Genomic DNA, 72,089 nt, shown 5'->3' on the forward strand with positions numbered 1-72,089 from the left:
CTAATTTCTCATTATAAAACTTTTTAATATTTATGTAGGACACACTCCAATCATAATTTTTTAGGGCTTCAAATTTGGTCCTTTTTTTTTACTTAAGTATTTCTGACTGTGTCCTTATTTGGGGATAGCTTATTTAAATTGGTCCAGCAGGTTGAAGCTCCCAGTCTCTTAGTTTTTGTGTGTTCGTTCATACCAGGGGAATAATGTGCCATTTCTCCCCCCTTCCTCTTTTGGTTAAATGGAAGCCATTTGTAGCTTGACGAAATACTTCAAGGACGTATGCTGCTAACCTGGAAGGAAAACCGACAACCAGTCAGAATGAATTAATGCAAGTATTGAAAATATATATTTGTGCTCAACATGTTTGCGCCTGTACATTATATAGTATGGTTGTTTTGGAATTGAATAAATGCATATTGGTAGTTGATCCGGCCAGTTAAACTTTTATGAAATACATTTACCTCTTGACATTATTGTTAGGAACTTTTAACTGCAGATAGGTTCTTGACAAATTATATGTTTTTCAATATTCAACTGTATAATTGTGCATTTACTTGAAATGATGTAACTTTGGTTGTAGTTTGGGTTGAAGAATGATTGATTTGCCTCACTAATTGCCTACTGTGAAAGCAATGGGTTTCAATCTTTTGTAGCTGCAGCATCTGTTTTTCAGTGACGTTAATAAAAGTGATACTGGCTTAGTAATACTAGAATGGTGTTGTTAATGTAATTATGTTCTTTTTGCACTTAGGATCTCACTTTAGCAGAAAATTGGAGTTTGGTTTTACTTGAATAAAATATGGAGCAAATTCACTTCATATTTATGTTTGTTTTATTTCGTTGCTTTCCAAATTTGTGCCTGTCGTTCCTAAAATTCTGTGTTTGAATCGCTCCAAACAAGTTTGCTCCTCTGTCACAGTAATGAAACAGCTGTTATCAAAGTCAAAAGTGACATTTATTGGGACTGTGACAAAGGTAAACTATACCTACTCATCCGTCTAACTTTTTTGCAGCTTTTGACATGGTTGACAACACCATCCTCTTTTAGTGCCTCTTCACCATCATTTAGCTGGGTGGGGCTGCACCCGCCTGGTTCCATTCCTATCTATCTAATCATAGCCAGAGAATCACCAGCAATAACTTCTCTTCCCACTACTGCACCACTACTTGTGGTGTCCACCAAGGATCTATGTTTGTCCCCTTCCTATTTCTCTTCTGCATTATTCCTCTCTGCAAGATCACCCAAAAATATGACATCAGTTTCCATATGTACCCCAATGACACCCAGCTCTATGTCACCTTTTTCTTAGGCAGTCCCTTGGAATCGAAGATGACTTGCCTCCACTCCGATTCGATGGGTTCTGAAATGGCTGATAAATCCAATGCATTCCCTGCAGACTCTGCTGTACGTGGAGCAGAGGGTACTTTTAAATGTTGGGGATTGGTTATTTAGAAGTTTGTATCCTTCTCTGACATCACGACTCTGCCTCTGAACTTTCCTCATGAAATGTCTTGATGTGTTCAGTGTCTTCCCAAATTAGCCCTCTCCATTTTGGTTGGTCACAAGCCAGGATCCCCCCCTGAGTCTGCAGGTACATTTGACATCTTCAGGGATGCTTTGAGGGCATCCGTAAAGCGTTTCCACTGTCCTTCTGGGAGTCTCCTGCCGTCACTGTGTTCTGAGTAAGGCAGTTGCTTTGGGAGTTTTGTGCCAGAATGACATATTCTGCCCAGTGTAGCTGGTTTGGAATGATTAGCGCCTCGATATTGGGCAAGTTGGCTTGGGAAAGGATGGTGCTGTTGGACTGCCTTTACTGTATAAGCCAGGAAATGCTGGGAGCATGTAAGAAAGGCACGACAATAATCATGGGTGATTTTAATATGCATATAGACTGGACTAATCAAATTGGCAAGGATAGCCTCATAGGAGAGTTCATAGAGTGTACTAGAGATTGTTTCTTGGAGCAATATGTTGTGGAACCAACCAGGGAACAGGCTATTCTGGATTTGGTTTTGTGTAATGAGATGGGATTAATTCATGATCTCAGTAAAGGATCCTCTAGAGAAGAGTGATCATAGCATATTAGAATTTCAAGTTCAGTTTAAGCGTGAGAAACTTGAGTCCCACACTAGTGTTCTGGAGTTAAACAAAGGTACCTACATAGGCATGAGGGCAGATTTGGCCCCAGTGGACTGGGCAGGAAGACTACAAGGCAGATATAAAAACGAAAAACTGCGGGTGCTGGAAATCGAAAACAGAAACAGAAATACTTGAAAAAACTCAGCAGGTCTGGCAGCATCGGTGGAGAAGAGTACAGTCGACGTTTCGAATCCTCATGACCCTTCAACAGAACTAAGTAAACATAGGAGAGGGGTGAAATATAAGCTGGGGGGGGGGGGTGCGGAAGAAGGTGGGGGTTGTTGGGACAAGCAAGCAGTGATAGGAGGAGATAACCAAAGGATGTCACAGACAAAAGAACAACCCCCCCCCCTTTAACCAGCTTATATTTCACCTCTCTCCTATTTTTACTTATTTCTGTTGAAGGGTCATGAGGACTCGAAACGTCAACTGTCCTCATCTCCACCAATGCTGCCAGACCTGTTGAGTTTTTCCAGATTACAAGGCAGGACTGTTGATGAACAGTGGCAGTTATTTAAGGACATAATCAATTCTGCCCAAGTAAAATATATTCCAAAGAAGAAGAAAGATGGTAAGAGGGGGAACAAGTATCCATGGCTAAGCAAGGAAGTTAAAAATAACATAAAGGCAAAAACTAAGGATACCAAATTGCAAAGGTCAGTGGCAGGCTGGAAGATTGGGAAACTTTTTAAGATCAACAAAGGGCTACTAAAAACATAAAAAGAGAAAAGGTAAATTATGAAGAAAACTAGCGCAAAATGTAAAAACTGATAGCAAAAGCTTCTACAAGTATATAAAAGGAAAAAGAGTGGCTAAAGTGAATGTTGGTCCCCTTGGAGGATGAGACTGGAGAGTTAATAGTGGGGAACGCAGAAATGGCAGAGACGCTTAATCAATATTTTGCCTCAGTTTTCATGGTGGAGGACTCTAGTACCACCCCAATAGTAACAGGTAGTGCAGAGGGTATAGAGAAGGAGGAACGTAGAACAATCACCATCATTAGAGAAAAAGTACTGAGCAAACTTTTGGGATTAAAGGTGGACAAGTCCTAATGGCCTACATCCCAGGGTCTTAAAGGCAGTGGCAGCGGAGATAGTGGATGCATTGCCTATAATATTCCAAAATTCCCTGGATTCTGGAAAGGTTCCAGTGGATTGGAAAAATGCTAATATAACACCCTTATTCAAAAAAAGGGGGAGGCAGAGAGTAGGAAACTATAGACCAGTTAGTTTAATGTCTGTCGTTGGGAAATTGTTGGAATCCATTATTAAGGAAGTAGTAATGGGGCATTTGGAAAGTCAAAATGCAATCCATCAGGGTCAGCATGGTTTTATGAAGAGTAAATCGTGTTTGACTAATTTGCTAGAGTTCTTTGAAGATGTGGCAAACAAAGTGGGTAGTGGAGATCCTGTAGATGTAGTATATCTGGACTTCCAGAAAGCCTTTGATAAGGTGCCGCACAAAAGATTAATATACAAGATAAGATCACACGGAGTTAGGGGTAATATATTTGCTTGGATAGAGGATTGGCTGACCAACAGAAAGCAGAGAGTCGGGATAAATGGGTCTTTTTCTGGATGGCACGCTGTAACTAGAAGTGTGCCACAGGGTTTGGTCCTTGGGCCCCAACTATTTACAATCTATATTAATGACTTGGATTCAGAGATAGAAGGCACTATAGCTAAATCTGCAGATGACACCAAAATAGGTGGGAAAGTAAGTTGCAATGAAGAAATAACAAATTTACAAATGGGTGTGGACAGGTTAGGTGAATGGGCCAAAAATTGGCAGATGGAGTTTAACGTGGATAAGTGTGAGGTTATCATTCATTTTGGTTGGAAGAATAAAAAGTTGACTTATTTAAATGGAGAGAAACTTCAGAATGTTTCAGTGCAGAGGGATCTGGGTGTCCTTGTGCATGAATTGCTGAAAGCTAGTATGCTGGTACAGCAGGTAATAAGGAAGGCAAATGGAATTTTGGCATTTATTGCTAAAGGAATAAGAGTATAAAAATAGGAAAGCGTTGTTGCAACTGCACAAGGCATTGGTGAGACTGCACCTCGTGTACTGTGCACAGTTTTGGTCCCCTTACTTGAGGAAGGATGTAGTTGCACTGGAGGTGGTTCAGAGAAGGTTCACTAGATTGATTCCAGAAATGAGGGGCTTGCCTTATGAGGAGAGATTGAGCAGTTTAGGCCTATACTCGCAAGAGTTTAGAAGGATGAGAGAAGATATAATTGAGGTATGTAAGATGCTAAAGGGGATAGACAAAGTAGATGTGGACTGGATGTTTTCCCCCTGTGGGGCATTCCAGAACAAGAGGCCATAGTTTTAGGCTAAGCGTTGGTAGATTTAAATCAGAGATGAGGAGGAATTACTTTTCTCAAAGGGTCACAAATCTGTGGAATACACTACCTCAGAGTGCAGTGGATACCGGGACGCTGACTAAATTTAAGGAGGAGATAGACAGATTTTTAATTAGTAATGGGTTGAAAGATTATGGGGAGAGGGCGGGAAATTGGAGTTGAGGCTGAAATGAGATCAGCCATGATCGTATTGAATGGCAGGCCAGGCTCGAGGGGCTGAAATGCCTATTCCTGCTCCTAGTTTTTATGTTCTTATGTACTGCCACCAGATGTGGAGGATCTTGCAAAGGCACTGCTGGTGGTACTTCTCAAGAGCTTTGAGGTGCCTGTTGTGGGCCATCCAAGTGTCCAAAGCAAAGGGGAGTGTGGCGATCACTGCTACCTGATAAACCATGACTTTAGTCTCAGGTTTAAGATCCTGGTGCTCAGTCTCTCTTCCCTCATTTGGCCAGAGGCTGAGCTGGCACATTGCAGGCGATGATGAATTTCATCATCTATCTTTGCCTTCGTCTAGAGGAGGCTCCCAAGATATAGAAAATGGTCCACGTTTTCCAGGATCTCGCTCTTGATCTTAATCGACAGGGGGTTGGAGGACTGGTGTTTTGCTGTGGGAGTTGGCTGGGAAAGGACCTGAGTCTTTTTAAAAATTTTTTTATGGGATATGGGTGTTGCTGGCTAGGCCAGCATTTATTGCCCATCCCTAATTGTCCTTGAGAAGGTGGTGGTGAGCTGCCTTCTTGAACCACTGCGGTCCATGTGGCGTAGGTACACTCACGGTGCTGTTAGGGAGGGAATTCTAGGACTTTGACCCAGCGACAGTGAAGGAATGGTGATTATATTTCCAAGTCAGGATTGGGAGTAGCTGGGAGGGAAACTTGCAGGTGGCGGTGTTCCCATGTATCTGCTGCCCTTGCCCTTCTAGATGATAGCGGTTGTGGGTTTGGAAGCTGCTGCCTAAGGAGCCTTGGTAAGCTTCGGCAGTGCATCTTGTAGATGGTACACACTGCTGTCACTGTTCATCGGTGGTGGAGGGAGTGAATGTTTGTAGAAGGGGTGCCAATCAAGTGGGCTCCTTTGTCCTGGATGGTATCAAGCTTCTTGAGTGTTGTTGGAGCTGCATTCATCCAGTGGGGAGTATTCCATCACACTCCTGACTTGTGTCTTGTGGATGGTGGACAGGCTTTGGAGAGTCAGGGGGTGAGTTCTTGTAGCCACAGTATTTATATGGCTAGTCCAGTTCAGTTTCTGGTCAATGGCAACCCATGTTGGAGATGGCCATTGCCTGGCACTTGTGTGGCACGAATGATACGTACCACTTGTCAGCTTAAGCCTGGATATTGTCCAGTTCTTGCTGCATTTGCACATGGACTGCTTCAGTATCTGAGGAGTCAGGAATGGTACTGAACATTGCGCAATCATCAGCCAACGCCCCCAGTTCTGACTTAATGATGGAAGAAAGGTCATTGATGAAGCAGCTGAAGATGGTTGGACTTAGGACACTACACTGAGGAACTCCTGCTATGATATCCTGGAACTGAGATGAGTGACCTCCAACAACCACAACCATCTTCCTTTGTTCTAGGTATGACTCCAACCAGCAGAAAGTTTTCCCATTGACTCCAGCATTGCTAGGGCTTCTTGATGCCGCACTCAGTCAAATGCTGCCTTGATGTCAAGGGCTGCCACTACCACCTCACCTTGGGAATTCAGCTCTTTTGTCTGTGTTTAAACCAAGGCTGTAATGAGGTCAGGAGCTGAGTGATCCTGGCAGAGCTCAGACTTGAGTGTCAGTGAGCAGGTTATTGCTAAGCAAGTGCACTTTGACAACATTGTTGATGACCCCTTCCATCACTTTACTGATGATTGAGTGTGGACTGATGGGGTGATAATTGGGCAGGTTGGATTTGTCCTGCTTTTTGTGTACAGGACATACCTGGGCAATTTTCCACTCTTTACGGTTAGATGCAGGTAATTTTCTGGGTACTTAGTGAAAAGTCCTTTTTCTCACATGCTTCACCATTACCTTTCTTGACCCCTCCATAATCTTAAATAGTTAGACTGCTTGTCTGACATTCAGTACCTGATGAGCAAAAATTTGGATTCCTAAATATTGTGAAGAGAAGCCAGTGCCTTCGGTCCCAGCCTCCAACTTTGTCTCCCAACCGCAAACTCCATCCCCCTCCCTGGCAGGTGTCTGAGTCTGAACTAGACTTCAAAATATCGGTGTCATGTTTGATGCAGAGATGAGTTTCCAATCACACAACCATGCCATGACTAAGACTGCCTATTTCCCCCTCAATAACAGTGGCCAACTTCAGCCATATCTCAGCTCTTCTACTTAAAACCTCATTCATCTCTTTGTTAACTCTATATTTAACTATCACACCACACTCCTTGCTGGCCATCCATGTTCTACCCTCTGTAAACTTGAGGTCATCCAAAATTGCAGCCTGTGGCCTTACTTGCACTCAGCCCCTTTCACTTTATCAGCTGTGTGCTTACGGACCTACATTGGTTCCTTCGCACCTCCCTACCTCTAATTTCCTCATTCCCACATCCCTCTGAGCTATCTGTGCTCTGCTAATTCTGGACTGTTGAGCCTTAACTGCTTCCACCAATGATGGCTGCACCTTCAGCTGTTGTTGGAGCTGCACACATCCAGGCAAGTGGAGGGTATTCCATCACACTCTTGACTTGTGCCTTTTAGATGGTGGATGGGCTTTGGAGAGTCAGGGGGTGAGTTACTTGCCACAGAATTCCTCGCCTCTGACCTGCTCTTGTTCCCTCAGTATTCTATGGCTGGTCAGTTCGGTTTCTGGTCAATAGTAGCCCCAGGATTTTGATTGTGGGGGATTCAGCAATGGTAATGCTATTGAATGTCGAGGGGAGATGGTCATTGCCTGGCACTTGTGACGCAAATGTTACTTGCCACTTATCAGCTCAAGCCGGAATATTGTGCTGGTCTTGCTGCACATTGTCACAGACTGTTCCAGTATCTGAAGAGTCGTGAATGGTGCTGAATGTTCTGCAATCATCAGTGCACATCCCCACTTCTGACCTTTATGATGGAGGGAAGGTCATTGATGAAGCAGCCGAAGATGGTTGGGCCCAGAACACTACCTTGAGGAACTCCTACAGTGATGTCCAGGGACTGAGATGATTGACTTCCAACAACCACAATCATCTTCCTTTTTGCTAGGTATGACTCCAATCAGTGGATAGTTTTCCTCCAGGTTCCCATTGACTCCACTTTTGCTAGGCTCCTTTGTCCAAATATTTCTTTGTGGCTCGGTATTAAATTTTGTTTACTCCTTTGAAGTGCCTGAGACCTTTTTATTACATTAAGGATGCTATATACATACAAGTTGTTTTTAATCTCTGTTTTGTAATTTCTTGAGAGCCCCATGGAGTGTAGCAAAAGCTAAGTATAATTAGCTACATTTTAGAATAAGATTTCTGCTGTTTTCCATTCAAATAAATGGGACTCATCCAGCATAGTAAATTGTGATAATTTGGCCACTGCAGGGTCTTTCCAACTAAAACATCTTCAGTAATTCTTATTGACAACAATTTGCATTATAAAACACCTTTAACATAGAAAATTCAGGAATTCATTTCAATTGCATGATGTTTCTGATTTCTGTAAAATTGTATATTAAACTTCTTTCCTTAATTCTAAGTACAATAGTGCAATAAAAGATTTGACTCCTAGCCAACAGCTGTTTTTTTGTGTGTGTTTTATATGTAGAACTTTCCAGCAATTAACTTCAAATTATTTACTGATAAACTTAGTGATAACGGCATAAATTTTTATCAAAATGGGATCTTGGCCCAAACAGTCACGGATCAACACGCACAGTTGTTGCAAATTGCACAAAAGTAGAATAAAATCTCCCATAAAATTGAAACCTATTCAGAATAACAGCTACCAGCTGCCAACAGATCTAGTCACTTGTGTAAATTATTATTAGATACCCATATGAAGGATAATAGGTGTCCAATTAATGGGCATACAAAGGATTTCTGGCTATTATACTGTGCTGGGACTGCCTATAAGACAATTATTAATCATGCCTAAAGGATGTGGTTATAAATTGCTTGAATTTCACGGTCGCTGTTTAAAATGGATAAACTCCACGGTTGTTTAACCAGTGACAGAGTGCTTTGTCACAGGAAGGGTTTCAAGCTTGAATTTGACAGCAAGATGAAAAGTTTGTGAAAAATCTTGTACCTGTAATCGCATCAATTTGTGACTTTTGACTCTACTATAGAGTTACATTGAACTGCATCCATTTGTATTGAACGACAAGGTCTAGTGGTTGACTGGCAAGCTGTTACAGTACTGTGCTGAATACATTTGTCAGTGGCTTTCATTTATTCTGAGCAAATTCCAGTCTATTTTTTGGAAGGTAAGTTACAGATTTATTTGGTTGTAATTTTCTTATAAATTTTGCTTTGGAACTGTATTCTCTTATGCAAAGGGAAAATACTGTGGATGCTGGCAATCTACATTGGTTTACATAGGATGCACCGCATAGAAATAGGCCATTCGCCCCTCAAGTCCATGCTGGTGTTTATGCTCCGTTTGTGTCTCCTCCCTTCTTTCCTCATCTAAATCTATTATCATAACCCTATATTCCCTCCCCGCTCAAGCCTAGCTTCCCTTTAAATGCATCTGTACTATTCACTTCAACATACTTGCAACTCTTTGGTAAAGACGTTTTTTTCAGAATTCCCTGCTGGAGTTCTTGGTGACTATCTTATATTGATGGCCTCCAGTTATGCTCTGCGCCACAACAGGAACATTCTCTGTATCCACTCTAAAATCATAAAAAGTTTTGATAAAGACCTGTCTGTACCCCCTGTCTTTTTTCGAGAGAAAAGAGACCCAGCCTGTCGATCTTTTCCTGATTTATACATGTGCCCTACTGGGTAGATCTTCTCTGCGAGCTCTCTAGTCCGTCCATATCCTTTTTCTAAAAGAGCTACCAGAACTGCACACAATGTGGTCTCACCAAGTTTGATACAAGCTTAGCATAATTTCCCGATTTTTCAATTCTAATCTTTTAGAAACAAAGCCTAGTTGGTTTTGATTTTTTTTTCCGGCCTTGCTAACCTGTGCTGCAACTTTTGGTGACTGGTGTATTAGTACTCCAAGATCCCTTTGTTCCTTTAACCCACCTAGACGTGCACCTTCCAAATAAGTGACCTCCCTGTTCTTCCTATTGAAACATACTACCTCAGATTTGTGTGTTGAACTTAATTTACCAAGTATTTGCTGATTCAGATGGTTTATTAATGCCCCCGTATAAGTTGTTGCAGTCTTCTCAGTGTTTACTGTCTTCACCCCTGCCTCCCCACCCCAATTTGGTGTCATCCGCAAATTTAAAAATTGGTTTTGACTTTAAAGTCCAAATTGGTAAGGCAGATTGGGAGCAGCCGTGGTTCAGGCACTGATTCTTGTGGAATACCACTTCTCAACTTCTACCACTCTGAATAACTACCCTTTACTCACAATCTCTGCTCTCTGGTTAGTAATCCATTCTGCCACTTAGCCTCTGACTCCACTTCTCTGACCTTGTTGGTTAGTCTATTACAGGAGACCTTATCAAAGTCCTTTTGAAAATCCAGATAAATTACATCTCCTGAATTACCATTCAGAGTTTCCCTTCATTATTATGTTTTTTATATACAGAAGTTCTTCTATCCTCTCCTTTCGTCGGGATTCCATTATTTTGTTAACCATCGATGTTAAGCTGACTGGTCGATAACTCCCTGGACATGTTCTAATGCACGGAAATTGACCGACAAAGTTAACTCTGTTTCTCTCTTCGCAGATGCTGACAAACCTACTGAATCTTTCCAGCAATTTCTGTTTTTATATTCTTATATCTGCCTGTGAATCATATGGGAGTATTATTCAAGAATGGTGTCATTGCAGGAGCTTCTAAAAGTCTTAATGTATTTTCAATATTTTAGCTATCAATACCCTTTTTGTTTTATCAACTAAACAGTACGATTCTCTTATTTTTAACAGACAACTTGTAGATGCTAAAAACTGAGTACAAGGCTTTAATTGAATCTTGAATGATGCCAACAAACCCTTTGCATTATTCTAATTCCTTGGATAAGTTATAGCCATACTATTCACAGTTTCCCACCAAAGATTTACATGTAATTGTTGCAGTATTTGATTCACATTGTAGTACAATCCTGGCACATACATTAAATGGAGGCAAACATAAATAAAATGTTTATAACTAGATACTTACCAAACTTGTTAAAGAATTGCTCATATTAGATTTTTCTTTCAATTCTTATATGCTACCTATTGCTCCTTACTGCTAATTTTCATGATAGAATGGAATAGATGGCAAAGGGAGGCAAGATCAAATTGCAAAGTGCTCTGGTTAGATCACAGCTTGAGAACTATGTCCAGTGCAGGGAATTAAAGACAGTGTAAAGAAGGGCCATGAGGCTGATCCCTAGGGTGGAATTTTATGCCAGTGGGGTTTTACAGTCATGCTGAAGTCGGTGTACTTTTAAACGGCTCACTGCATTTTACAACCCTGCCCTCATCACGATGGGGCCATAAAATTCTACCCCTAGTGTTAGGGATTTGAGATATGAGGAAAGAGTGAAGAAACTTTGATTTTTCACCTTAATCAGGAGTTGATCTCAGATGTATACAATGGACATAAGGAAACAGAAAAGCTATATCAAAAATCTACTGTAAATTGCAAGAGTTGGACAAGCAGAAACTAGTTCAGACTAGTAAAAGGTAAACTTAAGACTGTTATTAGGAAATTCTTCACAGAAAGAGTGGATAGAATTGATACATGGAATCATTTAAGGAATAATTAGCTGAAGCAACAAAGGAACTGTGGGGTATTTCTGGGTGAATGAATGTCACCATCATCCATAAAACATCTGATAGTTTTAGAATTCAAACTACCATTCCATTTTGCACATGCACACAAAGTTACCAAGTATGCAAACAAGTTAGTGTCATGTTCTGAACATTGACCAGCTCCTAAATTGATCAGGTTTAACATAAGTCTAATTATCAATCTGAATTCTTTTTGTCAAATTCAATTAAATTTTCTTATGGAAAACACAAAATGGTTGCTTAAGCTATCACAATTAACTTTAAAGAACAGTAGTTCTCTGAATATTTGAAAATATGGACCAGAATAGACCTCCTTCATCAAGACTGTCCTGTCCTGAAATTGCGTGATATACAAATGCCATTAAAACCATACCACACCACTTTCCCTGATCCATCAGTTGCACTGGTTGGACAAAGGAGAGGCAATGTCCAGAGAAAAAAGATTAATTTCAACCTTACATACCTTAGTTAGCAAGTGTATGTGAGTTTTTCCATTTCCCGTTCCAGCTATCTCACTGGTCCCTGAGATCACCAAATTGTGATTTTATACAGTCGGAAACAAGAAAACATTCCAACTTAATATGAAATATTTGTCACTGGAGCTTAAAGCATTTGTTCAATCCAGTGAGCTCAATCAGAAAATGCATAAGGTAACAGTACATAAAGGGACTTGAGACTTGATTAACTTTGGGGTGAATTCATTGGCCATTGCGAAATGCAGATTTTTTTTGCCAATTTTCTCTTTCCTGTTTCCTGACACCATTAACTCTTGCTGAGATGCAGTCCCTGAACAATTATTGTCCTCTACAAACTAGCCAAAATCGCCATTTTACATGTATGTGTCTAGACAGTTACATCACAGCTCACCCATTCCCCCTTCAACTAATGCTTAGTGCATTGAAGCCATCATTTTGATCACTGACAGTGATCAGAAGCAGCAATTTTTACTTTGTCAGTTCTGTGCACTGATGCTAATACTGTCACTGCGACCTGCTGTCTCAGCACAGACTTGGGATCTAATCAGGGATCCTTTCTCTTCATATCTGTGAAATAGCAAATTCACGGTCATTGATTTGAATAAAAGGAGCTGTTGGAACATGTATAAATATCCTTTTTTGTTTATTGTTTCAAGGTGCATGAGCATTGCTGGCAAGACCAACATTTATTGCCCATCCCTAATGGTCCTTAAGGTGCCTTTTTGAACAGCTGCAGCCTGAGTGATGCTGTTAGGAAGTTAGTTCCAGGTTTTCGACCCATTGACGGTGAAGGAATGGCTATATGGTTCCAAGTCAGGATGGTTTGTGGCTTTGAGGGGGTGGTGTTCCCATGCACCTGCTATCCTGGTCCTTCCAGGTGGTCGATGTCATGGGTTTTAAAGATGTTGTCGAAGGAGGCTTGGTGGGTTGTTGTAGTGCCTCTTCTAGATGGCACACACTCCTGTCACTGTACACTGGTGGTGGAGGGAGTGATGTTTAAGGTGGAGGATGGGGCGCTGAGCAAACAGTTTGCTTTGTCCTGAATTGTGTTGAGCTTCTTGTGTATAATCCAGACAAATGGAGAGTATTCCAACACTCCTGACTTGTACCTAATAGATGGTGGACAGGCTCTGGGGAGGCAAGTGAGTTACTTGCTGCAGAATTCCCAGTCTCTGATTGTTCTTGTAAACTCAGTATTTATATGGCTGGTCCATTTATGTTTCTGTCAGTGGTAACCCAGGATGTTGATGGTGGGCGATTGGGTCATCTGTTGAAAGTCAAAGGTTAGGTCTCTCCAAGCCCAAGCCTGAATGCTATCCAGGCCTTCATGCATTAGGGCATGTACTGCTTCAGTATCTGAGGAGTCGTGAATGGTACTGAATGCTGTGCAATCATCAGCAAACATCCCCACTTCTGACCTTATGTTGGAGGGAAGATCATTGAAGCAGTACTGCACAGTTTAGGGGTCAAAAGGAGGAATACATTATATAGAATCTTCAGTAGATTACAACTAACCACGTCCCAATGTTCAATCAAGCTGAATACCAGAGATAGTATTATGATGGAACTTCTCATTTTAATGTGGGCAATTGTGACAGTGCTTCTTCATAAAACACACTACAAAGTCATATATGTTTAACCAGAAGGGGTTCCATTTCACCATTTTCAAAGTACCATTGACAAGATTTTCCACTTCTGGTTTTAAACAAAATCGGTTTTCATGTATTTCAAGTCTTGTCCTTTCCTGTTACTGCAAAAATGTATAATTAAAACGTGTTAAGTAACTTTGGAATGCTTCAGGATAGTAAAAGTTTGCCATCATCTGCAATCAATGAGTGGAAATTTTAGCCTATGCCTTAGCTGATCACTGTATATTATTTCAAATATGGTTTAATACTTTTGACACGTTTAATTGTCAACTAAAAGAATAGGAACATCATGCAGTGGACAGTTTCTCACTGGAGGGATAGCTACTGGGACAATGAACACCAACTATTAAACTTCTTTATGTAGTTAGGGAAACAATTGGAGAAATTTCTGAAGGAGGGTATCTATCTCCACTTGGAGAGGCAAGGATTGATCAGGTATAGTCAGCATGGCTTTGTCAGAGGGAGGTCATGCCTAACAAATTTGATTGAATTTTTTGAAGAGGTGACCAGGTGTGTAGATGAGGGTAGTGCATTTGATTTAGTTTATATGGATTTCAGCAAAGCCTTTGACAAGGTCCCACATGGGAGACTTATAAAGAAGGCAAAGGCACATGGGATACAGGATAATTTGATGAGGTGGATTCAAAATTGGCTTAGTTGTAGGAGGTGGAGGGTGATGACAGAAGGATGCTTTAATGACTGGAAGCCAGTGTCCAGTGGCGTACCACAGGGATCTGTGCTTGGTCCCCTATTATTTGTCATTTATATAAATGACATAGATGACTATGTGGGGTTAGGATTAGTAAGTTTGCGGATGACACAAAGATTGGCCGGGTAGTTAACAGTGAGGTTGAGTGTCTTGGGCTACAGGAAGATATAGACGGGTTGGTCAAATGGGCAGATAAGTGGCAGATGGAATTTAACCCTGAAAAGTGTGAGGTGATACACTTTGGAAGGAGTAATTTGACAAGGAAGTATTCAATGAATGGCATGACACTAGGAAGTTCTGAGGAACAAAGGGACCTTGGCGTGTGTGTCCATAGATCTTTGAAGATGGAGGGGCATGTTAGTGGGGTGGTGAAAAAGGCATATGAGACACTTGCCTTTATCAATTGAGGCATAGATTACAAAAGTAGAGAGATCATGTTGGAGTTGTATAGAACCTTGGTGAGGCCACAGCTGGAGTACTGTGTGCAGTTCTGGTTGCCACATTATAGGAAGGATGTGAATGCACTGGAGGGGGTTCAGAAGAGATTCACCAGGATGTTTCCTGGGATGAAACATTTAAGTTATGAAAAGAGGTTCGATAGACTTGAGTTGTTTTCGTTGGAGCAGAGAAGACTGAGGGGCGACCTGATCGAGGTGTACAAGATTATGAGGGGCATGGATAGGGTGGATAGGGAGCAGCTGTTCCCCTTAGTTGAAGGGTCAGTCACAAGGGGACATAAATTCAAGGTGAGGGGCAGGAGGTTTAGGGGGGCATGTGAGGAAAAACCTTTTTACCCAGAGGGTGGTGACGGTCTGGAATGCGCTGCCTGGGAGGGTGGTGGAAGCGGGTTGCCTCACATCCTTTAAAAAGTACCTGGATGAGCACTTGGCATGTCATAACATTCAAGGCTATGGGCCAAGTGCTGTTAAATGGGATTAGGTAGGAGGTAGGTCAGGTGTTTCTCACGTGTTGGTGCAGACTCGATGGGCCGAAGGGCCTCTTCTGCCCTGTGATTCTGTGTGATGATGAAACAAACCTTAGATATTACAACAAAACCACTCACAAAGCAAAAGTAAACATGTGAAATTATTTTAAATGCTAATAAATAGTTACTGGTGCTAGAAATTGGTCTCAGGCAGAGGCCTGAAATGGGCGGCATGAGATTGGTTGCTTATCATACACAGCACCTGACATTTAATTCCATTGACTGCAATGGGACGGTACCTGGTACTGCATACAACAAGCAGCCAAGTGATACTGCCCATTTTGTGCCCGTTGCCCAAGTTTGATTTCTACTTGTAGGTTTCTTATAGATAGCTACACCAAGAAAAGTTGAGGAAACATATAGATGTAGGAAGTCGTGTAATCATTCCAAAATAGAGATACATATATTGAGAATGTTGAATTATTCTGTGAATCTGACATTTCTTCCCTCCTTAATTAGCAATGCACGTCCTTTGTGGTGCTATTTCTAAGCCTTTTTAAAAAATTCATTCATGGGATGTGGCCAGCATTTATTGCCAGTCTCTAATTGTCCTTATTCAGGGGGCATTTAAGAGTCAACAACATTACTGTGGGTTGTCACATGTAGGCCAGACCAGGTAAGGACAGCAGATTTCCTTCCCTGAAGGAAATTAGTGAAACAGATGGGTTTTTATGACAATCGGCAATGGTTTCATGGTCATCTCCAGATTTTTTTTGTTGGATTCAAATCTCACCATCTCCTGTGGGATTCAAACTTAACCTGGGTCCCTGGAGTACTAGTCCAGTGACAATACCACTATGCCACCACCTCCCCTTTAGCTTTTTTATTGTAATTTTTCCAGTGGCCGGCTGCCTGATTGGTGAGAACTTTATTTTGTTTCTCCATCCTAATTAGAGCCAGTTTTTTGAGGTTGGTCATATCAGTGAAGACCAAAAACCTTTCTTTATTTGTTGGAGTATTAAACACACTTGTTTTGCTCATATTACTTGTTTGCTTTCAAAACTCTTTCGTTTATAGGGTGTTTTTTAAATAAAAGGAATTTACTTTCAAATTTGAAGACTGTAACTTCTGAACTCTGGGGCATCATAAGGTGACAATCTCAAAAATATTGTTAAACATTCTTTATGACAAAGAACAGTAAATTTCATTCAATATTGAAATAAATTCTTCTACGCCAGCAGTTCTTTGTGCAGACTTAATTCCTTATTTCCATTGCTGTAGCGTGTATTACTGATGGTTTTAAAAGAAATTGTTAATCCTATTTCAGTGGATTTCCAATTAATCTCTGTGGGAGATTCCTGCAAGTATTGACATACTTTGGGGATCCCCCTATCCTAAATATTGAACGATGATATCAGTTATTCCAAGGGAATTAGTGCTATTGCTTCAGAAAACATTTTTATTGGTGTGCAGCAACAGCAATAATGACCTATTAAGTCAACCTATAGAGAAACCTGTTAGACCATGAACAGACATTTGTTCATCATAGAGATTTTGAAAACTTTGCTTGAGTTAGTTTCATGGTTGAATCTTAATTGGGAAATGTTGTGATCTTTTGAAAAAAAAATAGAATCTTAAAGGAACATTCATCCCTCAGCAATGTAGAAATGCCCTCTGTAAGCGTTTATAATAGGAAACTCTTTAAAGATGTAAAACTTGCTAGACCTATCACAATATGGTTTCAACTTTGCATTGCTTGGTGCTATAGAGTGACTTTCTGAAGTTCCCTTCTTAACTCCTTTATCAACTTTTGTGTTTTTTGCTCTCTTGTCAGTCAAATAAGTTTCTTCCATTTAAAATGCTGTTGATGCTCCAATCTTTTTTTGCTCAGTGTCTTCCAAGTGTACCTGCCCCAATGTTAGCTGCTTTTCAATCTCTGTAGTTTAATAGGTCATTTCCTTTCTGCCCTACAAGTTTCTCCGCCGCCTTCTGTTCTTACCACCTTGCTGCTGCTCCTTTTCTGTGAACCCGTCCTGCTCTGAGGTCCCAAGCCCCGCTGACTGCCCGTAGCAATCTTTCCTGCTTTCTGAAAAGCAAAATACTGCGGATGCTGGAAATCTGAAACAAAAACGGAAAATGCTGGAAAAACTCAGGTCTGACAGCAGCTGTGGAGAGAGAAACAGAGTTGACATTTTGAGTCCGTATGACTCTTCTTCAGAGCTAAAGAGAAGTAGAAATGTGATTAAATTTATACTGTTTAAGGGGTTGGCGGGGGGGGAGGTGGTGGGGTGTGTGGGTGAGCAGGTGAAGCTGGATAGAAGGCCAACAATAGGTGGGGGCAAAGGAGAGATTGATTGTCAATTTGTGGTGCACAAATATACAATTTCATCATGCTCCCACTGTGCGATGCATGTATTAAATTAATTATTCAGTACCCCAACCCAATGACTGAAAATTAAATAAAAACATGGATTTGTGCGCCATGCAAATTATTTCATCAAATATGCCCACATTCCATTTCTGTGGGCCAGCATAGTTCTTTCCAATTGTATGAAATCTGAAAATGTAAAATTTAATTAAGTGCCAAGTACTCCAGCCAACATAAAAAATAAATACTTGACTCTCACTGCCCAGTTAGCCAAAAATTAAATATTAATTTTCTGAAAGCTTTATATTAATTGATCAAATCTTACCATTTTGTCTCACGTGCTGCCTCAAACATGTGTGTACTATGCTAAATAATGGCCTCCATGCAAGTCTAAAGTGGGGGAGCAAAATCAGGTGATACAGGCCAGCAACTGCATCAAACATTAAAATAAAAACTTGTGCGTGCGCATGTCTAAATTACCCATGTTGGATACTTAACAAAATTCATATTGAAATTGGCGCAGCAATGATTTGACAATTGCAAATTTTCAAATAGCTACTTACAAAACATTTGAAGATACTTAGGGCATCATTGCTGCATTAAATGGATCTCTAACTCCTTGAATTCAGTTTTCAGCATTGAACTCAGTTTATAGAGTAGCTGAGATTTATATTGCCACTGAAAGAGCTTTCAGTGCAAAAATAGCAGTCAAGCAGTGAAATTAGCTTTGTATCCTGACTCACTACTGCATTTGAGTAGAAGTGAAACACCTCGCAGCTGACTGGTTTCAAACTCTTATTTAGAAGCATTTTGTTGCACTATACGATGCTCATTTCACAGGTTGTGTAAGTGTGTATCCTGGGATTGAGAACTGGCTTTGGAGTGAGAGTATATTTTAAGCTTTTGTGACTGCAATGCACTTGAAGAATCTGCACTCACATTGTTATGTGCAGTACAGCTGTCACAATAGATCTAGCAGGGGTGATGAAAGTAAAGCTTCTCTTGCCTTACATTTTTCCATTCTCAAATTGGTTCTGGCAGTGACTAGGGGTTGCTCCTATGACTCCTGTCATAGGAACATAGCATTCAGGAGCAGGAGTAGGCCATTCAGCCCTTGAGCCTGGTCTGCCATTCAATAAGATCATGGCTGTTCTGGTTGTGGTCTCCACTCCACTCCACATTTCTCCCCGCCCCCCCCATAACCCTTGACCCCTTTCTCTATAAAAACTAACGCCTACTTGAATTTATTCAATGACCCAGTGTTCACTACTTTCTGGGGAAAAAAATTCCACACACTGACGACCCTTTCAGAGAAAAAAAATGCTCCTCATCTCTGTCTTCAACAGTAGACCTCTTATTCTTAAACTGTGTCCCCTGGCTCTAGTCTCTCCCACAAGTGGAAACATCCTCCCGGTATCTGTATATCAAATCCCCTCAGAATCTTATATGTTTCAATAAAATCACCTCTCATTCTTCTAAACTTCAATGGGTATAGACCCAACCTGTTCAACCTGTCTTCATAAAATAAACCCCTCATCCAGGAATGAGTCGAGTGAACCTTCTCTGAACTGCTTCTAATGCAATTATATCTTTATTCAAAGAAGGAAACCAAAACTGTACACAGTACTCCAGATGTCTTGTCCAGACTTTACATGTTTTCATATATATTTACTGTAGGAAGAACATGACTGATTTATCTAATTTCTTTCAGGTGTTTTAGAGTCCTATGATAGATTCATAGAATGGAAATTCTTTTTATGTGAAAATAACTCAGCAAGTTTCACAATGTTACACGACATTATTCCTTGTTTTGTGATACTCTAGATGGCCTCTCCTTTGTCTTTGTGTTTTTAGGGCGCCAATGCCTCTGCTTTGGAGAAAGAGATTGGGCCGGAACAGTTTCCCGTAAATGAACATTACTTTGGCTTGGTCAATGTGAGTTATTGCTGATAGCTTTTGAGGCAGCCTTAAGACTAGTTTCTCCTATATGCATTTCAAAATGAGTTTGAGTTCTGTTTTAAGTGACACTTTTCCTTTTGAAACAGTGGAATTTTATTGCCTACACCACAAGAGTGGAAGCAAACTGGTAAAACTGTAAAAACTTAAATATTGCTGAAAAGAGAGAGACGAGTTGCTGAAACTTTTCATCTTGCAAATACAATGCCAAAAATACAAATGATCTCAGAAATTTGTACTACAGGAGAAAAGGGGTGCTGGTTGGTTGGCGAGTCAACTGTGATTGACTGAGGTGTTGCCATGGAGAAAACAATAGGGAACTATATGGAATAATTACCCACAAGCTTCATATGCTTGTGGGTAATTCAAAAAAGATGCATTGATAGAACATTATCCTCTTGTTTGCAGAGAATGGGTCCCTACGTATGAATATATGTTGCTTCTAACAAGTGTAAGTGAGCCACGTTATGAGCTCAACTGATTGTCTTAAATTGGCACAGGATTACCATAAGACGTAGGAGCAGAAGTAGGCCATTCTGCCCATTGACCCTGTTCCGCCATTCAATGAAATCATGGCTGATCTGATAATCCTCAACTCCACTTTCCTGCCTTTTCGCCATAACCCTTGATTCCCTTACTGATTAAAAATCCATCTCAGCCTTGAATATACTTAACGACCCAGGCTCTACAGCCATCTGTGGTAAAGAATTCCGCAGGTTAATAACCCTCTGAGAGAAGAAATTCCTCCTCATCTCTGTTTTAAATGGGCGACCCCTCACTCTGAGATTATGCCCTCTGGTCCTAGACTCTCTCACAAGGGGAAACAACCTCTCAGCATCTACCCTGTCAAGCCCCCTAAGAATCTAATATGTTTCCATAAGGTCATCCCTCATTCTTCTAAACTCCAATGAGTACAGGCCCAATCTACTCAACCTCCCCTAATAAGAAAATCCCTCCATACCCGCGATCAACCTAGCGAACCTTCTCTGGACTGCCTCCAATACCAGTACATCTTTCCTTAGATAAGGGGACCAAAACTGCTCACAGTATTCTAGGAGTGGTCTAATTAGTGCCTTGTATAGTTTTAGCAAAACTTCACTATCTTTATACGCCATTCCCTTTGAAATAAAGGCCAACATTCCATTTGCCTTTCCTATTACCTGCTAAACTTGTGTGCTAGCTTTTTGGGATTCATGCATGGGGACCCCCAAATCCCTCTGTGTTGCAGTTTTCTACAGTCTTTCTCCATTTAAATAATATTCAATTCCTCTATTCTTCCTGCCAAAATGCTTAACCTCCCATCTGCCAAGTTTTGGCCACTCACTTAACCTGTCTACATTGCTCTGTTGACTCTGTGTCATCCTCACCACTTGCATTCCCACCTATTTTTATGTCATCCGCAAACTTGGCAATAGTACATTAATTTCCCTCATCCAATCCATTAATGTATATTGCAAATAATTGTGGCCCCAACACTGATCCCTGTGGCACTCCACCCTGAAAATGCCTCCCGTAAACCTACTTTGTCTTCTATTAGTTAACCAATCCTCTATTGATGCTAATATACCACCCCCAACACCATAGGCTCTTGTCTTATTAAGTAGCCTTATGTGCGGTACCTTATCGAACATCTTTTGGAAATCCAAATATATTACATTTACTGGTTCCCCTTTATGTATGCTGCTTAGATTGTTCAGCAAACGCTGCTTACTCGCGAATCACATCTAACAGTGGACGTTTTGTTTTGGGTTTTGGAAGCATGGACTGGTTGAGTACGGCCTGTACTCTGCCTAATGCAAACAGCTGAAGGAACATTTTGTTTGTTTCGATCAGCCAATTGTTGAAACTAATGGGCATTACACTGGCACTGAAATTCATACACAATGTTGCTCAGTTGTTTGGTAGGAAGAATATCTTTTTGGCTGAACGGCAACATCCTATCAATGGAAAATACCACTCCCGTTACCGTTACATAGTAGCAGTGTGAAACGGCTTGCTTAACCTTTTTTTCAAATTTTTGAGATACTTTGCCTTTCCAGGGTAATTTGAGGTAGACCATACGAACAAGGAGCAGGAGTAGGCCATTCAGCCCTTCGAGCCTGCTCTGCCATTTAACAAGATTATGGATGATCTGATAGTAAGCTGAAATCTGCATCCCACCCACTCCGATAACTGATCACCCCCTTGCTTACCAAGAATCTATCCACCTCGGCCTTAAAAATATTCAAAGACTGCTTCCACCACCTTTTCAGGAAGAGAGTTCCAAAGCCTCATGACTCCCTGAGTGAAAAAAATTTCACCTCATCTCTCTTTTAAATAGGCAACTCCTTATTTTTAAACAGTGACCCCTAGTTTTAGATTCTCCCACAAGAAGAAACATCCTTTACACATCCACCCTGTCAATAATTGCGGCCCCAGCACTGATCCCTGTGGCACTCTGCTAGTTACAGGTTGCCATCCTGAAAATGCCCTTTCTCAAGATCCCTCAGGATTTTATATGTTTCAATCAAATTTTAGCATCTGAGTTTGGTTATGTTCCATGTGTCTAAGCTGCACAAACTTGAGACCTGAAAAGCTAAGAACAAGGCTGTTCCCCATCCCAAACCCTTTTGAAATAATTTTAAATAATGGAAAATGAGATTCTGCACCTGTCCGGTAGGTCCTGTATATGTTCCACATGTCTAAGCAGTACAAACTTGAGACCTGAAAAACTAAGAAAAATGTCATTCCCCACCCTAAACCCTTTTGAAAGGTCTTTTGAAAGACCAGGCACTTTTCAGGTCTGAATATGGTGGCCTTTGGTCCATATGCGAGTTTGTGTGACACACACAAATACCTGACCTAAAGATGATAGTTATTGCCCTGCAGGATAGCTTTGACCTGCCCTCTTTCTGCATCAAGCTTGCAAGGTGAAGAAGTGGCTAGGGCCCTATTTACAAGATTGTGGTTAAGGCCAGTCGTATAGTGCATGGAGCTATACAAGTTCCATCACATATACTGACCGGTGAAGGTAGGCTTGCGGTAGATAGAAGTGAAAAAATCATTAGCGGATTTCTGAATTAGCATGTTGAGGAAAAGGACCACATTAGACTGCTCCATCTCTAAAGTGAATTTCAGTGCTGGATGGAGTGCATTAAGATGTGTAAGGAAATCCTTACACCCAACAGCAATTTAAAGATAGTGAAAGTATCATCTAGGTATTGGAAATCTGCATGGGCATAGGGGGCTCGGGCTCATTCCATCAAAAACACATTTCTCATGGAAACCGATGAAAATGTTAGCAAGTGCTGAACCTAGAGGGGATTCCAAAGTGACACTATCTATTTGGTCATGCATACCACACAATTGAGCAACATCATGTATGAATTTCAGTGCTGGTGTGATGCTGTGCGCACCAACGATTGGCTGATTGAATCAAACAACATGTTCCTCCAGCTGTTTATAATAGAGTACAGACCATAGTCAACTGGCCCATGCTTGCAAAACACAAAACAAAACATATATTGTTAGATGTGATTCGGCAAAATCCTGGGGTTTACCATTGACTGGAAACAACTGGACCAGCCATGTAAATACTGTGGCTACAAGAGCCAGTCAGAGGCTGATAATTCTGCGGCAAGTAACTCATCTTTTGACTCACCAAAGCCTGCCCACTATCTCTACAAGGCAAAAGCCAGGAGTGTGATGGAATACCTTTTAATTGCCTGGATGAATGCAGTTCCAACAATACACTCTCAACACCATCCAGGACAAGGCAGCCCGCTTGATTGGCATCCTACCTACCACCTTAAACATTCATTCACCCACTACTGACACACAATGGCAGCAGTGTGTACCATCTATAGATGCACTGCAACACCTCACCAAGTCTCCTTTGACAGCACCTTCCAAACATGCGAACTCTACCATCTCCAAGGACAGCAGATGCACATGGACACCACCATATGCAAGTTCCCCTCCAAGCCACAGACCATCCTGAATTGGAACTATATCGCTGTTCCTTCACCGTTGGTGGATCAAAATCCTGGAACTCACTTCCTAACAGCACTTTGGGTGTACCTACACCACAGCAGTTCAAGAAGGCGGTTCACCACCACCTTCTGAAGGGCAGTTAGGTTTTGGCAATAAATGCTGGTCTAGCTAGTGACACCCACATCCCATGAACTAATATAAAAAAAATTCCTTGACTGGGCAGCACTTGCTGAACAATCTGCAGTCCGCTAATTGCTACACTAACAACCTATTTAAGATAATCAATCATGCTTGTAATGTGGCTTATTTATACTTGCTAGAAGCAAAATACATTCTTATGCAGGGCCCTGTTTGCTGCAAACAAAAGGAATATGTTCAAGCCTTACATCTTTTTTGTATTACCCAGAAGCATGGGGAGTCAATTGTTCTTCATTGCTTTCTCCGTGGCAATGCCTCGGCCAATCAAAGTTGACTTGCCAACCAATCAACACCCTTTTCTCCTATAGTATAAATTTTGGTGGCCATTTGAAAGTTGGCATTCTCTTGTTTATCCCTTGTTGTTAAGCCAAAAAACTTTGGCACCATGTCTCCTTTTTCAACAATATTCAAATTTTGTACTACAAAGCAATTGATTGTCACAGCTCGAAACACGCAATTCTGACAATGGGAGAAACCCCTTTTTGAATATACATAGCACCCATGCATAGAAATTAGAACAGGGTGTTCAGCTCAACCGTTTTCTGTTGGTGTTTATCCCCTAAAAACAGCCCTAATTCCGTGTGACCATCCTTTTATCTACTTATCAGTAATTAGTCACAGCTTTCAAAAAAGTAACCAAATGAAGTGTTGGCTGATCCATTTTGAAATGTGCAGGGACATCGGCAGCAATAGCTGCTAGTTTTCTGTAACTGGCTAATGAGAGCAAATAGATTGGAAAAATGTGAGACAGGAGGGATAGGAAAAGTGAAGTGAAAACTACACCTATAATGCTGTCATACACAGGCTTCCAGAGGTCTTGAAATAAGAATGTAGAAATCTGGAACCTTCATGGCCACACTATTGTAGAAAGCAGGAATCAAACCCTTGAGACCTTGTCCAGTTAAAACAGATTAATTTACTATTACATTGATTTTTCATCTTGTTTGAACCTATGTAGCCCATGGAATCCACGTGTCCTGCATGAAGGAGGTGGCTTTTCAAATTAGCCATTTATTATCACAGGAGAATTTGAAACAGTCAGAAGTCATGATAGGTGTAATTGCACTATAAAAAGACTTTTCAAAACATTACACTTTTTTTTTATATAGGCTGCTAAAGTATATTAAGAATGATATCCCAGTACTTGCCAAATCTTTTGACAATTGTGGTTAAAGATTATATTTCTGTTGATTTAAAATTTTGTGTGTTTTGTATAAATGGCAAATACTGCTGATTTCTTTCGGGCCCTGCTGTCCTTGAATTCAGTAGTGTGAATCAGCTGATTTTCATATAACCTGAAAGCATCACTAACTCATGAACAATGAGAAAGATGGACATTATTTCATATTCCTTATTGTGTATTTTGGACTTTTTTGACCTTGGTAGTTCGGCAATACTTGCTATTGCAATTCGGTTTTACAAGCACTTTACTTCTGTCGGCCGTTTCGGGAAAAGGTTTTGGCTTACAAGGTGCAGCCCAGGAAGAAGGAAAATCTGCTCACGTGCCTGTCTGAACTCTTTAATAGTATAGCAACACAGAAAAAGAAAGTTGGTGTGATACCACCCAAGAAATTCATTTCAAGGTTAAGAAAAGAAAACGGTAATGTGGACATTTTCTACTATTTGTTTGTTATGCAAAGACAATGTTGCAGCTAAATTTTTATTTAAATTTGATAAATTTGATTTTAATTCTAGGCTAGTTTAAAATTAAAATCATGTTGAGTTGAAGTGAATTTTAGAGTGCAGTGGAATTAATTGTAAAAATATTTTGCTACAAATTTTGAATTTGGACTGGATAGTAATTAGGAGTCAGAATCCTGCTTTATTTTACTGCACTAAGATCAGTTGTAGTGTCTCCATTTGGCTGAGAGTATAATCTAACTTTTTAATTTCAAAATTTCTCTTCTTAAAATTAAGGCAGATTCGAAACAATATCCCTAGAAAGTCTACTTAAATTGTGCATGAATTCCATAAATGATTGTCAGTTACACTTGATAGAAAGGAGATTACTAATAAACAGAAGTTGGTTAAAGCTTTCCAATGGCTGCCCTTGTTTTAGTAGATGCATAGACTTACTTTTTCATGAACTGTGAATTTTGCTTCTGTTAGTGTACAGCATCATTTGAAAAATGTTAATGTGACAGTGGCAGTGGCATTGCAATTTAAATCCAATTGACAGATTTCCTCAATTTACTTAGTTAGGCTATGTCCTTTCATTATGGTGCCTTTTGTGGCTTTGCAACACCGTATGATTGGTAAGTTATTCTTTGGGCTAATAGAAGTTCTGCACAATGGCACCTTTTTGGGGTTAAAAAAGCCCTTTCCTTATTGAAGCTAAAAAGGCAAGTTGCCTGAATGTTATTGAGGAAATCAGACATTAATCAAAATGCAGTGTATATTAATTAATAATACAAGACTGGTCAGAGTCTTTGACAACTCTTTTTGATGTTTCCAGAATTATTTGATAATTATATGCAGCAAGATGCACACGAGTTCCTGAACTATCTTTTAAACACAATTGCTGATCTATTACAAGAGGAAAAGAAACAGGAAAAGCAGAATGGCAAGCTGCAGAACGGTAATGTGGAAAATGAAGAAAGTGATAAAACGGAACCAACCTGGGTGCACGAAATATTTCAAGGAACACTAACAAATGAAACGAGGTGTCTTAATTGTGAAACTGTGAGTTTCAAAGGAAAATGTTGAAACCTATAAGTTAATGTGTATTGCTAATGGTGCAAAACAAGGACAGCATTTCATCCCCCGTTTGTTACAGAAAATCCCATAATCGTGCTAGTTCTTTCATTGCCAAATCTGCTCCAATTAAATTGGATGATTACAACTTTCTCAGTCCGACTGGGGCTTTCCAAATGGAAGCGAGGCTTTGTAGAACCATGCTTCAGTGAAAGTAGCCAGAGTTGAAATGGGCAATTCATTACAGATGGGACTTCTTCGCTGATATTGGGTATTGCCTGATGTAGTGCTATTTCATGTAGTACCTTTCATATCTAAGCTGTTGGAGAAACTTGCCTTTATATTTTGTCTGGATCACCATCTCGCCCTCCTCAACCCCACCCAACTCTCCAAAAGAAAATAAACAACAAAAAAGCTAATATCATGAAATAATTCTAACTAATGTTTTGTGGTTAAATGTCTTCTTTTCTCCAGGTTAGTAGTAAAGATGAAGATTTTTTGGATCTTTCAGTTGATGTAGAACAAAACACTTCAATAACTCATTGTTTAAGGTAGGTTAGTTTATAAATGTTTTTTAGCACATATATTTTTGGAAATAATATATTCATCTTGATGTGCATTCATATTAGAAGGCTAGAGGTATTGAGGGATTATTTTACAGTTTTCTGAAAGGTATCTTACTCACATACAAATCAATCTTTTCAGATTGAAACTGGACAACTTAAAAGCTGTCAGACCTACTGAATTTTTCCAGCATTTTCAGTTTTAATTTCATATTTCTAGCATTTGCAGTATTTTGCTTTTAACTTAAAAGCTGGTTCAGTTTGAATGTGGGTGTTTGGTCAATGCAGTTGATCCAAATGAAGATAACATAGTGAGCCAATGAAGTGGGTATTGTCGCTTCTGCTCCATTAGCAATAGCAGTGATGGTTCCTATCAAAATCAGGTTGAATTTTTATATTATCTTACCTTAAAGGATGAAAACGAATGCGAAGAACCTAGAAGAGAAGTTTAAAAATAAAACCATTAGGCAAGCAAGGAGAAATTCTGAAATCAAATTGTCAAGGAATATAATAACTAATAAAGTGTTATATAGACACATACATAACCAAAAGAAAATTAAAATAGGAATAGGCTCTCTAAAGGATGAGCAAGTTAAACTTACAGGTAATGACAGAGAACTGGCATGGAATTGATAGGCCAAATGGCTTTCTTTTGTGCCATAAACCACTCTGACGCTAGATCAAAACCTGGAAACTATAGACCACTCAGTTTAATGTCAGCAACAGGAACGTTACTGGAATCTTTACTAAAAGGATTGATAGAACATCTAGAGAAAAAAAAGTCATCATTGATGCCAAAATGTTTAACTGGTCTGAATTCCTTGAAAAAGAAAAAGAATGAAAAGAATAGACAAGGGTAATGTAGTAGATGTCATTTACTTGGATTTTCAAAAGGCCTTCAGTATGGTTTCACCGTCATCTCATGATAAAACTTAGAGCTTGTGGAGTCAGGGGACAAATAGCTGAATGGATAGCAAACTTGCTAAAAATAAGAAATGGAGAATATGGGTAAAGGGGAATTATTCAGATTGGATGAAGGATGTGGTGTTCTACAAGGATCAGTGATGGGACCACTGATATTTAGCTTACATTAATGATTTGGACTGAGGAGTAAATAACTCAACATGAAAATTTGCAGATGATACTAAACTAGCCGATATAGCTAACACTGAGGAAGAATTCAACTTAATACAAGAAAACAAGGTGGCAAATTAATTTTAACATAGATAAATGTGAGGCACTGCACTTTGGTAGGAAAAATAGAAACATTACCTACATCTTAGAAAATAAAAAAAAATGCATGGGTAGAAGAGCATAAGGAACTAGGAATGCAGGTGAACAAATCATTAAAAGCAGTCTCAGATGTCAACAAAGCAATAAAATTTTGCTAAGGAAGCACTGGGATTATTTTTAGGATTATCAAATTCAAAAGTAATGGCATTTTACTAAACTTGTATGAAACCCTGGTCAGGCTACAATTCTGGTCTCCATAACATATGAAGGCCATAAAAGCACTGGAGAAAGTACAAAAATGGATTTACAAGCTTGGTACCATATCTGAGAGATTACTGTTATTGGGAAAGGTTGGGGCTTTTTTCTTTAGCAAAAAGTCTTAGAGGTGATCTGATAGAGGAATTTAAAATTATGAATGGGTTGGAGAGGCTCAATGTGTAGAGAATGTCTCTGCTTGTGGAATAATCCAAAGCCTGAACCATAACTATAAGATCCTGACTCATAAATCCAAAGAGGAAACAAGGATGAAATTCTTTACTTGAAGAGAAGTTAGAATGTTGAATTGCTACCACCGGAAATGGGGCAGGCAAATAGCTTAGATGCTTTCAAAAGGAAACTGGCCAAGTACATGTGAAAAAAGGAAATAGAAAAATGTGCTGAAAGGCTGATTTGAGGTAGATGAAATGGCAAGAGACTTGTGTAGAGTATAAACACCCGCACAGACTAATTGGGCCAAATGGCCTAACTCTGTGCTGTATGTTTTGTGTAAAAATGAAGAGGACGACCCAGTTTTTCTCTTTTGGTTGGGCTTCCTCTTCATGCAAAGTAAACAAACTTCATTGCGAGCTATCAGTATGCAGCTAAGAGAACCATGACCTGCAGTGAGAGTTAGGGGAAATGTCTCTTTCCCCGCTAAATAAGCTATTACTGATCTGTAACTTGTTGTTTGACATTTTCTCCATTTCACAGCTTTGTAGTATTTACAACAAATCATCAAGAGGTTGAGAATTTCCAATATTGTGATATTTTGGAATACTATGGTGTGTGTGACGGCTTTTCACCTCCATTAATTCAAAACTGAACAACAGAAATTGTGGCAGGAACATGAACATTTTTTTAAACATAAAGACGATTCAGCCTATTAAAATACTGCATTCAAACTCCAGCATTTTCCTCATGTCACTTGTTTTCCTCATTTAAAGAATACCAAGTTGCTTTTCATATGTCAGTTGTGAAAATAATCAAATAATGCTATTTATTGCTGAAAAAAGAGACAAGGGGAAAATGGGGGGTGGGAAGTGCAGGAGCAGGTGCGTCTCTGATCAGTGTCCCCAATTGGGGGCGCACCATCATTTTATGTGGGTGGGCCAATTAAGGCCCACCCAGCGTGACGTCCGTCAGACATGCGTGCAAAAGAGCACACTGATCTCCCTGAGACTAAGTGCTCTCTCAGGGAGACTGGCACCGAATTAAAATTTGCAATAAAAATGATAGAAAAGTTTCCCTGACATGTCCCCTCATGTGACTGTCACATGAGTTGGGACATGTCCATAACTTTAACTGAAACCTTTACTAAAAAATTTAAATACCCTCATGAAACCTCATCCCAACCATGGATGAGGTTTAATGCTTTTTCTGGAGCCCACCAGGGCTCCTGACCTGCCCGCCAGCGTTAAGGTTAGACGGGCAGGTCCATTAATGATTTTAATTAGTTTCTCAATGGCCAGAATAAGCCGTTGACAGGTTGGGCACGCAACTGACTCGACTGCGCCCCCGCCGACCTGAAAATGGAAATGACGCGGGGTGACGCCGGGAGTTCCGCCCAACATCATCCCGCGTCGTTTTACGCATCGGTGAGCGGGCCCAGCCCTCGCTCACTGACCGGAAGATCCTGCCCATGCTGTTGAAGCTTTTTGTTTTGCATTTAGCAGGACAGATGCAGGAATGCCAAATTTCAAAGGGAAAATCATTTGTCCTGCATGAGAAAAGGGGTGCTAATTAGTTGGCAAGTTAGCTCTAATTGGTCGAGACTTTGACATGGTGAATGCACTTGGGAGCTATTGTCACCCATGCTTTTGGTTATTCAAAAAAGTGCAACGTCTGGACATGTTCCTTCTGCCTGCATTGGACTGGTCCCTGTATATGAATATGTGTAACTTATAGCAAATTTGATGTCGATTTAATAATCTTAAATTGGTTGTTAGTATAATTCTTAGCACACATCAGATTGTTCAGTAAATACTGCCCAATTGTGGAATAACATCTAATGTTAGACATTATGCTCTGAGTTTTGCAAGCATGGGCTGGTTGAGTATGGTCAGTACTATGCCTATTATGAATAATCAAAGAGACATGCTGTTTGATATGATTGTCAGCTATTGGGATGTACAGCCTTTGTACCTGGCATTGCACTGACATTGAAATTCATATACCTCATTACTCATTTGTGTGGTAGGTAGAACGTCTTTTGGCTTGATAGTAGCATCCTGTTAGTGCAAGACACCACTTGTGTTGCTGCTGCAAAGTAGCAACGTGAAATGGCTAGCTTCACCCATGCTCAAATTTTTGAGATCCTTTACCCTTCCAGGTTAATTTGAGGTAGACTGTGCTTCAGGTCCGAAAGTGGCAATCTTTGACCCATTCTTGGGTATGAGCGATATACAGCGAGCGTTGATCTAATCGGGGTAGCCATTATTCCACGGGATAGCTTTGATGTGCCCTACTTTACGTCAAGCTTTCAGGGTGAAAAACTAGCTCAGGCCCCATTTATGTGATTACCAATAAGGCCAGTCTTGTTGTGCGTGGAGCTGTAGGAATCCCAACATGTATATTGACCAGTGAAGTTAGGCTTGCGGTAGACAGTAATAGAGGACTCATTAGCGGATTTCTCAACTAGCATGTCGAGGAAATGGAACTTGTTAGACTGTAACAAAAACAGAATTACCTGGAAAAACTCAGCAGGTCTGGCAGCATCGGCAGAGAAGAAAAGAGTTGACGTATCGAGTCCTCATGACCCTTTGACAGAACTTGAGTTCGAGTCCAAGAAAGAGCTGAAATATAAGCTGGTTTAAGGTGTGTGTGTGGGGGGCGGAGAGATAGAGAGACAGAGAGGTGGAGTTGGGGGGGTGTGCTGTGGTTGTAGGGACAAACAAGCAGTAATAGAAGCAGATCATCAAAAGATGTCAACGACAATAGTACAATAGAACACATAGGTGTTAAAGTTAAAGTTGGTGATATTATCTAAACGAATGTGCTAATTAAGAATGCATGGTAGGGCACTCAAGGTATAGCTCTAGTGGGGTTTTTTTTATAATGGAAATAGGTGGGAAAAGGAAAATCTTTATAATTTATTGAAAAAAAAAGGAAGGGGGAAACAGAAAGGGGGTGGGGATGGGGGAGGGAGCTCACGACCTAAAGTTCCAGTTCAAAGGTGAATTGGAGCTTGGGATGGAGCACATTAAGGTGTGTAAGGAAATCTTACATGTAGCTGCAGGTTCAAAGATAACCATGTCATCTATGTATCAGAAATATGCAAGAGATAGGAGATTAGGGGTCATTCCATTGAAAATGTGTTTCTTATGGAAACTGATGCAAATGTTAGTAACAGTTGGCCCTAGACTCCATCTATTTGGGTATACATGGTGTCATTAAAGCTGAATTCAACAGCGTGAGCTGCTAAGTTCATGAGCTCAATGAATACAGATTTGGAAGGTGGCATATCTAGATTGCCATGATATTGAGACACTACGCATATGTCTATAGCTTTCTTGAGCAGCACATTAATGAACTAGGCTCGCAATGTCAAACAAACACATAGACATGGCATTGTTATCGATATGCAGGTTGCATATAATCTTCACAAGAACGATGGAATCCTTCACCGTGTATGTGGAATAGTCACTCAGAACTTAGTTGTAGCAACATGCTCAACCATTTGGCCAGTTCATGGTGTGCAGAACTAATTATAGATAAGATAGGGCATAATGGGACACAGCTTCTAAGTATCTTGGGCAGCATGTATATTTATGGACATAATGAGCCAGGAGGACGAATCGTATCATACACACCACAAGGCAGTTTGTTACTCTTGCGCAAGTCTAACAACTGTTTTTGTACATGCAAACAGGTGTGTGTGCAATCATGCTTGGCAGGTTCAATGGATACGAATTTGGATCTGTCATTAAGAAAGGTGTGCATTTTGTCAATATAGTCTTGCCTGTTAAGGATGACTATTCTATCCCTTTGCCTGGCTTGCAAATATGTATGTCTGGATTGGTTTCGAGGTCTCTCAATGCCACCAAGCATTCATACTGTATGTGAAAATCGGACAAGTCATTGGGTAGCCTGCAATATGCATTTGCTAAATCGGCTAGGTACAGTTTCAAGCGCTCAATATTTTCATTGGACACTAGTTTGTGGTAGAACAGCTGAGAGTAGAGGAGTTCAAACTCTGCAAGTACCTCTTCAGGTTTGATGGCGGACATAGGAACACCAAAATTGAAGCCATGTGCAAGGATGAACTCACTTTCAGAGAGCGCATGATAAGACCGATTCACTGTGTTTGGCAGCGCCGTTAATTGCATTGCCAAATCAGTTCTGCTTGAGTGAGTTTACAGTGCAAGCGTGATTGTCTTATTTGCACTCTTGTAAATAGGATCTGAGCCATTTATTCAGCGGACAAGCTTGGCACAGAAATAGGTTGCATCAAAGCTATCCTGTGGGATAATGGCTACCCTGACCTGATCATTGCTCACTGTGTATTGCACACACTCACAAATGGGCCACTTTTGGACCTGAAAAGTGCCTCAACTTATCCTGGAAGGGTAAAGTATTGCAAAAAATTTGAGCAACAGATGAAGTAGCTGTTCCTTGCCTTGGCCTTGGTGAGACCACACCTGGAGTATTGTGTGCAGTTTTGGTCTCCTTATCTAAGAAAGAATATACTTGCCATAGAGGAAGTGAGCAAAGATTCACCAGACTGCTATCCCAGGAATCAGGATTGCTGTATGAGGAGATTGGACCGACTAGGCCTGTATTTACTGAAGTTTAGAAGAATGAGAGGGGATCTCATTGAAACTTATAAAATTGGGACAGAGCTGGACAGACTGGATGCAGGGATGATGTTTCCTAGGCAAGCACGAGTGTATTGTGTTGAGATAAGAGGATCAGCCATGATCATATTGAATGGCGGAGCAGGCTTGAAGGGCCGAATGACCTACTCCTGCTTATATTCTATGATTCATGCTGCTACTAATCAGTAGCAACATGAATGGTGTCTTCCACTAATAAGTCATCAAGCCAAAAAGAAGCTCTGCCCATCACACAAATGAGTAATGCGGTATATGAATTTTAAGTTCTCCTGTGATGCGACGTACATTGGCTGTACTTCCCAACAACTGGTGGATCGTATCAGACAGCATGTCCCTTTGGCTGTTCGCAATAGGCAAAGTACTGAAAGTAGTCAACCATTTTGTGCTTGCAAAACTAGGAACTTAATGTCTAACATTAGATGTGATTCCACGATTGGGCAGCATTTGCTGAACAATCTCGAGTGTGCTAAAAATTATGCGACCAGCCAATTTAAGAATATCAATTGGGCTTGCAACGTAGCTCACTTACACTTGCTAGAAGCTGGATATATTCATATGCAGGGACCTGTCCTCTGCAGGCAGAAGGAACATGTCCAGGCATTGCACCTTCCTTGAATAATTAAAGCATGGGGACAATAGCTCTCTAGTGCATTCAGCATGGCAGAGTCTTGACCAATCAGAGCTAACTTTCCAACCAATCAGCACCCCTTTTTTATGAGGTATAAATTGTTGTCCCCTTTGAAATTTGGCATTTTTGCATCTGTCCTGATGAGTGCAAGACAAAAAGCTTTGACAGCATGGGCAGAATTTTGCCCTTGGTGGGCGTGTGGGTCCCACTGGCTTGGCGGCGGGCGGACAGCCAACCCCTGCTGCCGAAACAGGGCCCGCCGCCATTTTAACCGACGGGAAGCGCTATGTGCTTCCTGTGCGGGGTTGGCGGGGGAGGAGAGATTCCCCATCTGTCAAATTCCCCAATGTCACACGAGATGGGACATGTTAATAAATATCATTACATTTATTAAAGTTTTTAAAAAGGAACATCCCCGCCAGTGGATGAGGCTTCATGTATTATCAAAAGCCTGCTGGGGCTCCTGGCCTGCCCGCCAGCCTTGAGGTTGGCCGGGCAGGGCCTTTAATTACTTTAATTAGCCTGACAATGTCCTCTATTGGCCATTGAGAGGTCGGCGGGTGGACAGCTGATTTCGCTGTGCGCCCGCCTTCCTGAAAATTTAAAGGGACCAGGATGACGTCGGGGGTTCCTCCCGACATCATCCCGCGTCATCTTCCCGTTGGTGAGTAGGCCCCGCCCCCAAATCACCGATGGGAAAATTCTGGCCCATGTCTCTTTTGAGCAATATTCAAGTTCTGCACTGCCAAGCAACTGTTTGAATACTATTTGTCACCGTAACACTCTAAAACACCCAGATATCAATCCAGATCTTTAACTTTTGCAAAATAAATGTTCATTTGACTCCAAATAGTTGCCTTTTCTAGGCGTCCACATGTTCATCAGTATGTGGTTAAAGGGGAAAAATCGCTTAAAAGTTCCCAGTAAGGTTAGAAATGAAGAATTTTAAGCAAATGTCAATCCATTACAAAAAGAAAAGTTTGTATAATTGCCATTTGTAAATATTTTTAACCCTTAACCATACCATCAAGGGTATTAATATCCTTTTCTTATAACTATAATTTTAATAAAGGTTTATGCTTTTAAATACATAGGATATATTTAAAAGCATACAACCATCAATTATTAAAATTAAATAAAAATCATTTTTATTTAGTAATTCAGAGTACAGCTAGATAAATGGGAATGTATAGGACTAGAATAGTACTTTTGAAGCTCCATCTAATCAACTGCAAAGTACAAAAAACACCCCACCACTCTGTCCCCTGCTCTACTAACTTGCACTCAGCCAAAAATCCTTATAGCTCAAGTCTCAGCATTGGCTAAGTGATAACTCTCTCATTACTGAGTCCAAAGATTGTGTGTTCAAGTCCCGGCCTGGAGTGTAGAACATAAAATCTAGGTTGATACTCCAATGCCAAATGATGTGCCTTCATTTGGATGAGGTGTTAAACTGAGGCCCCAAAAGCCCCTAGGCAGGCATAAAAAATTCCATGGCATTTTTGAAAGAGGAGCAGATGAGCCCTGCTGTGTCCTGGCCAATATTTATCCCTTAACTGACTTTGCTAAAACAAATTATCTATCCGTAGTCATTTTTCTAATTTCTGTGTGTGAAAACTTGCTGTACCCAAATTGGCTGTTACATTTGCAACAGTGACTCAGTGTCAAAAGTACTGAATTAGCTGTGAGGTGCTTTGGGATGTTTCAAGGCAGTGAAAGGTGCTATATAAATGCAAGTTTGCTTTTTGTCTCATCTTTTGAATTTTCTGTTGGTATCCATTTCCACTGTTTCTGTTGGCCATCTAATTAACACACTCACCACCTCTGTATAAAATAGATCAATCTGAACTGTTCAGTTTTCCTCTTTGAATTCAAGTCCATGTCATTTTCAGTATAAATTTATTTGAATTGGAAGTGAGTAAAAAGTGATCTACAAATGTGGATTGGAATTTTATTTTTGTTTAAACAAGATGAACCTCCTAATAGGAATTGAGGTTATGGATCACACAAGTGATTCCATTACAGATCTGTGCTTATTGAGAATGGGACATTTTAGAGATCTTTGATCAGCACATGCAGTGCTGCTCCTTGAGTAGGCATGGAGTTCTAGGTGCTGTTCAAATTGGCTAATTTTAACTGATTTTATCTCAAATAATTTGTTCTTTGGGATTTAAATTTGAAAATGCTAGTTGTTAAGGACAGTGTTTGTGAAGGTAGGAATAAAAGCTTTTTCTTGAAAACTGTTGATAGGCCACCTTGATCACTATGTTCAGAACTGTGAGGGACAGTTCAGAGTTACAAATGAAGGTACAATTTGTTATTGATAGAGTACAGTTTCTATAGATGATTGGAATAAGTGGAAGCACAGTTACTACTTATGTATCTTTCCTTACCTATTTGGATTGCAACTCAACTTTCCAAATTCCCCTTAAGGTCTTGTGATGCCTGCTTGCTTGCCCTTTTATCACTGCTTGCCAAACACTTCAGTTTGAGCCATGCAGTCTCTGCCACTTCTTCTAAGTCGTGAGGCTGACCAATCCCATGGTACAACATTCATACTCAGGCTGTGACCATACAACGGGTATCCTTATGTTAAGCAGGCATTCTGTCCATCCACCCTGTGCTTCCTTCCCTCCCTCCTCCCCCAGCCCTTTGACTTCGGCCCCTTCACTCATATGGGATTCTGCTGCCAAAACTGGCTGTGTTATCCAACTGTGGGTCTGACCCCCACCCATCCCTCCCCCTCCCTTGACACACCTTCTCCCTTCATTCCACTGCTCTCCTGTCGATCCCTTACACATATAGACACCACACTCTCTCGGTCTCCTAAACACTATACGCACACGCAACCTGCTAAATTTCCACCTGAACTTATCACCAAGGTAACAGGCTGTAGCCTATTGGCTGCTCCATGTCTCATTGGGGGCCCAAGTGTACCTGAGTTCTTGATTGCCATATATGATAGCTATTCAGTGGAACCCATCTCTTAGTAGGTTTATGTGTCAACTCCCAACATCAGACTTTTGTCAGGCCCTGAGACCTACAATCTTCAAGTACAGCCTATTACATAAGGCAGCTTTATTGAAAACACATTTGCTAGAGTTTGTTATTTGTAAAGTGTGAGCAGAGAATTTTGTGCGTGATCTCTGAACAGGTGATTAATAGGCAGGTTTTCTGTAAATGAGTCTGATGTATTTAGAGAGATTTTCTGCATTTTATTTAGATTTGCCTCTAAGGAGCTCTTTAGTTGGCTTAGTGGGTTAAGATACAACCTAGTTAGTACAACACTATACAAATCAGAAGCTTTTGCACAAAGTCATTGCTGAGCTAGCTGATGATGGTTGGGGGCACTACAGTTGGACGTACAGGACCATCCCAGAGATAGAAAACATCAACCTTTCTCAATTGCTGTTCAGTGTTTCCTGTTTGTATGTGTGGGCATTTGAAGAAGCAAAGATTGGGCTCAGCTTTGCTATCCAAGTTTAAGTCATGGTTTGTTAAGAATAGCTGCTTGACTGATGGATAGGTGCTGATACCATGGCACAATAACTCCAAAATGTATTATGCATAGAATTTGAGGTTGCAGCAACAATTTGCATTTAAGCATATGTTGTTTGATTTGCTGTGTTATATTTTAAGGTTTGTGTTGGTACAATGAACAGTTTGCTTGATTCGACTGGTGCAAAATGTGGCTGCAATAAGCAAGTAAATTCAAGCTTCAAAATCGTAAATAGTTGGGAAAGGAAAACATTGATGCAAAATTGAAGATATGCTGTTCAAGTCTGGTATTACAGTCTATATAATTGAATATCTTCACAAAAGAAAGGCAGGACCTGAAGCAAATAAATTACTTTGAAAATGGCAAGGATTAAATAGTGGCAGTTCAGAGAGTTTGGCATTGCTTAATTATGTTGTGGTTTTATTCTTTTTTGTAGCTGTATTTAGTGCTATCTATTGTCACACTTTAACAAGTTGGTTATGTTTATTTCCCTGCTGACGTGGTTTTGCAGAATGCAAAATATCTAGCTGGTTCTAAAAATTACTGATGACCAAAATGCGTTATTTTGGGCAAAAGAAAAGAGTTAAAAGTTAAGATTTTCATTTTCAAACCCCCTTTGAGGAAAGTTCTTTAGAAAAGCATCTTTAGAAAATATCAATATGAAGCCTGTGAAATCAGTTTACTAACTTTAAAAATTTGAAATGTCCATTGTCAGTCACTGTAAAGTGAACATGGATGCCTGGGATGAGAAAGACCTTTTGGCCCACCCACCTTGCTTCCACGGAGAATGCACAATTGAACCTATCATATGGTCTTTAACTCATCCATTGTGTGCTAACCTTTACTGAGCCAATGGGAAAGTCTCAGCTGAAACTGGAACACTGCTATTATAATCATGGGATGCTTACCTATTAAAGCATTTTTGGTATGTGCTCATCTGTGGAAAAATAAGCCCTGCTCAAAATGAGGTCATGATCTTTCATCTTTGTTTCTTGATAAGAAGGCGTAATTGTGTCAAAAGTATTTCCAAAGTTTTAATTTTTCGAAGTAAATCCTACTTTATCTAATTTTACTTTAGGAAACAGGACATTTTCTGTGTTTTTCCACTGCTGGGTGCATACCTGTGATAGCAACATCAGGTAAGCTTTTTATTACTGAGATGATGGCAATTCAGTTTCAGTTAAACTGAAGTTCCCTCATGCTGTTCCATCCCTTCAGTAATCTCTGCGTGACTCAGCTGTGCAAAATTCTAAAATGCCTAAAAATCTTTGTGACCTGTTTAAGTCAGAATGCCGTTAAGATTATTTCTGCATTTTCATTCTTTACCATTCCTGTGGCCTGTAAAAAGCTGGGAATAAAAAATGCAGAGGTTTTGGGGGGCAGGGAGTAGCAGAGTTGAACTTCGTATTTGAGGTGGGCACCATCACTGCTCGGTAATGAATTGCTTTACCATTTTTTATATCCACTGTCTGTCATACACATCTGAATCAGGTGCTTCAGTTAAGTATGAGGTAAAGTTTTCATTATTTTTCTTAATCTCTGAGGTAAACCCCCTATACCAGTGTTAGAAAACCAGCAATTAGCATTTTTCTATATAGCGAGAACATTCAGAAGCTTTGTTATTTCTTGTGATGTACCATCTTCACTTATCGCCCAACCCTAATGATTTCACTACAGTCATAACTTTCTTTGGATTGTACACATCCATTGTTCCTTTTGCAGTGCGGTTGTAAAATTCTCCATGCTTTTTGAAGGGGCATTGAAAATATTGTTCTATTCAGCCCTTGGAAGACCATTTATGTACACCTCTTGCAGTTGCGGCCAACAGCTTGCAAGTTAGTTTTGGCTGAAGGCAGCCCTTAACTCATTTAATTTCATCCTTCCAGAATGCTGACCCATTGCACTATTTAACTTTCTTAAATTAGTTCAGTACAAGTTCACAATATAACTTTTGATGAAGAAACAATGACCTTTTTTGACTCCATTCTTTATTCTTCATTTGTTGACCTCTGGATTCACTATCTCTCCTGAACTTGCATCTTCATTGCTAAATTTTCCCACAAGATGACCAAGTTTCTCTTCAATAACTTGATTCTCTAAAAAAGCCAAACCTGTCCAAATTTTGAATGCTGCTACTTTTTTGGGAAGGCTCTTGAAGCATTCCCTATAAATACAAACGGGCAATTTTTCTCACCTCAAACACACTTCCTGTTTTAACCTTTTATCTTCCTCTCTCATAGCCAGTGTTAGTATGGTTGTTGCTACACTGATCTTTCCTCATTATCTTTTAAACTCAAAAGTATACCACCCTACATACTCATTTTACCTCCACACACACATACACCATTGTGTTGAAGTTAAGACATATGTCGTCCTATTCTACTCAAATTAATTCTCTTTCAGTAGCTGACAACTGTGGAACTCCTTACTTTCCTCAGTCTTTCCATCCAACATTATATGGGCTTTTAAATTCTAAGCTTGACACCACCCAGATACTACTACTTGATTTGCTAAAATATCTTAGTACATGTTGAAAACAATAGCACCCAACCTTGGCCACTTGGAAGCATGAAGAAGCGAAATTTGTTTTATACAAGTAATTTAGGTTGGAAGTGCATGTATATATGGACATCAGTCCAGGTCAGGATTGAGCTGAGTTAAGCTTTAAATTCAAATAATCCGTCAGCACTTTCAACCCAGGCACATTATAGAAGACTGGCCTTTCATCTAGGTTTCAGGAAGAAAGAGAATTAACAAAATGAGATATGTGCAAAACAATCACAACAGCCAGTCATGCAGCCAGGCTCTCAGTTTTAAGTGATAACTATATTTCTTATTAATTTCATTGTTAAAGCATATTTAATAATTTTCAGAATCTTTTGATGTATCCAAAGTGTGCCTTTGTTAATGGTTATATATATTTTTATTCTACAGAGGATTCAGTAACACTGAGACACTCTGCAGTGAATATAAGTACTACTGTGAGCAATGCCGCAGTAAACAAGAAGCACAAAAGAGGTGAACACTTCCATTTTGTAAAACAAAAGAAATGTTTACTAAATATAAAACTACTTGGGGGGAGGGGGGGGAAACCTTCTTTGTAAAAGTAATATATGATTTTTTTTGTATATACTGTAGCTAGATAAATCCTACCATATCTGTTTCTTCCTTTTAGAATTTATACATCTGGCATACTTTGTGTCCGTAATACCTGACATGATTATAACATGATTATGAAAGTGTTACGGATTAATCATAAAAGTAAACAATATGAATTAGTTTGATTATTGTTAAAAATAGATTTAGTGGCATCACAAATTTGGAATTTCTGAAATGTCACATCTTGCTGCGCATTAAAATATGTGCAGACTAAGAAGGCAATATGATTTTATTTCTTCACTTCCTTTGCAGAATGAAGGTGAAGAAACTTCCAATGATTCTTGCTTTGCACTTGAAAAGGTTCAAGTACATGGATCAGCTCCATCGATACACAAAACTCTCTTACAGGGTGGTTTTTCCCTTGGAGTTAAGACTTTTTAACACATCAGGGGATGCCACCAATCCCGATCGAATGTATGATCTTGTAGCTGTAGTTGTTCACTGTGGCAGGTAATTTACTGCTCCATTCATTCCAAAACCATTTATGTTGTTGTATTTGCCTGATATACTATGAATGCAAATTCTACTTTTGAAGTTCAAATTTTTTTTAGCTGTAGTAAAACATCTCATACTTGAGTGGTAACCTGCACTGTAGAGCGACACAATACCATGTTATATTCACAGACCTAATGCTGGTTTCACCCACTGCCACTGGTTGCTCCTTCCTTAAACTCTTCCCCTATTATGGTCCACTGTCACAACCTCAAACCAAAGTGGCACTGAAAAAGATTGCCTACACTTCAAATGGTAAAAACCATGTTCCTCGCCATTGCTGGGAGCTGGTTTCCAAGCGCATCAGTGCTTTTCAAATCAATGTTAATTTAAGGAATTCAAAAATCAACTCCTGACATTGGCCAGCAAGCCGTGACAAGGATAGGATTTCCTAAAAGGGTTTCCATAACAGTGAGATTTTTTTTTTTAATTGAAATGAATTGCTTGGTAATGCTGGGGAAAGGGGGTGGGGGAGGGGGCTGGGTGCTGGTTGTGATCACAGTGGGACAGAGAAGTAACATGATATCCCCATCATTAACGGTGTTGAAATATTTCTTTAAAATATTTCTTGACCAATGAGTGCATTTGGGTTCCCCAAACAGGATTACCCATGTTATGAAATCCCCCCTTCTTTGACCGGATACCTCATGCTTCACTATTTCCTCCCCATCCAAACAGGCCACCAGGAAACCTGCTGCTGCTATTATGAATTTTTGGTAGAGCTCTGTAACTTCACCCCATGCAACCTCTTGTTTCTAATGCTCCCAAACCTCACCACTGCCATCCAGTACTGCCACACCCAAATCTGCTTTCTCTGTCACTACTGTCACAGCCAGCACTCCCTTCCATGTTCTGCACCTCGGATTCACCTCCCGTCCTCTTTTTCTCTAAATTTTGCTGTTCCTTGACATCTCTTTCCCCTTCCTGCCAGGCCCTGCTTTGTTCAAATTCTGAATCCTATGAGCCAGCCCTCCAGGTGTATGATCAACTTCACACTCTTTCACCCAATCCCTTCAGTACTCTCGCAACCAAATCCTCTTTCCCAAACTGTAGAATCACTCTGCTAACCCTTACACCATAGGCCATGTCTCCAGTATTGCTATATGCAGTTTCAGTAACTTCTCCTCCTACCTCCCTGCACCCAGTAAAAATTCCCTCCCGTTTTCCTCTCTGTTATGGTCTTGAAAAAAAGCTAATTAACTCCATAGTTAAACTAACTTTGAGCACTATCAAAGCTACAGATTTACTCTTTCTATGCAAGTAGGCACATAATCATAGATTTTAAGCTAGATCAAGTGAGATGTTGAGTGCTCATTGGGATACAAATTCATTGGTGTTGATTACCCTCTGTTAGCTCACTCAAGTGGTCACTGTTCAGGTTTGATATTTGGCAGATGACTTGGCTATGAGAGATGCATCACAGTCAAGCCAGTTCCAGTCCTCGTGCAATGTTCACACAACCTTCCAGCAGGGTGACAACATAGTGATTTATTGTGTAAAAAATGGCTATTTTGCTCTGCCTTCAAATTGGAATTATTCTGGGGCTAACTGGGTTAAAATATGAGGGCAAAACTTCAAAATTTGCCAATGAAACAAAACTTGGAAGTATTGTGAACTTTGAGGAGGATAGTGATAGACTTCAAGGGTACATAAGTTTGTTGAATGGGCACACAGGTGGCAGATGAAACTCAGTGCAGAGAAGTGTGAAGTGATTCATTTTGGTCACAAGGACAAAGAGAGGCAATAATAAAAACAAAGGGTACTAAAGTGGGTGCAGGAGCAGCGAGACCCAGGGAGGTATATATGCATAAATTGTTGAAGGTGACAGTGCAGGTTGAGAAAGTGATTAAAAAGGCATATGGGATTCTTGTTTTTTAAATAGAAGTTTGGAACACAAAAGCAATTAAGTTATGATGAACCTTTATAAAACACTGGTTCGGCCTCAACTGGAGTACTTTGTCCAATACTGGGAACTATACTTTAGGAAGGATGTGAAGGCTTTAGGGAGGGTGTGGAAAAGATTTACCATAATGGCTCCAGGGCTGAGGCATTTGGCCACTAGGATAGATTGGAGAAGCTGGGTTGTTCTCCTCAGAGCAGAGGCGGTTGAGAGAAGATTTGATGGGAGGAGCTTAAAATCATGAGGGATCTAAACATAGGGAGAAACTATTCCCATTGGTGGAAGGGCCAAGAACCAGAAGACATAGATTTAAGGTAAATAGCAAAATAACCAATGGTGACATGAGGAAAAACTTTTTTAGGCAGCGAGTAGTTAGAATATGGAATGCACAGATTGAAAGTATGGTGATGGCAGGTTCAATCATGACTTTTAAAAGGGAATTGGATAAACACCTGAAGATGTTACAACTGGGATGAGAGAAGTGCGGCGCTTATCTAGCCCCACTACTCCACAGGTTGTACCATTAGCATAGATGTTTAATTCACTTACCAAAATGGCCAATTATTTACCTCCACTACTGTTAGCCCCAGAATAAAAGAGACTAACCAGGCTTCTTTCAATAAACTCAGAATGATTGATTAGGATAGACTGTATAAAAAGGATAAAGTTCGCAGGGTTTTGATGCTATCAATTTGGTGCTCCCTCATGCGAGGACAGGTCGGTGGTCCCGGTAGATGTCTGGAGGTTCTCACCAACGGTGATATAGCATGGAGGAAAATAGAACCAGATCAATCTTTCTTCACTCAGCCTCTCGCATTTCCAAATACAGACAAGTTCCCTTAAGATGAGGATTTCCAGCTGGGTACTGATATCCACACTGTGTTTCAAGCAAGGCAAGGAAAGCGCAGGTTGGGCAGCTTTTCCCCTTCTCAGTTCATTCCCAATTGAGTTCCAAACAGCCATTTCAAAATATAAAGCTCCTTCGTCAAGTGATTTCCAGTAAATCACCAGGCCTTTGCCTTTAAAGCAGTTTTCTTCCCACCAATTTAAGTGATTGCTGTTCAAATAAACAAGTAGCTCTCCTCCACAATTGCTAGTCAGGTGATTTCCTGGAAACGGCATACTTACCCACAGTCCATTGTTAATTTATGACCCATTTTATAAAAACCCAGATCAGTTCCCAAGGACAGGATTTTTAGCTCAGCGGGTCAGCGCGATTCCAACCTGACCAACCGAGCATGAAATGATGCGAGATGACGTCAGCCGAGCGTGCCGACGTTGACGAGAAGCCGCACGATAATTCAGTCAGCAGGTCCGGACTGGAGTCAGCAGCGCACCCGCAGACAATTAAGAGGCCTATTAAGGCCTTTAAATGATCAATTGTGCCAAGCAGCCTTTGCACACGGGCAGGATGAGGTTTCCAAAATCAAATACAATTTTTAATTAAAAACACATTCCTGCTCATGTGAGAGTCACACAATGGGACATACTTTGTTAAATTTTTCTGTTTTTTAATAATATTTTCCATATATTTTTCATCTCCCTAAGGTAGCTCCATGCCTCAGGGAGATTATTCAGTGCTCTATCGAGTGCATGTGCGAAGTTCACGCTATGCCTGCTCGCCCTTCTCCCCCCGCCCGTACTCAGCGCTTCCGCTTGTGTATTACGTTGAGCAGGCTTTAATTGGCCCGCCCTGTAACATTGCGGAGAGATGTCGATTGCGGGCAGCAGTAAGGAAGCTGACCACCCCTGCCGATCCCGCATGCCAAGGGAAAAATTATGCCCCAAGTGTCCAAATCATGCAATGTCCTGCCAAACTTTAAAAGAAAATATAGTTCTTGTAGATATGGTTCTAACAAAGAGAGAAAATTTGCAGTGCTACATGAATGGGATGGGGAGTGGGACTAGCTGAGTTCCCTTTGCTGAGAGCCAAGGCGGACACGATGGGCCAAATAACCCCCTTCCATTCAGTAACCATTCTGTGATTTTGAGTTAATGCTAGCACTTCAATGCTTTGTACTAAAACTCATTTTGACTAAGTTATTGTAAATTAGTAACTTCCATGTGTTATACATTTTATAAATTAAAACAATTTATCATCTCATTTATTGTAAGTAATGCCATGGAAGGTTCACTAATAATAACGGTTAATTATTTTCCTTATAGTGGTCCTAATCGTGGACATTATATCACCATTGTAAAGAGCCATGGCTTCTGGTTGCTCTTTGACGATGATATTGTGGAGGTAATTGTTTCTGCTTATGAATTTTAGTGCACTATTAAATGGCTCCTTATTGATTCTTTTTTGCTGCCATAATCTTGCATGGAAAAATCCAAAAATACTAAACATGCAATGAATATTCCACTGATGACACAAGTCATCCAGTCATTTCAGCAGCTGCTGTCAGTTTTATGGTTCAAAAAAGGATTCCATCTGCAATGTAAAGGAAATAAATAAAAACTCCACAGTCAATGCTCTCTATGAGGAAAAATATCTACATTTGTTTCTGTAATAGTATCTGTGCCTACTTGTTGCCACTTAAAACTTTGATTCACAATATTTCTTTCAAAGCTATTTTTGTTGAACAAGGAACTGAGGGACTTCAGTAATGTAAGGTTGGGAAACTTAAGATTGTTCTTGGAGCATAGAACGGTAAGAGGAGACCTGACTGGGGTTTTCAAGGTGATGAGAGGTTTTTATAGAGTAGATAGAAATAAACTTCCATATATAACTGGGTCAATAATCAGAGTCTGGATTCAAAATCATTGGCAAAGGTTTGCAGGAGAGGTGAAAAGATTTGTTTTTTTCACGGAGTTCTCAGGAGCTGCAATGGTCTGCTTGCAAGGGTGGCAAAAACTGATTCCAAAGATATTTTTCAAGGGTGTTGGACAGGTATTTGAGGATCAGGAATTTACAGGGCTACAGACAAAAACAGGGATGTGCGACTAAGCATGACTGCTCTTTCAAGAAGCCAGTACAGACATGATGGGATGAAAGGCCTCCCATGATATAAGTTTCCATGATTCTATGAAGAAAGTAACAAATTCCCCAGTGATTATCTCCTTATTGTATTCATCTCAGTTTTTAAACTAATGGGTAATACTAAAGTTCTTAATCTTCACTCAGGCTTCAGCAAAATTAAGAGAAAACAGATATAAAATACACTATACATCTGGTTGACATCAATTAAACATTGTTTTATAAAAAGAAGATTAACATACATTGTCATTTATCAGTTTCTCTCCTGCATGGATTTTAGGGCTACTCCCAAGTTTGTTTGATGGCCTGCTTTGTAAAAGGAATGATGCAAAAATAGGAAATTTGCTGTTTAACATAATACAGAAAATGTACGGTAGGTTCATCAGCATCTGGAGCAGTCTCCATATGTTACATAAGATGTAGTTCTGTAGTGTCTCCACTTGAAATATCACATACCGGTAGAGCTATTTTGTATTTCCAGCATATGTGTTTATTTCAGTTTTTTCAGCTTTCCAACATGTGAAGTTAGAAATCCTACACTCAGTAATTTTAAAACTTTATATTTAAAGATAGCAGTTTGTTATATTTACAATATTGTAATAATGTTGAACTTCTAGTTCCTCCTAAAGTAGCTGAAATGTGCCAGATCCACAAATTTAGCTCTTTATGGTACTTTCAAAAATACATCGATAAATTGCTATAAATTTAAGCACAGAATTTGTTTTGATATCTATTTAGCTGAAGTCAAGTATGTGCCCTGTATTGTGTTAGCATATTATCTGCCTTTTTGAATTAGAATGGTTTTTCAGTATATATTGTTTCTCCCCACCATTTCCTGGCTCCTTTCTCCATTATCTCTCAAATATTTTTTAAAAAGTGAAATGTTTTTAATTTTGTAGCACAAACATAAAATACCAGTGGAGCAAACAAGTCTATCACAACGTTATATTGAAGCATTTAATATGAAATCTAAATGTTCCTTTCCAATTGCAGAAAATAGATGCCCAAGCTATTGAAGAATTCTATGGGTTAACATCAGACATCTCCAAAAACTCTGAATCAGGTTATATTCTTTTCTACCAATCAAGGGACTAAGAAATTTGAAATAGGAATTACTTGTCATCTTAGAGAAATCTGGTGCTCAGCAGCATTTCCCACAGAGGCTGTGGGACAGGATCTAGCTGAAGAGACGATGTACAGCAAGGTTTTGTTTTGGTATGCAGGCTGGGAATGTGAATGTATGCTGGCAGCATGATGGCACAAGATATTGGTGTTCCTTACCATATTCTTCCTGTTACTATGTACTATCTTCCAAAATCATTGTACACTAGGGGAAGAAAGAAAAGACTTACAAGTTGGTCCAACTGTTTTTTTTGTAACCTTTTTAGTAATATCATTTGACTTCCTAAATTTTTTATTGTATTTGACACTACTGTAAATTATTTAGTTGACTAATGTATTAAGGTGATTGATTTCAGTGTTAAAAGCATTCTGATATGGCAAAAACATTAATTATTTTTTAAAAATCTCTTCTGACAGCTTTTTAAAGATATAATTTTCCTTTTAAAGACATTATTTTAGTTTCCCCCACCCCAACAAAATAATAGGGGTTCAATTAAATTATGATTACTGTTAAATTCTTATACTTGCTAAGTATAGCGAGGATTATTAACTTGCTGTAGAACTAGAGTGATCAGGGCTATATTTGACAACAGGTGCTGCTGAATTTTAACTTTTTTGCAACAAACAAGACAAATTATGCATATATAGAAGGTCATAGGAGTGGAAGGAAGTTTTAAACCTGTGAAAGTTTCTTTTAATTTTAAGATGTGTTCATTTATTCGATTTTTATTTTGCTCCATCTTGACTCCAACTGGCTTAAATCCTAACCTCTGCCCCAACCCCACTTCCCCATCCCATTTTCATATGCACTGGTATATGAACACTGCATTGGTGACCAGTGGGCCAAATGCAGTGTTAATAATAGCACCCTAAACTCAAGCTCCAGCTTCTGTACCCGAAAGTTATTCAGGTCATTAGAGACATGTATTTGTATATTGGGTTCAACATTTTTACAAACAAAACATTTGATATTTGAAAACTTACAAGATAAATTATTGCAAGACATGTACTATAGTTTGAAAACCTGTTACAAATTACACTTTGATACAGATTTATAAGTATCTAAACAGGCAAAACTTTTGAGGTGTGTTTTAACACAGTCTTGTATTAAGAGGGCCCTGCCTGTGTTGAATAAAGGTAACACATGGGCCAAAGAAATTGCTGTAGTGATTCTGTGATTTGCAGTACACTGTAAAAAATTGCCCAAATAAGACTCTGGTTTAATGAGTGGACTTCAGTTAGCAGTGGGTAATGATTTGACCTGTAATTTGTTTGTATGTTGTATTTTCCTGCTTCTGTTTCATTCTTTTAGCCTTTCTGTGCCTTGCACCATGCCCAACAACAGAGCCAACCTGCTCTCAATTATTTACCACTGTAACTTGAGAACTGGTTTCCTGAAAGGGTAAGGGAACAGCTCTGAGAGACTGATGGTTATCCTTCCCATAATGATCCTGGCTTTCCTTCGCTGCCTGCCCATGCCAGCATTGCTGACAGCAGATACTTGTCATGGAGGTACTAGGTTGCAAACTTTGACCTTGCCCACTATGTGGTGCAGACCATTAAAGCTCCAGCACACTGTTTCACTCTGAATTATTTTAATGTTAAATTCTTGTGTTACCCTGTGAAGTGTACAGTTCATCAAACTGTGATGTGAATTGTTTCTGAAATGTCTTTCTCTGTAATAAGTAACAATTGTGATGGTGCTAACAAAAGGAAAAAGCAGATTGATTTAAAATGAACATTTGGTGACCAAGACTGCTTCCAGTTGTACCTAGGCAGGATAAAATGCACTGTGCTTTTCATAGCTTGCTTACATCATATAATGGAAACAAATGGATAATATATTGCAGTGCTGAGTGTATTAGGTTTGCTGTGATACCATTCTATGTATGGAAATCTTTGATAAAAATTGGTCTCAGATAAGAATTGGAATTAGGATATTTTTCCTGAACCATTTTTTGTCCTTGATCATGTTTTGATGGAATTAATGGTCACATATTAAGATAGCTTAGCCATAGGGCTCTATTTAAAACTATGACATTAAATTAGTGCCACTTACTATTCCATACATCATCAGAGGAAAATAGCTTCCATTATTTTTATACTCTTAAAATGAATGAATACATCTAAGCAGGCACTGGATAATGGATGCTTTTAACATCCAGCTAAATCTGTAATAATCGCTGTCACCATAATTTTAGTTTTAACTTAATTTTTAAAGTGTCTCTCATCAGACCTTGATCCTGTTTAGAAGACGGGTATATTCACAACCCTCATATGCATGTCTGCAAAAACTTGTTCTTGCATTGGGTCTTCTGTAAATACTTCACTGATTTCAAGAATGATGCATAAGCCGTTCCTCAAAATATATGTACGCTTCTACAGTGTTTCTCTAAATAGTGTATGGCCCTCATTTGCCACCTAAGTAATCTTAAAATGTTTTATTGAGTTTTCACTGGATGTGATAAGTCACTTCCTCCATTGGTTCTCAAAAATAAGCCAAGTGTTAATCATATCTACATCAATAAATACTGATTTTTCATAATCAATTGCTTTCTTAGTGTCGCACTCTTGAGCTGCTCCCAAAGTAGGAATGCTACAAACTGTACTCCTCTTTGTAATATCCATGAAAACATAGGTGTTTCATCATATGGAAAAAATGACAGCTGCAGCTCCCAATTACTTCTACTGGAATCAGAGCTGGCCTACTCTCTCGCAGCAAATCATCAAAATTACTGAGTTAGTGAACCAGCTTTGAACACGAGCATGATCTTGAAGGTAAACTTTAAAAAGAAGGAATCCAAATTTTTGAGTGCATTTTTCTGCTAAGTTCACAGTGACATGTGCATTTCTGTGTTTACTTTTCTGTTATCACAATTGGATTCCTTTTTGAGCAATTTCCCAAATGCGTGCCATCAGCATACCATTGCAACAGGATATGAGTTGTGCTGCTTGTACGGCTGCATCTTCACACCTGTCTTAATTGTTTTTGGTAATTTTCTAATGAAATATAAGGATCACTTTTATTGGCTGTTGGTTGAGATTCTGGTAAGGCTGGGTAATTAGGTTGTTTACTGGAATAGATATGATCCAATGAAAGCATTATAGCCAGCAGTTGTGTATTTCTTCAGAAATTAATCACCTTCCACTTATTTATTTGGGCTTTTGAGATTGGGGGTACAGCATTTTCATACCCATTATTAACATGAAGCAGTCCCAAGCTTTGCCACAGCAGATTGAAGAGGATTTAATATTTTATATAGCATGAATGGAGTACTGATGTGACTACTAAAGACCAAAAAGGCTATTAACATGGTATTTGACTTTCAGCACAATTTGGCAGTGCAATCAGTCACTAGTGAGAGTGCAGTAAATTCATTTTGATGGGAATAGCAGTAAGGGAAAGGTTTTTAGACCTGAAACATCAATTGGCCAACTTCTGTTTCTCCACAGCTGTTGCTTGATCAGTCTTTTCTATTTTTGTTTCTGGATTTCTAGCTTTTAGTATTTTGCTTTTAGGAAATTAGACACCTGCCTGCCCCATTACACCAGGTTGAATTAAATTAGCAGACACCTCAGAACCCCAGCACCCCAAGTGTTGTTGAACTAAATACCAATGAGCACATTGATTAGTCACCTACAGGTTAACTCTACCACAGGACGAAAGAGAATGCACAGAGATATAGCTGGGACTCACAAATGTAAACTAAGCTACTTCTATAATTATAATTAAAAAAAATAGTGCTTCAGTGTGATTTTTTTTTCTATTTCTTACAATTGCCATTGTGTGTTCTGTGGATCAGATTGCAGTTGGTGCTTAATTATGGACAGTTTTATACTGTAGGCCCTTACCCATTGACAGCTGGAATAAAATTGCTTAAACTAGTTTAAAGCAGGTACAAAAGACTTTCATTCTATCATACTTGACTATATTTAGACCAGTTCCCAAGAGATAAAAGGCCAGCACTACATCAACAACCCTCGGTTATTTTTTTCTAATTACAAAGGATTTAAACACTTAAATCCCCTTTTCACTTCTGGGGAAACAACCGATGACATTGGGGTCCATATACATAATGGAAGGAAGAGTCAAAGCGCTAATCGTAAGGAAAACCACCCTTAGGCCATTGCATTTGCAATTCTTGCCCATGTTTGCCTGAATTTACTCTTAAAGGTGTGTGGGAGATGCTTTCAGCCGAAAATGGAATTAGATCCTACAGGCAATCTCACTTTCAGAGTACATGTGCCAAGCATTTTTTCAGGACTATGACAACCAAACCTAATGTTGGTACACTCCAGGGTAAACTAGTATGTGCAACTCCATTCTATCAAATGCAATTGTGCAATTTAAATCAACTGTTCACAAACTTCTTGATGTGATCACTCTTGTTTGGTTTTACTAGAGAGATATGCAGCCATTCTTTATTTACTTTTCCCACAGTACATACTATATATGTAAATGTTGCTATTCCAAGCTCTTGGATTCCACTCATAGATATCATATCTATAAATAAAGAGTTTATCTTTGCATATGCAAGCGCTATGGTTCTTGAAATTGTTTTCTGATGTATTTATGGCAGCACAAAGCTCAGAAGGGAAGTGCTTTGTTTGCCTAGTTTCAGTTTTTCTTCCGAGGTTAAAAATCAATAATGTGCCTGTTGAAAGACTTTACTACCTTGAAAAGCTGCAGCTCACATTAGCTATTTTCTTTGTTGTGTTGCTTGATCATCTTTTAATTCATTTTTTTTTTTACAATTCTTAAAACTGAGGCATTTTTGTATGTGTTTCCTGAATCAAATAGGTTTGTGTCTGGGTGTATTGAGATGTATAAATAGCCACACATGCAACACTCTATAAATTGGTCAGTCATGACTCATGGGAATTCTAGAAATCCCAATGCTGCATAAAATCATGTAGTCTGATTTTAAGCTGTAATAATTTGCATGTGTGCCACTGAAAATAGCATCATGTGAGGAACAGCACATCACTTTCCCAGTACAGATTTCCTTCAGGGGCTCATCACTACCTTTTTATTGGCTGCTGGCCAGATGTCAGATTTTGTTTACAGTTCAAGGTCATGAGATGAAATAATCAATACCAGTATATTTTAACTGCCAAAAGCAACAAATAGGAATAAATCTAAAATTAGTTTTATGTATATTCTACTCAAATAAATGTTGAAAATTGCTGCTTTGATTGACAGATGGTACATTCTACCACTTTGAATCTTCCAATCTTTGGCCTAGAGTTTGGACTAAAGAAACGCAAAGAATGGATTAGTAAGCTTTCAGATCCTTGGCACCACTGAGGAGAAATAACCTTTTTTGCAGGAAGGTATGCTGTCTTTCCATTTGTATGCCAGAAAGTTCAGCTTGTTCTGGCTTATCTCATTGAGTGCCTTTCTGGATTTTTAATCATATTATATGTAACAACGAATGATTTGAATTCTTTTAACAGCTCGAACAGACCTCAACTTCAAATCTGAAGAAAATACAGCAAAAGTTTTGGACTTTTTTTCCCTGGCTCAATCAAGTATAGTTCAACCAAAGCCATTTTTAAAAAAATGCTTTGAGCGTTTGCATGCAGCACTAGCAAGAAGTTGGTCCCATCTTAAGAGATTTCATATGGTCTGTCATTTTCTTTTTAGTTTATGTGATTTATTATAGAGTCTTGACATACTTTGTAAATGTTATTTATATGGCAATAAATCTACTGTATGGCCAAACTAGTTCAATATGTAAATTACCTCATCTTGTAGTAAATGAGTAATTTAGCCCTAAGGTGCTGCCAAATGTATGAATAAGTCACAGTCACTCCCCAACAGCACTGTGGGTGTACCTACACTACATGGACTGCAGCAGTTCAAGAAGGTAGCTCACCACCACCCTCTCAAGGGCAATTATGGATGAACAATAAATGCTGGCCTAGCCAGCAACACCCACATCCCATGAGTGAATTGAAAAAAAAGTTTGGTCTCAGATATATTTCAGCAAAATGCAGTACTAGGCATGTGAAATTTTCATATTTGAACAATGGAAAATGTTCAGCAGTACAATTATAGATTGTATCCTTCCAAACTTGATTTATATCTAAAGAAGGCATTTGGAACTTTATATCACTAGAATGAAGTACTAACTGTTACAGGTCTCTTAATAGTTGATTCAACTTGAGGGGATAAATTAACAGAATCATATTGGCACAGCATTATAAAAGTATTTTTTTTCCTATAGTACGTTCAAATGAATACACTAAATCTTGAACACAAGATTTGGTTAGGTTGTTGTTGGATTTCCAACTAAGGACCTGAAAATCCCAGAAGACACCCTGCTCTTTTCAAATTTCATTGCTATGATGGGTGAATTTTGTGAGGCAGCATCAGCAATCCAAAGCATAAAATTGGGCATGTGAGATCATGCCCGATTTGCTGAATGCTGCATTTTATAAGTGCGTAATGAAGTTGCACTACAGGCATTACAGGATCTCATTTAAATAGTATAATTAATAAAATAATGTGTGATGTCAAAACCACTCATCATGCACATACAAATACAAATAGATGCTTCAGGAATTCTAATATTTGGCATGCTCATGGAGGCTTTAGAGGAAGATCTCAATTTGAGTTGCTGGAAAAATGGGTTTGCTTTACTTTTGAAATTACATTTTTCTTCATGTCTTTGTTTTGCTGGATTGTTTGTTGTTTTACATTTCTGAGGGTTTTCTCTCACATACTTTGACTATTGATGCTGTGATTGAAATAGTGTTATATAAGTTGCTGAAGATTGCTTTGGGAGTATCCATAATCCTGCATGAAATCAATAAGGAACACAAGTCTGTGTGGGACAAGAAATATTGTGTAACAACACCTGAGGGTTTTCATTTGCACCAGTCACTACCTCAAGGCCTGCCTTTTTATACACCTAATATGTGATTGAACATGTCAAAGGAGACCTGCTTTTGTCCCTCCACTAAACAAAACAGGTTTAGTAGTTGTCATTTGTTGCAGGATAAACTGCAGGTACCACCTCGAATAAGAAAATGCTTGCAAAGTGAAGGTTACGTTTCAGGTTACCACATCCTTCTAAGACCAGGACTTAAACTCCATGTCCCTGGTTCCTGAGTTTACACAAATGATTGCAAAATGAAAATAGTTGTAGACATTGCTTTAAACAGTACTGGGTATTGATGTTCCCAGCTTAGGTTTGTGTCATGTTTAATAAGGAATACTCTTCCCCTTCCTACTGATACACACAAACTTACTACTCATTTGCAGCTAGATATGAGGGAACTGGGTGACTGTATGAAGTCAGGTGGCAATCTCGCTCATGCAGCTTACATCCATGATTTTATTGTGTTTCAATCTCTGGCCACATCCCCCTTGAATACATCTGCAATAGGACCTCTAATTAATACTTCAGCATCGAAGAGGAACAGTGCTACCCACATGCCTCCACTGTGCCATTGAAGAAAAATTAGTCCTCCTTGTCTGCTCCTGAAACTTACGCAACACAAAAAGTAGTAGCAGTAGACCAAAAGGCCCATTGAGTCTGCTCTGCCATTCAATTCAATCGTGGTTGACCTTGGGTTTCAATACCACTTTTCTACCTGCTGGCTATATCCCTTGATTCCCTGAGAGATCAAAAATCTGTCTATTCCAACCTTAAATGTATTCAACGATGGAGCATCCACAATCCTCTGGGTAGGGAATTTCAAAGATTCATAACACTTTGAGTGAAGTAATTTCTCCTCAGTTCAGTCCTAAATAATTGGCTCCTTATCCTGAGATTGTGTACCGTGTTTTAGATTACCCTGGCCAGCAGAAACAATCTCTCTCAGCATCTACCCTATCAAGCCCCTTTAGAATCTTGTATGTTTCAATGAGATTGCCTCTCATTCTACTAAACATCACAGAATATAGGCCCAATTAACTCAGCCTCTCATCATAGGACAACCCCCTCATCCCAATTTAGTGAATCTATGTTGCACCATTTCCAATGAAAGTATAATCTTCCTTAAATGTGGAGACCAAAACTTCATGTTGATGGAGAGTTGTAGCCCATGAGCAGTTGTTGCCATTCTCCCCAGCTATGTGTGGTACTGACTAAGCTCCCCGAGTAAGCTTTTAACATGCCAATTAGCTACTCAGACGAGGGATAGGGACTTTTTTTTCATCACTGGCAAAGGCCAATATTTGTTGCCAATTCCTTATTGCCCTTGAGAAGCTGATGGTGAGTCCTTTCCTTGGACTGCTGCAGACCAAGTGGTTAGGTATACGCATAGCACTGTTAGGAAGGGAATTCCTGATATTTGACCCACTGACAGTGAAGGAACAGTGATATAGTTCCAAGTCAGGATGGTGTGTAGCTTGGAGGAGAAGTTGCAGGTGATGGACTGCTGCCCTTTTCCTTCTAGATGATAGAGGTTACAGGTTGGGAAGGTGCTGTCAAAGGACCTTTGGTGAGCTGCTGCAGTGCATCTTGTATATGGTACACACTGCTGTGACTATAGGTACACAGGTGGTAGAGTGAGTGAATGTTTCAGGTGGTGGATGAAGTGCCAATCAAGCGTTGTTTTGTCCTGGATGTTGTTGGGCTTCTTGAGTGTTGTTGAAGCTGCACTCATCCTTCCACATAGAGAATATTTCCTCACATTCCTGGCTTGTGTCTTGTAGATGGTGGGCAGGCTTTGGGGAGTCAGGAGGTGAGGTGAAATCCCAATCTCTGACCTGCTCTTGTAGCCATAGTATGTGTATGGCTGGTCCAGTTAAATTTCTGGTCAATTGTAATTCTGCAGGATATTGGTGGGGGATTCAGTGATGACAATGTCATTGAATATCAAGGGTAGATAGTTAGATTCTCTCTTTTAGGAGATGGTTAATGCCTGGCACTTGTGTGGCGCAAATGCTACTTGTCACTTAGTAGCCCAAGCCTAAATGTTGCCCAGGTCTTTCTGCAGGCGGGCACAGACTGCTTCAGTATCTGATGAATTGTGAATGGTACTGAACACTGTGCAATCATCAGTGAACATTCCACTGGCCTTATGATGGTGGGAAGGTCATTGATGAAGCAGCTGAAGATGGTTGGGCCTAGGAACTGCTCTGAGGAACTCCTGCAACAATATCCTGAGCTGAGATGATTGGCCTCTAACAATGACAACCATCTTCTTTTGTGCTAGGTATGACACCAACTAGTACAGAGTTTTCCCCCTGATTCCCATTGATTTCAATTTTGCTAGTGCTTCTTGATGCTACACTAGGTTAAATGCTGCATTGATGTCAAGGGCAGTCAATCTCAACTCACTTCTGGAATTTGTTTCTTTCCTCCATATTTGAACCAAGGTTTTAATGAGCTTTGGATCCAAGTGGACTTGACAGAACCCAAACTGAGCACATGTGGGCAGGATATTGCTGAGTAAGTGCCAGGGCACACTGTCATTAACACCTTCCATCATTTTACTGAAGATTGAGAGTAGAGTGATTGGATGGTAAATTGACTGGATTGGATTTATCCAGCATTTTCCACATTGTTGGGTGGATGCCAGGGTTTTACAGTGTTGGAACAGCCTGGCTAGGGATAATGGGTGATGTGGGGGGTCGGGTGGGGCGGGGGGGGGGGGGGGGGGGACTTATTTCTGGAACACAAGTCCTCAGCACTACAACTGGGATATTGTCAGGGCCCGTAGCCTTTGCAGCATCCAGTGCCTTTAGGCATCTCTTGATATCACTTAGAATGAATGGAATTGACTAAAGACTGACACTTGTGATGTGGTGACCTCAGAAGGAGGCCGAGGCGGATCATCCGCTTGGTACCTCTGGGTGAAACTGATTGCAAATGCTTCAGCCTTTTGCTGGGCACTCTCATTATTGAGGGTGGAAATGTTTGTGGATCATCCTCCTGCCACTTGTTTAATTGTCCATCATCATTTACGATTGGATGTGGCAGAACTGGACAGCTTTGCTCTGGTCAGTTGGTTGTGGTATTGCTTCACTTTATCTATTACATGCTACTTCCGCTGTCTAGCATGCTCTTAGTCCTGTGTTGTAGCTTCACTAAGTTGGCACCTCATTTTTAGGTATGCCTGGTGCTGCTCCTGGCATGCTTTGCTGTACTCATCTTTGAATCAGGGTTGGTCCCCTGGCTTGATTGTAACAGTAGAGTGAGGGATATGCCAGTCCATGAGGTTACAGATTATGGTTGAATATAATTCTGCCACTGATGACCCTTAGTGCCCAGTTTTGAGCTGCTAGATGTGTTGTGATTCTAGCCCATTTAGCATGGTGCTAATGCCACATGACATGATGGAGAGTATTATTGTGATGGAATCCATGGTTTCAAAGCTTGTAAGCTTCTAAGACAGACGCTAGTTGAAAAGGGAAAACTGAGGAAGGAAACTGACCCTCCAAGTTTCTAAGGAAACTAAGACTGAAACTGAGATTGGAAATCAAAACTTCTGGGGTGAATGAAACTGGTTGAAACCATATAAAAGGACACAGAGCCATCAGAGCTCAGATGATAAACTCACTGGCATAGTACAGACAGCTTGAAGAAGGCGGGAGCAAATATACAGTTGCTGCAGATGTTCCTGTTACTTGCAGATGAAATTGGTGGATCCACGCCATCCAGACCATCATAAGAAAGTCCAGGAGGTTCTGCAGATGTGTGTTGTTTTGGTGAAGACCTTGCTTGTGGCAACTCTGATTGGTTGTGCTCTGTTGTAGTCGGGATAAGGCTAAATCCTAGAAGAGCAGTTGAAATCCTTTGTGAGGAAGACAGAGTTTTGAAGGACTTTGTGACTGAGATTGGTGGTATGTGTGTTGAGTGGACAGCCGAGCTAATTTGTAAGACCTATTTAGTTGCATCTGCCATTTAATGCGTAATTTATATTTTATAATCGACTGCAATTTGCCAGTCAATTCATGTTTAACTTGTGCTGATTCTACGGTTTAGAGTATAGGTGCTTACCCAAAATAGTTTTTATTGTTTGCTTTGTTTGACCCTGATATAGTAAAAAAAAATTTTTGTTTTTAAAAAATGGAATCTTGCGGCTTTACTCTTTAAGTAATTAACTGGGATTTCAGATTTCTATTAAAAAAAAGCTACTGGTCTCGATCATGATGATAACAGTATTCTCAGTGTGAAGTTGGGACTTTGCCTCCACAAGGACTCTGTTGGTCACTCCTGCCATTACTGTGAAGAACAGATGCACCTGTGACAGACCAGTGAGGGCAAGATTAAGCAGGTTTTCCCTGATTGTTGGTTCCCTCAACATCTGCCACAAGCCTAGCCTGGCAGATATGTCCTCAGGGCATTGCCAGCTCAGTCAGTAGTGATGCTACTGAGCCACTCGCTGATGGGCATTGAATTCCCCCACACAGAGTATATTTTTTGCCCTTGCTACTCTCAGTGCTTCTTCCAAGTGGTGTTCAAAGTGGAGATGTACTAATTCATCAGATGAGGGAGGGTGTTAGGTGGTAATTAGGAGGTTCCTTGCCCATGTTTGACCTGATGCCATGAGGTCCAGAGTTGATGTTGAGGAATCCCAGGGTCACTCCCCTCAAAACTATATATTACTGTGTCACACCTCTGTTGAGTCTGTATTGCCAGTGGGACAGGATGTACCCAGCAATGGTGATGGAGGAGTTAGGAACATTGACTGTAAGTTACTTGGTAAGTATGACGAAGTCAGTCTGTTGCTTGACTTGTCGGTGGGCCACAAGTTTCTAGATATTAGTAAAGAAGTCTTTGCAGGGTCAAGTGGGCAGGATATGCCTTTGTCACTTTTTGGTGCCTAAGTTGATGCCAGGTGGTCCATCTGTTTTTCTTCTTTTTTGGCTTCTCTGTGGCAATTTGATACAACTGAGTTTTTTGCTTGGCCATTTCAGAGGGCAGTTAAGAGTCAACCATCACTGACCCCTACCTGGAGTCACATGTAGGCCAAACTGGATAAGGACGGCAGATTTTCAACCCTAAAGGACCTTGTTGCAAAGTCTGGCACAGCCTACCCTTTGAGCTTCTGGAATAGGTGACCTTGTGCTATGGACCAGCTCAACCCAATTATTGCCATTCTTTCCTCATAGGAAATGCAAACATGTACTTCAAGGGAACACCACCACCTGGAGGTTCCCCCCAAGTCACTCACCATCCTAACTTGGAGATATATTGCCATTCCTACACTGTTGCTAGGTCAAAATCCCGGAACTCCCTTCCTAACAGCACTGTGGGTGTACCTACACCACATGGACTGCAGCAGTTCAAGAAGGCAGCTCACCACCACCTTCTCAAGGGCAATTAAGAATGGGCAATAAATGCTGGCCCAGCTAACGAAGCCCACATCCCATGAATAAATTTTAAAAAGCACATTTGCATATCCAATTGAAGCTTCCATTGGTATGCTAAGTCAGTCAAAAGCCCCATGTTCTTGCAATTGTTGAAGCATGCTATTCCATGGATGGCTTCAACAAGAAGGCAAGTGAATAGGCAACTAGGACCAATGCTTGTGATTCAGGATTGGCCACTCTATCTGTAAACACTCTCCCTGGCAGAAAGGATGCTGTACATAATGTTATTAGCCACAAAAGATGACATTTGTGCTGATTAGACTGATAATTGGTGGCATGATTCATTGTCAACATATTTCAATGTTTGCTATCTCCACATAACCTGCAAAGAATGGTTTGAACATTCTATTTTGGGTATTTTTGCTCTTATTAAATCTCACCATAGAAGAGATTTAGCTCTTTTGCCATTGTTAGTTTTTGCAGCACTTATATTACTTACATAACCCATTTTGAATTCACAGGTCATCTGGAAACATTTTAAGGGAGTTATGTATATACATTTTTGTACCATAAAAAAATCCCATCCTCCACAATGTCACCTGAAGCACACTCTTCAGACCCATCAGACCCTTTTAATGTTCCTGAATTAGTGAAGTTTCCTCTTACAGCACAGTATAGCCATTACAGAGAAATCTGTCAAAAGTAATGTCGCTCCTCCAGATTGAACTATTGCATTTGTGTATTTCTGTCTGGTCATTTATATAAGTAGCTACAGGCAGCCAGTCAAACTTTCGAAAAAATATTTGAAGAACAGTGAGATTTTAAACCTGCAATATCCATTTTGTCATGTACTTATGTATATTTTAAAATCATTATTTGTTCAGATCCAAACTGAGTCTTCATTAGCAGATTTTTACCCTTGAAGCAACAGTATATTTTCCAAATCTGGGACACAGTGAGACTTGCGTTTGCTGAAATTGCTATCTTGCCAACCTCATGAGATTTTCCTATGTCAACCTAATTAAATTTTTGTAAATTACCTCTTTGGCTCTATTGGGCCTCTCTTGGGGCTGCAGGAATGGGATGGGGAGTACTGAATAACAGTAGGGTCTGGGACATTGAGCACAGCTGCAACTCTTGAAGGCTGCAGATGCTATTTTTGACTAATGAAGAAATTACTGGAAAGAAAGTTTTGTTACATAAAAATACAAATAGCCTGAGAATGTCACACCTCTCTCCAGAGGCTGGAGGTGCTTATGCAGGAAGTGCAGGAAACAAAATTTGGCATATTTAATTCTCCATTGCACCCTGTATGGGAGGATGTGAAATCACATAGGATTGTTTTAAGATGGTGTTTTCGCTGCTGTTTGGGGCACAGGCATTGACTTGCATGGGTCACTGACTTCTACTCATTACTTGACTGGAACTATTTGAGAGTTTGAAGGCCATGGGTTGTACTGAGGCACAGATGAAAACACTTGCCATTGGTAATGCCCTAGGTGTTGGGGAATCATGATTTGAAAAACATGTCAGACATTTTCTGTGGCTAGATATTGACAAGGAAAGTGATAAAAATGTTTGGGCTGGTGAACAATGCATTTTGGATTTAGATTGTCTGATGTGGCTGATAATTTCCAGCAATAGCTTGGAATATGCTTGAAGCAAAGAAGTTCAAAGCTTTGATGATGATTGGCACTGGCTGTGCGGTGGACAAGTCACATTCCAGCAAACAGCACAAATAGATGATTGCCTCCTTTGCTGAAGCTGAACCTACAAAGGGAAAGTAAATACCGTCCACCTCTGGTGTTTCTATGATAATATCAAAAGAGAAATGCCCTAAAAATTGCCAATATTCTGATTAATTCTAACAATTCATAATATTACTACAAAAATAGGGAAAATGCAAAAAAAAAAGTTTTAAAAAAGGCATGCTTAGAAATCCAGCCAGTGGAAATATAGCATTTACCTCTATTTTTAGAACTGATGCATGAAAAGCACAGCCTTTAAGCAGCCACTTGCTATTTTCCTCGTCCAGGGCTGACCATCATTCCCCGTTTCGTGTAGCCACAATAGCAATACAGTAAATTTTCCATCAGAAGATTTGGAAATTGCTTTTGCTGTTTTTTTGTTATTATCATTGATTTAAGTCAAGCTTTTCATACAAGAGCTCTTTAGGTAAGTCACACAAAACTGGTGAGGATTTGCACAATTTCCTGGCCCCTGCTCATTTGCTGACCATGCAGAGTGGAACATAAATCTTAATGCACATTTTGAAATTTGAATGGTAATTTATATTGGAATTTGACTTGGTAATTCCTGGAGCAGGCAATATTACTTGCATTTGTTATTTTTAGGGTTATCCAGCCTGTTCCAGATCAGCTCATTTTGCCCACAATCATAGAAACTGCCCCAACCATGGAAAACATGACATTCAGTCAATCCATTGCGTTTTCCATTGGATATCGTCAACAGGGTAGAACTCCATCTACATATTTGTGTGAAAGTTTTGACCAAAAAAAAAGAAAGCTTTCATGCACATTCAAAACTGAGATATGAATCCCGATTTTGTGAGAATGGAAAAATAAGGTTGAGTTGACCCAAGTTACAAAGTCACCTACACTCAGGGACAGACCATGCTGAATTTGTATCAGAGACTCTCCTTTATGCGAATAGGCTGCTGGGATATGAAATGCTTGCCCAGACAGCTTGTTCTCCAGAGAACTTGGCTGAGATGCATAAAGTCCAGTTGTGATAGCTGCTCCTAAAGAGCTGCAGTTTCCATTGAAGGGGAAGTTGCAGCAGTGGGCAGAAAAGCAGTCAAATTGTCTACAATGGCAATATGCTTTCTTTGATGAAGAATTGGATCTCCTGCTGCAGAAGAGGCACAAAAGGAGTTTGGAAAATGTATGGAAGGAATTCCTGACTGCACCAATGTTGTCACTCAGGCCTCTCATATTTGGCTGCAGACAAGGAAGAGGTTTGCTGACATCAATACGATGGCAAACTTAAGAGTGCACGTATTTCTTATGGGACCAATCAATCGAAGTGAAACACTACATTGGCAACATCTGTATTCTGTTGGAAGTACATTTTAAAGCATTATGCATATTTTACCTTTTTGCACACAATTGTCAGGTAACAATGGATACTGAGGATTAGAAAACAAGTGTTCAGACTTTCAACCAGATAGTCCCTGCTGTTCAGGGGTTCTTCAGTGCATTCAAGATGCGTAGGTACAAGAAAAGCTCTCAACTCTTAAAAGTGAAATTTCAATGTTTATTATTTTTTTTTGGAAATGCTGGCTCAATGTTATATAATTAAGGCATCATGGTTGCTTCCTGGATAGTGGCCTTTGTTGTGCATGATTATGTGTTTACAGTCAAATGCGACCTGAACATTAATTAAAAACGCAACAATTTCTGTTCACATAGACTGATTTAAGACATCATAATACCCATGTGGGTGCCATATAATCAATCCTGGTGAAAGCCCCACACCCCATGCAGCTGTTGCTTGCTTTCCAATGAGAAAATGATGAAAGTGATATCCTCTGCAAATATAGCAACCTCTAGTCCAGATGTTATCTGAAGTCATCCAACAGCAGATGGTATGGCTCTCTCCCTGTCTTGTGAAGTAAGATGGCAAAGTCAGAACGCCCCTATGTCCAATATGGATGGGACAATCCTATCTTCTTTCCAATTTCTCCTGCCAATCTTCTACATTTTGATCATTAACATTGCTGGAATGGTTATCAGAAGCTTAAACATTGTAGCTGATTTTGTATGTGGTTCAAAAAATCTAAATTATTTCCTCTGTGATTCAGTTGTGATCTTTTGACTTTAAAGCATCATTGTTTTCTTTTAGGACAATTTGACATCCACTATAGGAATGTAGGAATATAGGAGCAGGAGTAGGCCATTCAGCCTGTCGAGCCTGCTCTGCCTTTCATACAGGTAAGGCTGATCATCAACTTCTCTGCCATTTTTCCCCTATAGAAACCCGCATACAACTTCTACGCAATAATTATGTAATCGTACCCAGAATAATCTAAGGACTTAAAACATAGGAAATAAGGGTGAACTTAAGTTAAGGAAATAATTTTATTAAACTAAAAGATCTTGCACAGATAAGTCAGTAATACAGGGAACTGTAATAAAACCCCCTGCCTCCCAAACAGATTGCACAATAGTGCACATCACAGTCCAACATCAAATCTTCCTCCCTAGTTTGTGTCTCATTTCGTGCTTCCCCAGTTTGTTTTGTTTGCCCCACTCAGGTTCGGGATGTGGTCACTCATGTTCCCTCCCCACTTTGGATTGCTCACTCCCTTCCCCAGTTTATGTTCCTCCATTCTTCAGCTTGATTCTCTTTCCCCCTAGTTTATGTTGCTCGCTCTCTCTCTCTCTCCCCCCTTCCCTCAAGTTTGTATTGCACTCTGTCCCTTGCTCCCCAGTTTGTTTTGTTCATTCTCTCTCCCCCTCCCTCCCTAGGACAGAATTCTGCCCTCGTTGGGCGGGCGCGGTGGGTTGGCCCTGGAGCGGTCGCGAAGCCAACCACCATCTGGGATCAGACCCGACATCAATTTCACACTGGGTGGCCAATTAACAGCCAGCCAGCATGAAACACATGTTGCAGTGAGCAGGGATATATTAAATATGAGTGTTAAAACTTTAATTTTTTTTTAAATCACTGGTCACAACCTCAACCTGCCCATGGATGAGGTTTTGCCAAAACTGCAAAGGCTGTTTGGCCTTTTCGCCCGCCTGCCAACCAAATGGGTGGACGGGCAGTGAAAAATTCGAGTCAACTAATTGATTAGGCTACTTAATTGTCGGCGGACGCATTGCTGCCTCTCGTGCCCGCCTGCCGAGCAAAATATCGCAAGAGTGTGCAACGACGCTGCGCGCTATTTTACTCCCATTCTGGGCAGGTGCACGCCTGCCCGACAATAGAAAAATTCAGCCCCTAGTTTCTGTTGATTGCTTTCCCTCTGCCAGCATGTGGCCTTCCTCTCCCCATAATGAGGAGCCATGGAGTTTCCAGGAGATGTACATTGACCGCAATAGATTCACTTTCATAACCGGTAATGAAGCAGTGTTTCTTGTGAAGAAAATATGATAGTTTTTATAATATTATTGTGATTTATTGTAAAGCTAGGTTTCTAGTGGGGTTTGGATTAGTTTCTGTGTGTGTAGGTGAGTGAGTGGGGGATTTAATTGAATTGCAGACAGCTAGTTTGGAGCTTTTGAGTTATCAAAGGGAAGCTAGGTTTGAAATGCTAAATATGTAAACATGGTTGAAGTTTTAGAATGAGAGGTGTGAGGAACATTTGCATTTTTAGATAAACTAGAGTAGTTTGAATTTCAAAGAGATGATGAGATGTTACACCTAGCCTAAGAGGCTAAGCCAACAGTATTCCAGAATGTTAATACCTTAATGATAATGTTTTAATGAGAAAATTGTGGCCTTATCATATTTCAGCAATTGAAAGTTGGAGGGAAATACATTTGATGTTATACCATTTGGATATAGCAATCAGCTCCTTAGAATAGCTCATGAAATTCCAATGGGGAACATTTAGGAATTAGAAAAACACAGGCGAAAATACAAAAAACATTTTATTGGCCTGGATTGCATAGAGATGTAGTCAAATTCTGTAGAACATGTCATGTGATATGGAAACCACAAGCAATGATTAAGACCTCTAATTCCAATTCCAGAATTTGAAGAACCTTTTTACTAGGGTCATGATTGATTGTGTAGAACCCTTCTCTAAGACTGGAAATCAGTACTTACTGACAATAATGGATCTGTCTACAAGGTTTCCTGAAGTGATACCTTTGAGAAATATTACAACAAAAAGAATTGTGGAAGAATTGACTAAATATTTTACAAGATATGGTTTACCAAAAGAAATACGATCAGATCGGAGTTCAAACTTCATGTCAGCTGTTTAAGGAAGCAATGAACAGTTTGGAGATAAAACAGTTTAAATCAACAGTTTACCATTCTGAATCACAAGGGGCTTTGGAAAGATGGCATCAAACTTTAAAAACTATAATGAGGGCGCATAGTCAGAACTATCCACAGGATTGGGATGGGGAATTCCATTATTGTTATTTGCTAAGGGATGTTCCTAATGCATTGACTGGATTTAGCCCCTTTGAACCAGTTTATGGCCATGAGGTAAGGGGACAATTGAAATTGATTCATGAGAAGTTGGTGGGTCAAAATTCGGAAACTGCTCTCCTGGATTATGTGTCAAACTTCAAAGAAAGATTGGATAGAGCATGTGAATTAGCTAGGGAACATTTAAAGATATCACAGCAAGTGATGAAAGCGAAGGCTGAAAGGAAAGCTACAGCTCGTAGTTTTTTTGCTGCGTAAAAAGTCTCTATTACAAGTACTGGGTGAGTCATTAAAGGCAAGGTTTAGTGGGCATTACAGGATTGAAAAGAAGCTGAGTGAAGTAAATTATTTAATGAATGCTCCAGATAGAAGAAAGAAGCAGAGGGTGTGTCATGTAAATATGCTTAAAAAGTACTTTGACAAGAAAGAGGACCAAAAGGAGGGATTAGTGTTGGAAAGAGAAAGAGGTAGAAATGAAGGATTCTGAAATTGATTTTCCTCTAATCAAATTGGATAATGAAGGGGTACTTGAAAATGTAAATGTAATATTGAGTTACCTTCCAGACAAGTGTCAAAGTGATTTGGAAAAGCTGTTGCAGTCACGCAAAGCTATTTAAGAGAAAAAGCTAGAGAGGACAAATTTAGCTGTACATGCTGTATGTGTAGAAGTTTCATCTTCGGCAAGGCAATGTCCTTATAGATTAAATCCGGCAAAGTTATCACAAGTAGAGAAAGAAATTGAATTAATGCTTCAAAATGGTTACATTGAGTCTAGTTGTAGTAACTGGAGTTTGCCTATTGTGCTGCTACCAAAACCAGATGGAACACCAAGACTGTGTGTGGACTATCGAAAGGTGAATGTGGTGACAAAAGTGGATTCATATCCTATACCATGGGTTGGAAGATTGCATTGAGAAAGTGGGACAATCAAAATTTATCCCAAAGATTGACTTGCTGAGAGGATATTGGCAAGTACAGTTATCAGAGAGAGCAAAGGAGATATCGGCTCGTGATACCAGATGGACTATATCAGTTTAAAGTTATGCCATTTGGTATGAAAAATGCACCTGCACCTATTTAAAAGACTGACAAACAAAGTAATTGCAGGACTGGGCAATTGTGCTGTTTATATTGACGACTTGATAATTTTCAGTCAAATGTGGGAGGAGCATTTACAACATCATCTGGAAGAATTGTTTTGTCAATTATAAGAAGCTAATTTGGTAATGACTTTGCAAAAGTGCAAGTTACATATCTAGGCCATACCATTGGACATGGTAAGGTGGCTCCAAGAGATGTGAAAGTCAAAGCTATCATGGATTTCCCTGTGCTTTCTGGGCATGACTAGGTTTTAACAGAAATTTGAATCAAATTTTAGCAGTGCGGTTGCCCCATTGACTGAGCTATTAAAAAAGAACAAGAAGTTTCAATGGACACAGGACACAGTTTGAAAACTGTATTGACTATGATGCCAGTTTTGACAGTACCCAATTATGCCAAGCAATTTAAGTTGGCTGTTGACTCAAGCAATATAGCCATTGAATTACAAGAAGATTACACTGGAATTGAGAAACTGATAGGGTATTTTTTAGGGTACAACAGAGATGATGTTCAATGACCAAAAAGGAGTCTCTGTGTTTGGAGTTAGCATTGCAGCATTTTGAGATTTAGGTTACAAACAATTCATCAGAAACAACTGTTTATACAGACCACAATCCTTTAGGGCAGAATTTTCGGGTCGGCGCAAAATGATGCGTGGTGATGCCGGGCATGCGTCCCAATGTCACCGCACATCATTCAGACCATGAGTTCGGCAGGCACACACCAGAGTTGGCTGCGTGCCCGCCGAACTGTCAAAGGCCTATTAAGGCCATTTAGATAGTAATTAACCTAATTAACTGAGCTGCCCTTCCAGGCTTAAGTGGCGGGCAGGCAAAAAGCCCAGGAGGCCTTTGCATTTATCATGAAACCTCATTCACAGGAGGGATGAGGTTTCATGAAGGTTTTTAAAGTTCAATAAAAATTTGTAATAAAATTCATTGACATGTCCCAGCTCATGTGACACTGGCATATGAGGGGACATGTTTTAACAAATTTCTTTGCTTCATTAAAATTTTCAAAAATAAAACTGATCTCCTTGAGGCAGCTCTGCCTCGGGGATATTTCTGTACTCTTTCACGCACGTGCGCAAAAGAGTGCAGGCCCCAACTCAGCCTACTCCCCCTGCCTGCACAGGAAGCGCGCAACACTTCCGGGTGCATATCATACTGAGTGGGCCTTAATTGGCCCGTCCACATAAAATGGCAGCACGCAGCCAATCGTTGGCAGCAATTGGCTATGTGCCCGCCCACGCCCGCTCTTGAGAAAATTCTCCCCTTAAAATTTCTGGACAAATTTCAAGACAGAAGTGCAAGGCTACTCAGATGGAATTCATTATTGCGACCATTTAATCCACAGATTATACAAGTGGCTGGATGAGAAAATCTAATTGCAGATACTTTGTCAAAAATTTGAAGCTAAAAGGGAAAATTGGACATTTAAAAGCTGGACTGGAATGATTTCTGTTAATGCAAAGGATTTGCATATATATTGTTATGTTAATGCATGCATCTAGTAATGTAATAGTGTGAATATATAGATAAGTATAGGAGGTAATGTAAGTTGGGTTAAGTAAATGAAGCCATCTTTTTAACTTATGACAGTTCATTTTCCAGTTAGATGGGGGGTGTCATGAAAATATAATTCTCTTAATATTATTGTGATTTATTGTAAAGGTAGATTAATACTGGGGTTTGGATTAGTGTGTGTGTGTGAGATTTAATTGAATTGAAGACAGATGGTCTGGAGCTTTTGAGCTATCAAAAGGGAAACTAGGTTTGAAATGCTAAATAAGTAAACATGGTTGAAGTTTTAGAATGTGAGGTATGAGGAACATTTGCATTTTTAGAGAAGCTAGAGTAGTTTGAATTTCAAAGAGATGATGAGATGTTACACCTGGCATTAAGAGGCTAAGCCAAACAATGTATTTATTTTTCCCAAAAGTTACTGATAATATGGGTACTATGAAAGATTTATATTATGAGAAAGGTAAAGCTGCAAAGACATCTTGGAACATTGGAATTTGCATTGAAAAGGAAGAAACATATATAAAGGAATTGAGGTTATGTGTAAACAGAAGGAATTCTAAGATCTAACACAAGCGTGAAAAGCCTCCAGCCTCTGTACAGCAAGTTGCTGTCTACAGGAACTGAAGCTAAGAAAATTCACTTTGAATATCTTCTCTGATCAGGGTATTGTGTACTTTGCCTGGGCCTAATTGTTTTACTGCTGCCTTAACAGAGGTATAACTGGGAGTCAGATTAATTAGGGGATCTAGGAGTTACATGATAGTAATTTGCAGACCTATGCATGTGCTTAAAATCTTTTCATTTATTAAATGTTTAATTTAGTTTTGTAAAAAATCTCTAAGTCTTGGTAGACTCATTACTACTGCATTCAAGGTATGCATCTCAAAATGAAATACAAATTGCAAAACAGTTTTGGCAGCTGTTTCAAGTTTCCCTCTGGGATTTGAGAAGCTCAGCATTTACCATCTGCTGTGCCATAACATTCTGAATAGCAGGAAGACCAATGGGGCCCAGACTATTGGCTTCAAACCACCCAAAACAAGATGATCAGGAACTCTGTTGTGAAACAGGAAAATCAGTAACTCTGTTGTGAACTTTACCCCTGTTCAATGTGAAGTAGGCTGACTCTGATACAATTTTCAGAGTTAGTGCATTTTAAGTAATTGGGAGTGATCTCTGGCTGTCAGAAACACGATTCAATGGGAACTTATTGTCAGGAGTGGTGTAGTGCAAACAAGTATGCTGCTGCAGAATTTAAAGGCCTGCAGAAACCTAAAGGGGTGTACTCATTCAAATAAATGGCTGAGGATCACAGAAGAAATTTATTGCAAAAATGTCTGTCAGATCTGTAACAGAGCAGAAAGTCCCTCAGTGCACGGGAGGAGTTGTTGAAGGATGAAATAAAACAGATGAGGGACCTCCTCTTCAGCCCGGGATGAGACAGGTCATCAAAGAGAACTGTGTAGAGTCAGTGGAAGGTGACTAAGGCAATCAGTCCTAACACTGATACCCTAGTAATAACAACCCTGTTGGAAAAACTTTAGTAATTTACTGGGTCAGACAAGGCAAGAGCTGGATATGGAGAAGAGTGACATCTACTGTTTAAACCCACACATGAGGAATGTCACTTTGACAAGGCATCAGAGGGCTGTTGGCATCTATGAAAAATTGGGAGGAAATAGAAGTTGCGCATGTGACCATTTAGTAGTTTTGGAAAAAAAATGCTACATAGTTTGATGAATAAGACTTGTGTGGGTCCACACCCCATTTGAATATGTGAAGTCTTTACGAAAACCATGGGTCCAGCATGCCTAGATAACAACAACAAGCACTCTACATCAATGTAATTAATTATGAAGTGCTTTGAACATTTTGACATCAGGTGTTACATACATGAATGGATTATGGTCAGCCTTGTTATTGGGGTGCTTGTCACTGCAGCCAAAAAAAATTCCATTTATGTGCTGTGCTTGATGTAATTTATAAACAGAGTTTGGAGGAAAATATGAAAAGTATTTCAACAACTTACAGGCGACATCAACCTATTAGCGTAGTCTGCAGCAATGTAACCATGTGTTTACCATTTTCAGCTGTATGATTCAATTGGCAGTGAAGTTACTTTAATCTTACCAAAAGCCCACATTTTTCAGTGTTGGATTAAATCCTGAAGCGTACGTTCGCAGGTAATCACAGAAACAGCATGTAAATCAATGACTGCAGGTGGACGACTGGAACTGATAAAGTGAGTCATCTACCACTTTGAGCATGTGTTCAACATGTGTGCTTTGTGTCACATTTGAAGGAATGCTTCATACTATCAGTTTCGTAAATCTTTGGTATATTGTCTAAATTGGAATCTGCTATAATTTATACAATAGTAGGGAATATTTAACATTTGATATCATGGAATCTTGGAAGGACTTTAATCTCAGAGAGAAATTCTTGACTATATTGGCTCATGTATCCTTTCATTTTTGTCAGTACTTTCATGGATATTCAGTCATTTGAACCTCTAGTGTCAGAAATGCCTGTCCTCTCCTCTTCTTCTTTGTTATCTTTGATACAATCCCTTTTCTCCTCAGATATGATAATAGGATAGTTAGGTTGATTTTGAGCTAAGACTGATAGAGCAGCACCTGATCACCTGCATCTCAAAGTGAGGAAGTTGCAGTGATTTTGGTCTCATTAACACTGGCTCAAATCCAACAAGCCACCTCATGTGCCAATGCAGTTTGCCAGACTCTGGCAGACCAGCATGGGTCTGTCCCAGCTGGAAGAAAAGTAAGTGAGTGGGGGGGTCACAATTTGAGAGATTTTTTTTGTTCATACTGGGCTGAAGAATGTGGCCATCTGTTTGATCGATTTGGAAAGATTGAGTGAGTTGGAAATGCACATTGCGACCTAAAATGGCAATTATAGCCCTAGGACCCTGATTTGGATATTAAAATGGGCCAAATGCCAGAAACAGTTAGTGCTTTAGGCATCCAGAAGTAGTGTCTTTTCAAAATGCCAACTGCATCATTGGGTAACATGGCAGCAACCCTACAAACACCACTTTGAGGCCTCTGTTAATGCCAGGTGAAACAAGTTAAAATCAACCCTAGTGGCTCTCAAAATAAGCCACTTGAGGGCTATCTCCTGCTTGTCTGTGCATTTCAATTTACTACTTTTTGATTTATTTCCAGACCTTACAACCCAGTGAGGACAGTTGCCAAAGATGAAAATCAGCAAAATTCCCTCTCTTGTTCTCTCATACAAAAAGCAAGATGATGTTTTAGTAAGAGGCTGGGTTTTTCTAAAATACATGAAATAAGGCAAAGAAACACCCAGTTGTTCCCCGCTATGTGTATGTATGTGTGTGTGTGTGTGTGTGTGTGTGTGTGTGTGTGTGTGTGTGTGTGTGTGTGTGTGTGTGTGTGTATCAGGTGCTCATTATGCGAGGAATTGTCAACATAAACCAAGGTCTCAGTACCTTCCAATACAGCTTCTTGGTGCATTCTTGAGAGTGTCATATTTTTGCTGCTCCTTCAGATTGTAAGATTTACCAACAAAATAGTAACACTACGATAGCGTTATGACAAAAATGAAGTTGTTTATAGACTATGAAATTTAGCGTCTTTGGATCTGCAGTTTCTGCACTAGGCATGCTGTTTTGGAACCAAAATTGCGTCTACTGCACATGTGTGCATGTGCATTTCTGCATGGCATGTGGTGGACGTCATCTTATTGAGGGTTTTTTAAAAATTTATTCATTCACTGATGTGGGCATCACTGGAAAGGCCAACATTTATTGCTCATCTCTAATTGTCCTTGAGATGGTGGTGGTGGTGGTGATCTGCCTTCTTGAACTGCTTTTTGAACAATCCACGCGGTATAGATATATCCACAGTGCTGCTCGGGAGGGAAAGGCGTGAGTAATTACATCTGCCAGAAGTATGCATGGTAGACAGATTGTGACTTTAGTCAGCGCGTAACACTAATTTCACACCAATGTTGCTGTTTTTGACATTGCTACTCTAGCTAGTGCCATCTCTTAACATCACAGCTGAAC

At 39.9% G+C, this 72,089-nt stretch overlaps 1 protein-coding gene across 1 annotated transcript; it reads left to right on the top strand.

Annotated features, from left to right (window-relative positions):
• The first annotated feature begins 19,379 nt into the window (after positions 1-19,379).
• Positions 19,380-49,553, top strand: LOC121282600 (ubiquitin carboxyl-terminal hydrolase 12-like). Its single transcript, XM_041196369.1, has 7 exons — positions 19,380-19,457; positions 26,104-26,330; positions 26,817-26,893; positions 40,290-40,373; positions 40,767-40,964; positions 45,073-45,151; positions 46,880-49,553. The coding sequence occupies exons 2-7, from the start codon at positions 26,121-26,123 to the stop codon at positions 46,979-46,981; spliced, it is 750 nt and encodes a 249-aa protein (XP_041052303.1). The 5' UTR covers positions 19,380-19,457; positions 26,104-26,120; the 3' UTR covers positions 46,982-49,553.
• Positions 49,554-72,089: the final 22,536 nt, after the last annotated feature.

The sequence above is a fragment of the Carcharodon carcharias genome, chromosome 9 (assembly GCF_017639515.1).
Source record: "Carcharodon carcharias isolate sCarCar2 chromosome 9, sCarCar2.pri, whole genome shotgun sequence".
Lineage (NCBI taxonomy): Eukaryota > Metazoa > Chordata > Chondrichthyes > Lamniformes > Lamnidae > Carcharodon > Carcharodon carcharias.

Coding starts and splice junctions, on each gene's coding strand:
- LOC121282600 (XM_041196369.1), top strand. CDS start 26,121: ATGCAGCAAGATGCACACGAGTTCCTGAACTATCTTTTAAACACAATT. Junction 26,894..40,289: donor TCAATAACTCATTGTTTAAG/GTAGGTTAGTTT, acceptor TTTATTCTACAG/AGGATTCAGTAACACTGAGA. Junction 45,152..46,879: donor TTGACGATGATATTGTGGAG/GTAATTGTTTCT, acceptor TTCCAATTGCAG/AAAATAGATGCCCAAGCTAT.